This window comes from Pleurodeles waltl, chromosome 1_1 (genome assembly GCF_031143425.1).
Source record: "Pleurodeles waltl isolate 20211129_DDA chromosome 1_1, aPleWal1.hap1.20221129, whole genome shotgun sequence".
Taxonomy (NCBI): Eukaryota; Metazoa; Chordata; class Amphibia; order Caudata; family Salamandridae; genus Pleurodeles; species Pleurodeles waltl.
The window spans coordinates 992,687,662-992,759,750 of NC_090436.1; the positions used below are offsets into that span (position 1 = coordinate 992,687,662).

Genomic DNA, 72,089 nt, shown 5'->3' on the forward strand with positions numbered 1-72,089 from the left:
CCTCTACACACAACCATCAAATCTGAAAAATGTATTTTTCAAAAGCAGTCTCAGGAGATGGGAAAGAGCTTTCCCCATCTCCGGAGGGAATTTTTAGTTTTCACAGAAATGATGAGCAGTGCGCATATCGGTAGACTAAGGGAAAGGAAATTTGTGCGGTGCAGTGATCCTACACAGACATGTGGGGAAAATGTGTTTTTTTAGCTAAATTTGCAGTTTGCAGGGGATTCTGGGTAAGAAAATGTTGGAGGATCTACGCAAACCTCACCTCTATGGAATCCCCAGGGTGTCCTCTAGTTTTCTGAAATGTCTGGAAAGGAAAATTTGTTGCTCCCTGCAGATTCCAGAACTTTCTATCAAAGAAATGTGAGGAAATTGTGTTTTTTAATGAATGTTTGAGGTTTACAAGGGATTCTGGGTAAAAAGATGTGGTGTGAGCCACGCTAGTCAGCCCATCCTGGATACCCTTAGCTGTCTAGGTTTAAAAAATGTACAGGTTGGCAAGGTTTCCTTATGTGCCGGCTAAGTGAGGGTCCAAAATCTCAAGCTACCAACATTGGAGAAAAGGGACAGTTTTTGGTGAAAAACTGTGGTGCGTCCATGTTGTATTTTGTCCCATTTCGTGTTGCGGGCGCTTGACCTACCCACACAAGTTAGGTACCATTTTTATTAGGAGACCTGGGGGAGTGCTGAGTGCAAGGAAGTTTGTGGCTCTCTGCAGATTCCAGAATTTTCAATCACAGAAGTGTGAGGAAAACGTGATTTTTAGTCATTTGTGGTTTGCAAGGAAATCTGGGTGAAAAAACATGTGAGAGCCAGGCAAGTCAGCCCACTGTGGATAACCTTAGGTGTCTAGTTTTAAAAAATGCACACGTTTTCTAGGTTTCCCTAGGTGCCGGCTGAGCTAAGGCCCAAAATCCACAGCTAGGCACATTGCAAAAAAAGGTTCAATTTTCAGTGGAAATTTGTGATGTGCCCAGGTTGTGTTTCAGGCCATTTCCTGTCACATGCACTAGGCATACCCACACAAGTAAGATACCATTTTTATCGGGAGACTTGGGGGAACACTGGGTGAAAGGAAAGTTGTGGTTCCTCTCAGATTCCAGAACTTTCTGTTACCGAAATGTGAGGAAAAGGTGTTTTTTGGCCACATTTTGAGGTTTGGAAAGGATTCTGAGTAACTGAACCCAGTGAGAGCCCCACAAGTCACCCCATCTTGTATTCCCCTAGGTGTATAGTTTTCAGAAATGCACAGGTTTGCAAGGTTTCCCTAGAAACTAGAGTCCTAGAGCTAGAGCTAGAGCTAGAGTCCAAAATCCACAGCTAGGCAGTTTGCAAAAAACAGCTGTTTTTCTTTGGGAAAATGTGATGTGTCCACGTTGTGTTTTCGGGCATTTCCTGTAGTGGGCTCTATGCCTACCCACACAAGTGAAGTACCATTTTTATCAGGAGACTTGGGGGAACGCTGGGTGGAAGGAAAGTTTTGGCTCCTCTCAGATTCCATAGCTTTCTTTCACCAAAATCTGAGAAAAAAGTGTTTTTTTGGCAAAACTTTGAGGTTTGCACAGGATTCTGGGTAGCAGAACCGTGTGAGATCCTCACAAGTCACCCCATCTTAGATTCCCCTAGGTGTCTAGTTTTTAAAAATGCACAGGTTTGGTAGGTTTCCCTAGGTGAGTCATTTGAAAATAAAACAGCTCTGTTTTCTTTGGGAAAAGTGATGTATCCACGTTGTGTTTTAGGGCATTTCCTGTCACGGGCGCTGGGTCTACCCACACAAGTGAGGTACCATTTTTATCAGGAGACTTAGGAGAACGCTGGGTGGAAAGAAAATTTGTGGCTCCTCTCAGATTCCATAACTTTCTGTCACCGAAATGTGAGGAAAAAGTGTTTGTTTGGCCAATTGTTGAGGTTTCCAAAGGATTCTGGGTAACAGAACCTGGTGAGAGTCCCACAAGTCTCCCCATCTTGGATTCCCCTAGGTTTCTAGTTCTAAAAAATGCACAGGTTTGGTAGGTTTTCCTACGAGCCAGCTGAGCTAGAGGCCAAAATCTACAGCTAGGCACTTTGCAAAAACACGTCAGATTTCAATGTAAAAATGTGATGTGTCTATGTTGCGTTTCCTTCCGTGAGCATTAGGCCTACCAAAGCAAGTGAGGTACCATTTTTATCGGGAGACTTGGGGAAACACAGAATAGCAAAACAAGTGTTATTGCCCCTTATCTTTCTCTTCATTTTGTCCTTCCAAATGTAAGACAGTGTCTAAAAAAGACATCTATTTGAGAAATGGCGGGTAATTAATATGCTAGTATGGGCACCCCAGAATTCAGAGATGTACAAATAACCACTGCTTCTCAACACCTTATCTTGTGCCCATTTTGGAAATACAAAGGTTTTCTCAATGCCTATTTTTCACTCTCTATATTTCAGCAAATGAATTGCTGTATACCCCGAATAGAATGAAAACCCATTGCAAGGTGAAGCTCATTTATTGGTTCTGGGTACCTAGGGTTCTGGATGAACCTACAAGCCCTATATAACGGCATATTGCTTTAAAAAATCTGACATCGCAGGAAAAAGTTACAAAGTAAAACATGGAGAAAAATTGCTATTTTTTCACCCCAATCTCAATATGTTTTCATTTCAGCTGTTATTTTCTGTAGGAAACCATTGTAGGATCTACACAAATTAACTCTTTCTGAATTCAGAATTTTGAATACTTTTCCGAAATGTTTATACTTTTATCTTTCCAGGATCCAGCATTGGTTTCACACCCATTTCTGTCCCTAACTGGAAGGAGGCTGAAACCACAAAAATAGTAAAAATCGGGTATGTCCCAGTAAAATGCCAAAATTGTGTTGAAAAATTGGGTTTTCTGATTAAAGTCTGCCAGTTCATTAAAGCTGGGAAGATGGTGATTTTTGCACTGCAAATCCTTTGTTGATGCCATTTTCAGGGAAAAAAACACAAGCCTTCTTCTGCAGCCCTTTTTCCCTTTTCTTCTAAAATAAAAACTTTGTCTCCTTCAAGGGAAGCCACAAACTTTGGGTACCTCTAGAATCCCTAAGATGTTAAAAAACAAGGACACAAATTTGGCATGGGTAGTTTATGTGGACAAAAGGTTATGAGGGCCTAAGCGCGAACTGCCCCAAATAGCCAAAAAAGGCCTGAACTTGAGGGGGAAAAGGCCTGGCAGCAAAGGGGTCAATGTATTAATATATGATATATATATATATATATATATATATATATATATATATATATATATATATATATATATACAAATTTAACACCCCAAAATCGAAAAAAACACAAATTAAAAATTAAGTACATTAAAATAATACTTGTAGGTAATTACCAATAGATATTAATTTTTAAAAACATTACAATAAATCAATATGCTAATTACTAAAATCATTTAAATTCTTTACATAAACAATATTCTAATTAATCAATTACAATTACAAAAGTAATTGCCATTTTATTTAAAAGTATCCATTTCATAATTCACAACTAAAATAATCTAAATAAATAATAACCCAAAAATGATAAACATTTTAAAATAAATATTGCATTTCCCTCCCTAGCTCCTAAAAAACCCAACAACCCACCAATAAATAAATTACAAAAGAAAAACACACGATTTAAAATATAATACCAAATCAGTAAAATAAACTATAGCAAAAATTACACACACTTAATCTGAGAGTAATAACTTGCAACACTATTTTCTGAATAGTGCCCATGAACACTGTAAACATTTGGGGCCAACACCTATATTTAAAATGGGCATTGTCAAAATCAAAAGCCAGTGCATCTGGATTTTGAACACTAAATGTGTGCATGCTCAAACAGGTATTAACACAAATCCCAACGTAAAAACACATAATCAATGCATACACTGGCATCCATGCATACACAGCTAAAGATGTTGATGGAGAACCTCCTGTCATCAACATGGGAACATCCAATAGGCCAAAGAGGTAATGATGACAGTTGTCATGAAGTATATGTCTAGTAACATCTCCAACACTCACAAACGCCTCTGAAGATCTAAGGGCCTGCAAGCTTATTGAGCTCCATCATCATACTCAGCAAACTGGCACAACCTTAAACATCACAACCATGCACAGGTTAAGGGCACAGTGGAGAGCTGTCTCACACTTAGGAGGATCGGTGGCTTTATTCCCTAGTCACTATGGCATCCAGCTTTGCTATGAGAAGCACTGGTCTAAAAAATCATGGAAATAGCAATGCAAAAGTAATGTCATTGAAGAACTGTGGACAATATGCAATGAGTCATTCACATATTCCTTGAAGGACATAGACCCCCAGCTTGAAAGGAAACTATTTCAAATTTGTATCCCATTTTAGCAAACTCACTCCCAATCCATTTAAAAGAAAATCTGCTTTCACATATGGACAGCGGTATTTCAGATTGAAACTCACTGGGTAACGCCCGTTGATAGAATGTGGCTTAATAAACACGGGTGAACTAGCATTGATGATTATTCTCTGTCTTCTCACTTTATTTGTTTCTCTCTTTCCACTGGCATCCTAAAACCACGCAGGAGAACATAAATAATTTTAAATGCAAGCAGCTAACAAGCTCTGCAAGCCATGGTCCAGAGGAATTACCTACATAGCATATGTATTATAAACACATCTTTCCAGTAATGTTGAACATCTATTTGCAAATTTCCCATTTCTCATATACGTTCCAGTAACGGATTAGCTAACTCACGTGCATAGCAAAATCGAATCTTACGCAGTCAAAAATAATTTGTGTTAATAAGCATTCCCAAGAGAGTGACTGCCCCTTACAATTGGCAGATTGGTGGTGCAGGTGTCAGCTAATCTTTGCCTGTGACAGGGTAGGCTTCTTTGACATTAATCGCGTTCCTCCGACAACTCAGATGGCCCTTTTGCCAGAGGAACAGAACGCTTCCGCACACCCTAGACCTTTGTCACAGCTCTGAGAGGAAGTTCACACCTCATCAGTGGGGTTATTTGACTCCTGGATGAAAGTTTGAGTGCATGCAAATAGGCCTCCAGAGGATTCAAGAAGGAAAAGAGTAAAATTCTAAAAATACAGTTTCAAAGATAACTATTGCAAATCTGACTTTACCAGTAAGTTGGGATGTAATAGACTTTTAAAAAGTTCATGAATAAACATTGTAGGTGTTTCCTGGAGTTAGCATTATTCATTTTAATTAGTTATCCCAATACTTTACTATTGAAGAGCTAACCCTGCTACAGCTAAAAAAGCTTTAGGATCCTTTTCACTGTAAGGATGTGTTTAACATGAAACGTGTACATGCACTACTTTTAAATGTCATACAGCCTTTCTTCTGAGATGACTTCTTAATATTTAAAGGGAAGGTTTTAGCCTGATAAAATGGGTAATTTTGACAAGTCTAATTTGTAATTTTAAAGTAACATAGCCAGGCTAAAAAAGTAGACCTGCAGCCAGGTTTCCACTGTCCGCTGTCACTTTAGCCCGGCCTCGTTGTTTGAAACATAGGCTGGTGAGGATTGGAGCCAGGCTGCCTGCTGCTTCCCGGGGTACAAGAGTTCCAGGATTGTCTAAGGTGACCTGTCTGACCTGTTGTGAAAACTGTGAATTGAAAGAAATCACTAAAAGAAGAGGATATTAACTTGTAAGGTTGGATATACATCATAACGGAGGGAAAGTGGTGCCAGTGCCCCCTGACAGTCCTGACGAGGCCCTGAATGTTAAGGCCGAAACGCGTCGACATCCTGCTAGTGGAATCAAGGGCTTGGAGTGATAATGAATTGATAAACATAAGTAGTTTAGCACTACATAATACCTTTCCAATAAACATTTAGGTATTGTACAGCTGGGTGCAAGACCCTTGGTTACCAGATGAGATTAGATCACATTGTGAATTGTGTTAATGTGACTATCTGTAAAAAATCTTGTAGATGGGCACACGTTTTCTCTTAGTTTCTTTCAGATTTTTGTTATGTTTGAAATTATCGGTGTATTGTTTGTAAGAAATGTGTGTTGCAAATACGAATGCATTTAGAATTGTATATATTTTCGCCATGTTGTTAGAATAAGAGACAAGTTACTCTCCAATGACTCTGATGCTGTATGTTGTGAATAAATGGAATGGAATAAATAAGGGCAAATAATTTGCCCCTTGAAACCAAGAGTTAATATTGGTTGTTCGAAATAATCATTGTATTTATCCCTTGCCTGCTAACTGTTGTGAGTTCACTTTAGTGAGTGGCATAAAGTGTGCTGCAGTCCAGTAGTGAAACCTAATGTACAGGCCCTGGGTGCACTTGGAAAAATATTCTAGGGACGTTTGGGCAAGTTAAATATGCCAATTAGGTGTATGGCCAATTTCAACATGCTTGGGGGGTCAAACATAGACACTGGGCCCTGATTAGCAGAGTCCAAGGGCACAAAGTAAAAAATGAGCAGCATTAGTCCAAAACAAAAAGGGGTGATCATGCAAAAAGAAGCATTTTCCTACATTGTGTTAGTAAAGAACTAGGAAAAAGGTACACAATGGTGATGTGACCAGCAAAGGGCCCAAAATAGTCACCACACCATAGCTACTGAAAGACTTAGGGCCTCATTATGAGTTTGGCAGTCGGACAAGCCGACCGCCAAACTTGCGGGGAGGACGCCACCGCCATGGTGGTAGCATCCTACCCAGGTGTATTGCAATGTTCCCGCTGGGCTGCCCAGTGGGAACATTGTATTATGACATTCCCGCTGGGCTGACTGATGGAAACAGTGCTACAATATTGGTCTCAGCTCCCTTAAGGGAGCCAAGGCCCATACCGTAGCACATCAGCACCATCGAAATGCGCAGTGTCTGCAAAAAAGACAGTGCGCATTTTGATGGTGCTGGGCAGGGGAGCCCCTGAACTGCCCATGCCATGGGCATGAGCAGTGGAGAGGCCCCCCTTTGGCCGCTGTACTGGCTTTCCACCAATGGTGATCGCTATGGAAAGGCTGGTGGAAAGTTGAGTTGCAATCAGCACGGTGGCACTAAGTTCAGTGCCGCCGTGGCTGAATACAACTCACATTGCCTTCAGCCTGTCAGGAATGATGTTCCTGGGGGTAACGGCAGTCCCCTGGTGGGTCCACCTGCCAGAGCTGTAATGTGGCAGTTGGACTGCCTGGAGTGCAGCTGTCCAACCATCTCCACGAGTGTGGTTGTCCTCGTAATGAGGCCCTCAAAATGGAGGAGAAAATGTCAGGATAAATTTTACTATGAGTTCAAGATCAAGTAATACTGAATGGAAACAGCAATTACAGGGCAATGCATAACACATTATTGGCTTATGAAGACTATCAGCTCAGTCAAAGGTAACAGGCCCCTGTTACCCCATTGCAAACAAAGGGGATATATACTTAATGCCATATTAGGAGATAAACTCTGAACCGGAATTACGAATTGTGAAGTAAACATTGAACCCCGCTGCTTTTCCTTGACAGATTTGGAGAGGCCACTCCAGCTCAACTGTATCAGGGGTAAATATGTGGTAAAAATAAAAACATGCAGATTTTGGTGTGATTAATTCAGAACCATCTGCATGTTATGCTTTGTTTCACGCGCCAAAATTATGACTAGAGGTATTTACCCACCTGTTAAATATCTCATCTCCGAGTATTGGCTTTTACAGAGTGCATTCAATACAACCTCAAGTCCCGCTTTCAAAGAATTATGGCCCAGATGTGCCAAAAGAGCACTTTATGATTTCCTAATAGCGAATCTTAGTGATTCTCTATTAGGAAATCGTAAACTGCGAGGTATGACAGTGTAATTCGCAGTGAGTTGCAAATGGACCTGCGTCATCAATATTCCTGAGGCAGGTCACAATTTGCGACCCATTATGAGTGGCTAAAACCAAAGGGATTGTGGCCTGCTAGGGGCAGCAGACCACCAAGTCTGTGATTGCTTTTAAATAAACCAATCTTTTTTTGTAATGTAGCCTTAATGAAAAATGAGATGCATTACAAAAAGAAAACTGGAAAGATTTATTTTCATTGTTTAAGAGTGGGCAGAGGTCAGTGGGATGCCCGGCCAGCTCTTAAAAAATGTTTGCGCACTCATCCGCAAAGGGGAAGGTGTCCCTTTGTACACCTTCCATTTTGCCGTAAGTTGGTGGTAACTGCAATTGTTTTGCAACCGCATTTCCCAGTTGCAAAACAATCATACATGGCCCTGCGAGTTGCTATTAGGAAGGGACGCCCTTGGCAAGCCCCTTCCTAGTAGGGAGTCACGATCCCTATTTTGCAAGTCGGTAACATGATACCAACTTGCAATATATGGAATGGTACATGGCAAAAGCCTTTTACCTGTTGCAGATAAAAGAACTTCATACATCTAGCCCTAGATCCTTATTGGTGGAAGTTGAGACAGAAACAGCCCACTCTTCAATGCCCTTTTGGAAAAAAAGTGTTAGAAGTTTCCCAAGCACGGTGCTGGATGAAATACAGGAGTGCATTATTACATGAAAGGGAACAGCAAATCGAACTTGCTACATGTATAGCATGTTTTCCTAATTTTCTCTAAACTACCCTACTGTTAAATGCAGACCATGACTGAGATTCAGAATGGATGAGAAAAGCTGGTGTGGACAAATTCAGTAAAACAAAGGAAGTCTGTCTCACAGAAACTGAACAGCTACATTATCCACCTCCAGATGAATTATCCAATTATGCAAATAATTAGAGGTATTGCTAAGTGGCAAGTAAACCTCTCAACCGAAATCTCCCACCTGACCACCTATTTCAAAAGACAAAGCCACAGGACTGGAAGGTTTTTGAAACAAAGCTGTTGGCAAGGAGACACCTCCTGGAGTTGAGATGAGGGTTATTTCGCACACCTTCTAGTTCATTTGTGCAGTAACTTTATTAATCCCAGCCTTGCAGAGCAAGCTATAAATGTAAAGGCTTGTTTGCTTGCAAATAAACACTGCACACACTGAAGCAAGCTCACTCAGTTGACCCTTCAAGCTCGGTAAGTGGCTGCACGCTATGACTGGAACCTTTGGTTTGTACAGTGGGCATGGATTGCAATTTATGGTGCAAATCAAAAAGTACACGTTCCTCATAGATAGACAGAGGTCACAGAGGCACTTCTATATTTAGAAGCTAGAACCCTCACACACCCACTGGATGTCATGCTTCATCATCGGGTCTGCTCCTCATCAGACTAATGCTGCAATGTCAGACGAGCATTGAAATATGTTGCGCTTTAGCAAACTTTTTAATTTCTGTAATCACTGTTAGAAAGAACTTAAATAAAATTGTAATTTGAATTTGCTAAATGCTCTTCTACTCTGATCTACTATGATTAATGTATTTATAGAAATTAATCACTGAGCTGATTTGATTAGATAATCCTTGTTCAATGCTATATGATTGGGTTTTGTCCGATCCTTAACAAGTTTTTTTTAGGATGCATGACGAGGATGGGACTTATATGTAGAAAGGAGACTCTGGGTTAGAAAAGGACTTTGAGGATATTATTTTATATTATAGGCTTTATTTATCATCATACATGAAAATTATTTTACCTGAAAGAGTCTTTACATACCTTTTAGCTAGGTTGGAATTTTTTTATATTGTAGTGGTGAATTTGTTTTAACAGAATATTACTTGTTAGTCACTTTTTTTGGCAGGATTAAATGTTATCTTTTATTAAAAAAAACAAATAATACCAGATTGAATTTTTACTGAATTGTACTATGAAAGGACCACTCGCTCAAAAATGTTAATTGTCGCTACTCATATTTTAACGAGAATTAGAAGGTTTTTGAAACCAGGAATTTACTATGAAATGTGTTATTTTACGTGTCGTGATTTTATGGTCTCTTGTGACCGAATGAAGAACCTTTGATTTGATTTGAATTAACTACTTGTGAAGTTATGACTGATCATCTCAGTTACACTTCAGTTCAGTGATTTTTTAATTTTACTTCTACTATCTATATTTTTCACAAAAATAAAATGTGTATAAGTATTTTTTTAACATAGATATTTACTTAACAGTCGCAGCTGTAATCTTTTTTTCTGAATGACAGAGGTATCCACTCATATTATTTTCTGTATTACCTTGATGTACCCTTTGGATCAACAGGTTTGGGTCCCACTGAATGCTATCGAAGGGCATAATTAGAACTGGCAATTAGCCCACAATGTATAAAGAAACTTTACATTTATTTTTGGATGGTATTAGTGCACTTTAAGTATAAAGTAGAGGCTTTGGCCAGAGAAAGGGGTTGTGCTTCTTTGAAATTGTCATATGGGTTCAGACTGGTCTATGGGCCATGTACAAAAGTTTGGTTTAGCGATTTTCAAATAGCAAATTTGTAGACATTGCTATTGGGGAATCACAAAATGAAATCAACATAGGAGTGTATTCCTCTAATAGTGATTTCTACAGATCTGCAATCGCAATTAGGAAATCACAATTTAGGAAATCACCAAATTGCGATTTCCTAATAGGAAATCACAGATTAGGAAAAGTCATTATACTTTGGGTTTGGGTTGCAAATGCAGCCATACCTTCACCCCTGTCACCCACCTGACACCCCATGGTACACAGGAGCACGGAATATTCCCTTCTGCCAGCACATCTCATCTGCTTTTCTTTCAACAGTCACTGCCTTATCCCCATCCAATTTACAGCATGTGATAAATCACAGTGAAATTGTCCTCAAAATAGGGACACCGCATCTGGATTTGGACCTGGAAATGCTGAGTCCACATGTTGTACCCCATTCTAGGAGAAAATATTCATAATAGACAAATTTATGTGCAGGAATACTGGCCAGGAAATGTTATTGCCAGTGGCACGATATCCCTGCACATATATCCATCCACTTCATACCTGGCTCCTAAGTGGCATAGCACTTTGTCTAACACAGCCCTATTTCTACTAATTTGGAAAGAGCACTGTATGTATTGCTCATCAGCTTACATTAGGTAGCGTGATGAAGATCTTCTCCATAGCCCAGGTTTGGCTACTGTTATAGTGAGAGCATTATGGATACAGGTGGCTAAGCATGTGTAATGTTGAAAATAGGTGATCGTATTTGACAGTTTTTTAATGTGTTAAGTCATAGTGCCCCTATAATATGGGTACAGCGTTTCCGGGACCCTGCAAGTTCTTGACAGATATGCAGTGACTGACAAACTGTGTCACTATATTTTGGAGAATGTGGGCAAAGCATGGGGAAATCATTGTCTTACCAAGGATTATGGTTGGATTCACATTGGAGCCTTTGCCAGTCGCCCCAATTCCAATTTGTAGTTTCTGGGAGTCACCTACTGTGGCACCACCTACTCCACTTCCTCTCCATGGTTAATCCCCATTAGTATTTGCTATCCGTTCTGAGCATGCATACAATAGCTTGTTGATGAATAGCTTGCGCATGACCAAGCCACAATCTATGACTAGTCTAATGGCCTGATTTAATTGTGGTGGCTGGAGTAATCTCTGTTGGCCTGGAGGAGGATATAACAGCCACGAGATCGAGGCTATTCCACCCACCAAATTTGAAAATGACCACCAAGCCAGCAGTCATTTCTAAAACATTGTTAGGAACCACTGTTGCAGTGGCTCATGACAATGTCATTTACAGTTTGGTGCATGGCTCCATCAACATGATGGAGCCCTACACTAAAATGTTGTCATTATTATCTTCAAACAGAAAATCCAGAATCTGGATTTTCTGTTTAAAAATAAAAAAATCTCACCATGTGAGTCCTCTTACATTGCGAGGGGAGAACTGAGCAGTTTATACTGCCCCGTACAGCCAGGGTTTTGCTGGTGGAGAGGGGCAGTGAAAACAGACCTCCAACCATCCAAATTAGGTGGTCTCAGATCTGTAAAGTAGTGCTCCAGAAGGTTTTTGGAGGCAGCGGGACATGTAATTCATTAGCCAAAGGTCTGTTTGAAGATGGCCGTGTTGTCCTATGTGCCCAATTGTACTGCCTTTCACTTCTAATTCTTGGAGTCAAGTATGGTGTCAGTATCCAAGGACACAAGACATATGCATTCTCTACTTAAAGAGCATGAGAAGGATAAACCATTAGGTCACATTACGCGAACAGTTCTGGACAAATTTATGCATTGAGTCAGCAATTCTTTTACAAAGTTATAAGCCATTGCCTAATTCACCTTGCAACAGTTGGTTATGTATTCCACTGTGGCAGAACATGAAGGAGCCATGGGTGCTACGTGGGAATCTGCATATAAGGTCAGTTATGATGCATGAGACATCACATACTATCTGTACATTGTGCAAATGGATGCTTTGCATATTTCACATATGGCAATATGTGTGAAATCAACACAGCCAATTACATTGGAAAAGTAAAACATTGCGTTGGAAGCAAATATTGGGGCATATTTGGTAAGCATATGTATTTGTTTATTTTACTTACCATGATGTCCAGATACATGTGACAAAACCTAGAAAATGCTCTTTGAGATACTCATCCTGCCACTGCTATGACTCCCTGGTGACTGCCTGAAGCCAAAAGGTGTAGACAACACTATACCTGGACATGAGGTGGGACTGCATTGCTTCTGACTGATAGGATCAGTAGCTGAGGTTGTGACTCAGCAATTAATTCCCAAATTACCTCATCACTGAGTCAGTACTTCTCACATATCTCCTCCTCAGTCTGTTAAAAAAGGGTGACCCTGACCCTATATTTCCTCTCCTGCCTCCGCCTCCTTCTCTGTCTACCAGCCAAAATCGTCATTCTCCTCCCCAAGATATATAGAGCCGCCATTCTGAATCAGCATCATTGATGGTAAATGCATTTCCTAAATGTCTATTTAGCAAATATTCACACTAAGAAATCCTATGTATGTACTGTTAGCGATTCGCTATTTGGAAATCCCTACTTAGAATTTCCTATTTAGCGATTTTCAAAATGGAATTTCTATGTGATAGAAATTGCATTTTGCACCACCGCAAATGCCTTTCATAAATACCAAAAATGCCATTGTACATTTCCTAACGTCCTAAATAGTGATTTGAACCATTAGAAAATGCAAAATGCCTTCGTACCTATGGCCCCATAATCTCAGTGTTTTGTTTTTTGTTGACGGATACTGTGAAATTTGTCTGAGAACTTACTGAAGTCAATGATTTCTGTGGCCAAGGACAAAATATTTTGTGGACCCACCTAATAAATTACAAGAAAAGACAGCAGTTCTCTCTATTGATTTTTGTAATTCTGTCCGCAACGCATCACAGAAAAATAAGAGCTGAATGAAAATTTGGAGCCAGTGCGCGCAGAATAAAGGCTACAATACCTGCTGTCTGCGTAGTAAAACACAGAAACAATCAGGATTCAGTGGGTCACTCAGACCTGAGGGCCCCAGTGCTATTGCACCCGCTTCACCATCGCTTCAAGCGACTGTCTCAATACATTTACTAATGTAGTTATTCCACGTTATGCTGTAGATGTAATTTATTTTTTAATATCGTTCATCAAATAATAAAATATAAGTATTTTTTTATTTTTTTTGCTTTTAGAAGATTTATTACTGGGTGATTTACTCAAGCAATAGTTAATATGCTTTGCAACTTTGTGGCAAATCATAGGGTTGAAAAAACACTGCAGCAATGATAAGAGTAAGGAACTTGCAAGTAGGTAGCTTCTGATGCTGGTCCGGAGAAGGTTAATGCACATAGCACCCAGGGAGGAAAGGCCTCGCTTTGGATCAGCAGATACTTTACTATCTTGATAGCTAGAAGATATCCGGCTCAGGGGAGGGTAAAATAGCATCTAGCCCATATGGCTGCCAGGACCTGTGCCACTAAGCTGTGTCATTTCCGGTGGGGCTATCCGGTTCCAGTCTTTTTCCATAATTATATCATTTAAATATTTTGCAAATAATGTAATTTTCTAATGAAACCAAAGTAATTGTGTATGTTGTTTTTTTAATCAGAAACTGTATACAATATTCAAAAATGGCCATACAACTCTTTTTATTTTCAGAAACAATTCATAAGCAATGAGGACTCTACTTGTGGTTGCTTGTCTTCTGGCCCTAACAATTGGAGTGATGGTAAGTGGCACATTAAAAGATGCTATGGCAGAATGTCATGGGTGAATCAATTGTTTACGCCATCATACCGTAATCCTCATCTCATTCATAAATCCCTGAAAAAATTATGGAGGATTAAAAGCTGATTTAAATCAGACAATATTTCATGCTCAGATCTGCTTTTATCGGATTAAGTTTTCTCAGACCTGGGTAAAGTTTGCTTCTGTTTTAGCGTTTATCCGAGCTTCACAGAAGAGCTGAATGCTAATCCTCTTCAAATCCATCTGAAACCACGTTCAGAACAAGGTTTCCAGCATAAAAGAGTCGTAAAACAAAGGGTGTATTTAAAATCTGCTCCCGTGTGGTGTGATTTGTATAAAAACTTGCAGAACTGCCCTTTTCTCTCTCCTCCTTCCTGCATTGCCTTGTGGCACACTACACCGCTCTCACCTTGTCCTCGGCTCTTCGACCGCTAAATCAGCAGCCCCCCCCCCCCGCCCCCGCCCTCAGCGCCTCGAAACCCTGACGGGTACATAGCGCGCTCTATAAATACTATGATTGATTGATTAGAGTATTTGTTCTTACCTCTAAACGTCTTTGCAGTCGCAACACACTACTAAACAATATTCTTCAGTCTTCTCTTATTTATGTTATGATTGTTATGTTATGTTTGTTGTATATATATATAATTTCGACAGATATAGCTAGAGTTATTTCAAGTAACTATAACTCGTGCTCTATGGAAACTATAACTTGTCCCCCATCCACAGTTTTTTTAATGAATAATTTAAGAATTTTTTTTACAGTGATATTATCAATGATGTTATAAAAGATGTCATGAGTGCTGTAATAACTGGAGTAAGTAGCAGTGCAAGGAGGGGGCGCGAGTTATAGTTACCTTAGAGCATGAGTTATAGTTACTTAAAATACTTCTAACTATAACTGATAAATTTCTATGGTTCTATGTGACTGTTCCTCGAGTGTCTTCATCATATGTGGGCCATGAGGGGAGCCTGAAGGCCCAAGCGGCCTCAGCTGGCTCCCATCTCCTGTGGAAGCCACAGTGTTCCCACAAGCAGGAAGGTGCTTTAAATAACATTTAAAATGCGAGGCTAACTATAACGTCCCTTTAACCTTTGTTTTTTTTAAGTGAATTTCTATGTTTTTTTAAATTCTATTTCCTAGCTATAATGTCCCTATAACCTTTATTTTTTTTCAGGGAAATTCAGTTTTTTCAACATAAAGTAATTTTAATTACTTTACCTTAATTCAACCACTGATGCTCACGGCCTTAAGCCTGCAGGCAGACCCTGCAACCAACACCCTATAACCACACAACCCCGCGTCATGCATGGGCTTTGGCCATACGTGGCAGGGATTGGCTGCAGGTCCTGGTCTGTGGGCAACCCCCTATAACCACTCAGCGTCACTCCATCCATGGCCTTTGGCAGCGCATGGTAGGAGTTGGCTCTCAGCAGCAGTTCACAATAACTTACTCCTCCCGGTCACTACATGAGATATTGCGCTCAAAGAAAGCAAAGATTTCAACACCTCTATCATCTTTACAGATAACTTTTCAAGGTGTGTATGCAGAGAAAAAGCACTTGCATGCCTTGACCATGTGTTAGAAAGTTGGATGAATAGTAGTTTAAACAAGTGCAGCTTCAACTTAAGGATCCGCTTTGTTTATATCTGTAAGTGCTCTCATTGAGGTTTATTTACAGTAAAATGAGCATAGTGCCAGAATGAATCCTGCCACTCATAATTATCCAAAGAAGAGGCCACCTGTTGTGTGCTCAATGTCAAACCAACTGGAATGCTTTCTACTGGCAAATTAGTAACCTCTACCTTGTTGGGTAAATGTATAGTGCATCTCCTACACTACAGCTGCGTAAAGGACGCCCGAGGTAATCTCTAATGTGACCTTGTGTGTCTTTAACTTTGCCGATGTGACTGTTCCTCAAGTGTCTTCATCATATGTGGGCCATGAGGGGAGCCTGAAGGCCCACGCGGCCTCAGCTGGCTCCCATCTCCTGTGGAAGCCACAGTGTTCCCACAAGCAGGAAGGTGCTTTAAATAACAGCTCCCTGCTTGCAGGAGCAATGTTTTTATCTCTTATCCCTACATGTATGTTAGCCTGCAGGGAAAGAAATGAAAACTCCCCTGAGTTATGTTTGTTTTCATTTGGTGGGGGATGTCATCTCCCGTCAAGGAAAAACAAACAGCTACCTCCTGAGGGTGGGCATCTCAGGAGGCAGGAGGAACCGGCCCTGGGGCAGTAGCAGTCCCCAGGGCCATGGATGTTCCCAGACAGGTGGTGGTCCCTGGTGCCATGGTCCATGAAGGACCCCCTGTCAAAATCTTTCTATAGCCCTATGGCTGTGGTGGACCTCCCCTATATACCTCTTTACGATCTTGCCCCAGGGAGGTGGTGGTCCCTGGGGAATGGGGGACTTCACAGCACCCCCCTTAAATGTATTTATTAGTTTGCTCCAGCAAGGTAGTGGTCCCAGGGTATGGGGGGCTGCGCAGACCCCACAGACTTTATATTCATTGCCCCGGGAAGGTGGCTGTCCCCAGGGCCTGGGAGAAGGTCAGCATGGCGCCGCTTATATGTATTTATTAAATTTGCCATAGGGAGGTAGTGGTGGTGGTCCCCATGGCACGGGGGCAGCATGGCCAACCCACATACTTTATCTACTTAGCCCCAGGGAGGTGGCTGTCCCGGGCCATTAGTAAGCCCCAGGAGGGGAGCCTGTGCACCCCATCCTTAAAATTATATGCGCCCAGGACCTGGCCCAGCCAGGGGCAAAAATAAAAGTGAGTGCGGAGACCACACTTGCTTTTTTTTAAAGATCATGGCAAAAATTACAAATATTTACAATTTTTGCCATGAATTTTTTAAAAAGAACACTTTTTAGCCCTGGGGTTGGTCCCTGGCGAATCCCTGGACCAAGGCTAGGGTGTTAGGATAACGATGCCCTGCCCCCTTTCTTTTTTTTTCTTTTTTTTTAAGACTCGCCTGAAGCCGAATCTCGAAATGGCTGCCAACTCTTCCTGTTTGAAGCTTTGACAACCAATCAGATCTCTGCACGAGGTTGGCAGTATTCACAAATTTGTTGCTCCCCTAGATACACAAGTTAGGACTCCCTTTAATTTCTCCTAAACTACCGATGAGATTTCCACCAAACAAAATAACTGCGCATCTGCAGACCAAAAGCTACCTTTCTGCCAAATTTGGTGATTCCATCCAGGGGCTCGGGCTGCAGGAGTGCCTAAAGAGTCTATAGGAATTAACATGGGAAACACACTTTTTTGCCCCCTCCCCTTTTACTTGCCTCCGCTTCATGGATGATCTCAAAACTTTCTATGCACAACATGACCCCAGAGGACACTTTTTTGGAAATTTTTGTGAAAAACCATCAAATGGCGCCAAAGATATAGGCAAGTCAAAAAGAACTATTCTACAGAAACTAGGTCTCAACTATAACTACTTACTGGCAATTGCCAGTAGTTCATATCTGTAGGAAGTTGGCTCTGTATGTGCTATTTCAAAGTAAGGAATAGCATGCACAGAGTCCAAGGGTTCCCCTTAGAGGTAAAATAGTGGTAAAAAGAGATAATACTAATGCTCTATTTTGTGGTAGTGTGGTCGAGCAGTAGGCTTATCCAAGGAGTAGTGTTAAGCATTTGTTGTACATACACATAGACAATAAATGAGGTACACACACTCAGAGACAAATCCAGTCAATAGGTTTTGTTATAGAAAAATATCTTTTCTTAGTTTATTTTAAGAACCACAGGTTCAAATTTAACATGTAATATCTTGTTTGAAAGGTATTGCAGGTAAGTACATTAGGAACTTTGAATCATTTCAATTGCATGTATACTTTTCAAGTTATTCACAAATAGCTATTTTAAAAGTGGACACAGTGCAATTTTCACAGTTCCTGGGGGAGGTAAGTTTTTGTTAGTTTTACCAGGTAAGTACGACACTTACAGGGTTCAGTTCTTGGTCCAAGGTAGCCCACCGTTGGGGGTTCAGAGCAACCCCAAAGTTACCACACCAGCAGCTCAGGGCCGGTCAGGTGCAGAGTTCAAAGTGGTGCCCAAAACGCATAGGCTTCAATGGAGAGAAGGGGGTGCCCCGGTTCCAGTCTGCCAGCAGGTAAGTACCCGCGTCTTCGGAGGGCAGACCAGGGGGGTTTTGTAGGGCACCGGGGGGGACACAAGCCCACACAGAAATTTCACCCTCAGCGGCGCGGGGGCGGCCGGGTGCAGTGTTAGAACAAGCGTCGGGTTCGCAATGGAAGTCAATGAGAGATCAAGGGATCTCTTCAGCGCTGCAGGCAGGCAAGGGGGGGCTTCCTCGGGGAAACCTCCACTTGGGCAAGGGGAGAGGGATTCCTGGGGGTCACTTCTGCAGTGAAAGTCCGTTCCTTCAGGTCCTGGGGGCTGCGGGTGCAGGGTCTTTTCCAGGCGTCGGGACTTAGGTTTCAGAGAGTCGCGGTCAGGGGAAGCCTCGGGATTCCCTCTGCAGGCGGCGCTGTGGGGGCTCAGGGGGGACAGGTTTTGGTACTCACAGTCGTAGAGTAGTCCGGGGGTCCTCCCTGAGGTGTTGGTTCTCCACCAGCCGAGTCGGGGTCGCCGGGTGCAGTGTTGCAAGTCTCAGCTTCTTGCGGGGAGATTGCAGGGGTCTTTAAAGCTGCTCCTTTGGATAAAGTTGCAGTCTTTTTGGAGCAGGTCCGCTGTCCTCGGGAGTTTCTTGTCGTCGTCGAAGCAGGGCAGTCCTCAGAGGATTCAGAGGTCGCTGGTCCCTTTGGAAGGCGTCGCTGGAGCAGAGTTCTTTGGAAGGCAGGAGACAGGCCGGTGAGTTTCTGGAGCCAAGGCAGTTGTTGTCTTCTGGTCTTCCTCTGCAGGGGTTTTCAGCTAGGCAGTCCTTCTTCTTGTTGTTGCAGGAATCTAATTTTCTAGGGTTCAGGGTAGCCCTTAAATACTAAATTTAAGGGCGTGTTTAGGTCTGGGGGGTTAGTAGCCAATGGCTACTAGCCCTGAGGGTGAGTACACCCTCTTTGTGCCTCCTCCCAAGGGGAGGGGGTCACATCCCTAATCCTATTGGGGGAATCCTCCATCTGCAAGATGGAGGATTTCTAAAAGTTAGAGTCACCTCAGCTCAGGACACCTTAGGGGCTGTCCTGACTGGCCAGTGACTCCTCCTTGTTATTCTCATTATTTTCTCCGGCCTTGCCGCCAAAAGTGGGGGCCGGGGCCGGAGGGGGCGGGCAACTCCACTAGCTGGAGTGTCCTGCGGTGCTGTGACAAAGGGGTGAGCCTTTGAGGCTCACCGCCAGGTGTTACAGCTCCTGCCTGGGGCAGGTGTTAGCATCTCCACTCAGTGCAGGCTTTGTTACTGGCCTCAGAGTGACAAAGGCACTCTCCCCATGGGGCCAGCAACATGTCTCTAGTGTGGCAGGCTGCTGGAACCAGTCAGCCTACACAGATAGTCGGTTAAGTTTCAGGGGGCACTTCTAAGGTGCCCTCTGTGGTGTATTTTACAATAAAATGTACACTGGCATCAGTGTGCATTTATTGTGCTGAGAAGTTTGATACCAAACTTCCCAGTTTTCAGTGTAGCCATTATGGTGCTGTGGAGTTCGTGTAAAACAGACTCCCAGACCATATACTCTTATGGCTACCCTGCACTTACAATGTCTAAGGTTTTGCTTAGACACTGTAGGGGTACAGTGCTCATGCACTGGTACCCTCACCTATGGTATAGTGCACCCTGCCTTAGGGCTTTAAGGCCTGCTAGAGGGGTGTCTTACCTATACTGCATAGGCAGTGAGAGGCTGGCATGGCACCCTGAGGGGAGTGCCATGTCGACTTACTCATTTTGTTCTCACTAGCACACACAGGCTTGTAAGCAATGTGTCTGCGCTGAGTGAGGGGTCTCTAGGGTGGCACAATACATGCTGCAGCCCTTAGAGACCTTCCCTGGCATCAGGGCCCTTGGTACCAGAGGTACCAGTTACAAGGGACTTATCTGGATGCCAGGGTGTGCCAATTGTGGAATCAAAAGTACAGGTTAGGGAAAGAACACTGGTGCTGGGGCCTGGTTAGCAGGCCTCAGCACACTTTCAATTCAAAACATAGCATCAGCAAAGGCAAAAAGTCAGGGGGTAACCATGCCAAGGAGGCATTTCCTTACAATATCTATCAGCCAATGCCTTCCAGTATTTCACTGTCACTCTTCTTTAGCTTACTTCCTAGTTGCCATCAGCTGAGAACTCTCTTAGACTTCTCTTAAAACAGCCTGTCTGCTGTGACATTTTCACAAGCTTCCATTTCTCATGTTAATCCTTTCTTCTCTCTCTCACTGCCATTTGCTCTGTCTGTCTCACTCTCTCTGTTTATCTTTCTCCTCACTCATCATCTATTGCAGCAGCTCTCCTTTTTTTAAACACATTTTATTGCATTTTCTGGCCATAGCATACAGCAGAATATACTACATGAAAGCAATGTCTATTGTACCAACCTCCCCACAAAAAAACTACCCCTCCCTCCCAAGGTCCTGCAGGTGCCCCACAACACAACAGTGCTGTTGTGTGAGCGCACATCTGCTCTTGATCATTTGTAAACACTGGGAACTCCCATCAATTAGGTTAATATGATGCTATCTGCTATACCAAAGCCCAAACCACTGGGAATGTGTTATGTAGTCCTTTGCGCAGTCCCTCAGGTAGACGTTTCACCAGTTCTGGCTTCCTGAGGTTCTGGGCTTGACTGGTGACTGGCGAGTAGAATTAGGCATTGATAGTACCCCATCCACCTTCAACACTTATAATAGTATGTCCCAGTCACCCGCCATCTCCATCTATTGCTGCCCCTCTTAGCGTCCCTAAGAAGATTTATGCTTTTATATGTAGCCCATTTGGTTAATTCTGCCCACCACTGTAGTCCTGTTCGTTGCCTTCCAATTCAGTGCATTGTGGTGCTTTGCCAACACCACCTCCAGGTCAATCAATTTGTTGGTAACCTTAGAGTTAGCTGAGCATGGGAACTGGCCCAGTAAGCAGGTTTTTGGTGTTGTTATGACATCATTAATAATGTCTACTTTGCCCGCCAAGTATGCTTGGAGAGGCGTACAACTCCAAATCATGTGTAACATTTCAGTCCCCTCTGCCATGCATGTAGGGCAGCCAGTGCATGCCTGCAGGAATAATTTTTGAAATATACCAGGTGTCAGATATGCTCCCTTAGATAACAAAAATTAATTACATTGAATCCAGTATTTCAAGGAGTTCTCTCTAATATTGCCTCCACTATGCTTCACTAATAAGTATACAAATTTCCTCTACCCATTTGTTTTTCAGTGCGTGCAATGGTATGGTTATGTATGACTCTATGGTTCAATAGCCTTGTGTTTACCTGTCATTGTGCATAGTATATAACAGCTCTGGTTTGTGCGGGTTGCATCCCTCCCACCCTCCAGTGTCACTGTATCAAACCCTACCACCGATCCAAAAAAAGAAAAAGAGACCTACTGGCATGTTTTAGTCAAGTTGAAGCCCCTCAAAGGAGCACGGCTTTCATCCACAAAAAGGTTCTCTAGTCTGTTCACTCCTAGCCTTGCCCATTCTGTCAGTCTCCCCCTGTACTTTGGTCCCCAGGAAGTCCGCCATAAAGTCTAATGGAAGGTCCAGGGAATAAGGATGGTCTGATCTATTCCTCTGAAAGCATCCCAACCAGCAGTGTTTTGTGACAGACCGTAACCCATGCTGCCCTGTGTGTATCCATTTAGGCGTTAAAAAAAATTGTGCTAAGCACTCAAGGGTTGGTGTGTCCCTTTCTGTGAGGACGCCATTGTTAACTTCTGGCATGCACCCATTTAGCAACCCATTGCATTTGTGCTGCCAGGTAATATGTTTCTAGACCTGGAGCCGTAAGTCCTCCATCAGCTACTCGATGTTCTAATTTGGTCAGTGCCACCCGATGCCTTCCTTTGCCCCACATCAAATTAAGAAGTTAGCTATCCAGCTCTCGAAATTGGCTCCTGAGCACTATCAGCGGCAGAGCAGAGGAGAAGTAGAGTAGCCGTACTGTCATTTTTGACTCGTCCTGCTACTGACAATAGGAGGGTGTTCCAGAAGGGTATGCCCACCCAGAAGGTGGTGATAGCTCTGTTCCCATCCAGGTGGGGTCAAAGGACTGAGAGAGCCCGAGTGGGAAGAGGTTGGTTTTTGCCAGTTCATGTCTGTTCCCAAAATGGCTCTAAAACTGTTTAGCAATTGGTTGGTTTCTGTGGTTTCATGTTACATCGCTCAGAAAAAGTACCATATCATGTGCATTCACAGCAATATCATGTGTTATCTCTCTCAGTAGTATGCCTGCCTAGTATAGTCCTGATCTCGCCCTACACGCCAGTGGTTCAGCCACCAAGGTGAATAACAATGGAGTCGGCGGGCAACCCTTCCTCATGCCTCATTCCATTTTGTAGGAATCAGATATAATCCTGCCCATCTAGACACTTGCGCTCGGGCTGTGTACAGCAGGCAGTTCTACCCAATAAACCCCTCTCCTAGTACTATCCTAAGCATTACCTCAAGTATTCCCAGTGCAGGCTATCAAATGCTTTTTGATGTTTATTGACATCACCACTGCATCATTATTGAGTGTGCTACATGTATGATGCTTACTACCCATCTGATGTTAACTGCAGTATTGTAGTACATAATATAAACCAGTTAGGTCAGGGAGTATGAGATGTTTCATGTAAGTAGGAGTTGTGAGGCCAATACTCTGCTCGGTAAGTATTTTATAGTCCATATTTAGCATTGATAAAGGCGTGTAAACCATTATATCTTGTGGGAGCTACCCAGGTTAGAGCAACTGAATCACCATCGCCTCCCTAGTGACTTTTATATATTTGCTTGTTGTCTTAGCAATGTTATATACTTGCACCAAGCATGCAACCAACTGGTCAGCATGTTTTGCATAGAACTCGACTTGGAGTCCATCTGACCCTGGAATCTTTCTTCAGGCCATGTTTTTAATCGACTATCGTATTTTTGTATTTCCTTAGGGGTTATTTCTGTGCCCAGAGTTTCCCTATCAGCTGGTGAAAGCGTCCTAAGCAGCAAGCGATCAAAGGCATCACTCCGAGTTTATTAACTATGCTGCAGTTAATCAACATATAACTCAGTCTAATAGTTCTTAAATGATTATTTATTTCTGTTTGCTTATGGATTTTAACGACTTTTTGATTTCTAAAATGCGCGACACGTTTTTATCTGGGTTGACTAGCCATGCAAGCAGGGCCCCTGATTTGTTCCGTTTAGTATGTATTTTTACCATACACTTCCTATAGTTGAAACAGAGAAATCATTCACCATATTCCACTAATTTTCCTTTCTTTTTAAATAATGTATTTTGAAGATCTGCATGTGTAAGTATTTATTTCTATATTTTTCTAAACGTCACTTCTTGTCATTAAAAGCGTTGTGTGTACTCTCCCATTTCTGTAATGCATTGGCATCTAATCAGTTTGAGGCCTCCCATTCAACTAGGAGAGATGAGGCCATGCTGGCATGGCCCATAAAATAAAATTAATCCACTCCCCTATTATATGCTGGAAAAGTGGATCATTTAGTGTGTCAGCTTGGCAAAGAAGTGCGGATCGTCACCCATCTTAATGAGAAAGGGGTTATGATCTGAGATAGTTTTGGCAAAGTATTCTGAGCCTATGATTGCTACACTTATATCCGGCATGCACAAAAATGTATCAAGGTGGACATGCAAATCACGCAGTGGGGAGTAGAAGGTTTAGTCTCAGGTATCTAGATGTGTCATACATCACATGTCCACTGCTGCCCACTGGGTCTATCAGATTTTTAAATCACTAGTCTCCAATAGGGGAGCCTTGTAATGGGGGAAGTGACCGGTAAATGTCAGGGTCCCCCACACAATTGATGTTCCCTACTACGCACTGCAAAATACCTCAAAAAAACATATACGTTTTTGACAGTTGCCTGTATGTGAACCACCAATCATCGCAACCGAGTGGATTACAATCACAAATTCTAATTGTAACCACCAGTTCCTAACAAAGAAATGATGTTGGGTACAACCCTATACTGACGATATGGTCAGTTTCAAGGCTCCGAGAAGTTACATGTTTGCCTCAGTTGAAGCAAGGAGAAAATGTCAATTTTATGTGTGTTCTGGGCTGTTTTGTTGATACCTTGTATTTTGTAATAATTCACCGATGAGCCACTTTCTGCCTTGCATAAAACTAGTTGTAATAAATATTGGAAAATAATTAATCCACAAAGAAAGTATTTATCACTGTTCTTTGAAAGTATTTATTGAATTTATCCCTACCTCTTGACCGCTCTGTTTTTCGTATTGTTACTTAACCCAGGTCAGGTTAGGGTTATTGGGTTTCCCTCTTTTTTTGCACCCTCCTAGGAGGACAGCATGAAGCAAATAGGCTGATGCGACTATTAACCTTTCATCCAGAAATCTGGGTTGATCCACAGTGGGGGCACATAGATTAACTATGGTTATGTCTTTTCCCCCAGTCGCCAACTAATAAGTACATATGGCCTATTTTTATTCACCTTTTCATGCAGGACCTGGAATGGGATCCCATAACTCATACAGATCAAGACTTCCCACGTTATATATATGTATGTTCCATCCGGCATTCCTGTAGCCTCAATGTCTCCTTCACTGTTAAATGGGTTTCCTGCAACAATAGAATGTGTACTCCCCTTCTTTTCAGGAAGAGCTGGACCTTGTACCAACTAGCCATAATATTTAACCCTCAGACATTCCACAATACTATTGTGTATTTAGCCAAGCTCCTTGCAATCGTGTAGGTTGTGTCAATACCCTGCACTGAGGACTGGTGCTCCAGGTGCCTTAATCAGAAAAAGACACACTACATTGTATGGGTAACACCAGGGACTGCAATAACATAATCCCACTCCCCTCCCCAGGATATTAAGGCAATGCCTTCTCATCCAAACTAGTAATAACAAAACAAAAAGAAAATGTGCAAATCATACAATCACTTGTCGTGAGGCTGTGGGCATGCCTGGAAGTGGATCCTGGCACCACTACCCACCACCCAAGCTACGTCCCTCCACAGTGTAAAGATATATCATCTCTTCCCCATCCTCCTTGTATTAACAGGCAGCCATGGCAATAACTTCACCTTAGTACACATTCCCTCGACGTTGCTCGATTCAATGACATGGTTTCTATGAGTTCTTCCAACGAGCGTGGGGTCACTTTGGGAATGTCCGTTCCTGAGGTCGAATACAATATCAAATCTGAATCCGGTTGGGAGCCTTTGGTTGGTAATGGCACCTCCTCGTGTTATGACTCATGAACCTGTTCCTTATTGTGTAGTTCTGCGTCAGCTGCCACTTCATTCAATTGGTCTCTGTGAGATTGTTCCTTGGTAGGAAAGACCACTCCCACCCCCAGCAGAACCAAGTTGAAGTCCTGGTCGAAGTTCCTTTGGCTTCTGGTGAGGTGGTGATGGCTTACCCAGAATAGGGGATGTCTATTCTTTCACATACTTCTCACAGGTCCGTGAAGAATCTGGTACCTGATGTAGTTATTATCCTGAGTTTAGCTGGAAAGAGCATTACACACTGAATGTCTGTCTGTCTGAAGCATTTCTTAACCTCAGCGAAGGAGGCTCTTTGTTTTTGCACTAGCATCGTAAAGTCTGAAAAAATCAGTATCTTGCAATTTTCCAGTAAACATTTGCCCCTCTCCCACACCTAATGTAGAAAATGATCTTTATCTCTATATTGTAGTAGTTTTGCACCACCAGCGAGGGGGGAGCCCCCATTGTGTGTAGTTTTGCCAGGACCCTAAAGGCCCACCCAGTGCAAAAAAGAGAGAGGCGCCCTTAGGAGCCACCAATGTTCTAATCCTTATTTCCAGACTACTAACCGTGTTCGTACTCAACACATATTGTGATAACCCAATGATCCAGCTATTTTTTCTGTGCGCTCTTCCCTCTGAATCTTCAGCTTATTGTTCTAGTTCCGGACTCTCCCCTCTAGGCCTTTCAAGTTTTGTTTCAGAGTGCACGTTTTGGGTCTCAGTTCAGTCAGGGTACTCTCATTGTTTTTGACCCTCTCCAACAATTTGTGCTGTCTTCACAGAGGAGGCCAATATCAGCCACCAATGTGTCCCTTTTGTGTTTTAAGGCCTTTCTAGTTTCTTTGATGGCCATGAAGATCTCTTCTAGTGATGTGGGGTGCACATCACCAGGTGCGCGGTTTCCCCTTCTTCCAAGAGTAAAGGGGACACCTTTACTTTATCATTATTTTGTGCATTCCATTTAGAGGTTCTCCCCATTGCACCCTCGGTCATCAACTTTGTTACTAAAGAAAATATAATACCACTGGTAGTAGTTAAGTCGTCTCTGCCTGGAGTTATAATTCTTGCTTAAGAAGCATCGCAGGGTCAGACTCTATCAAGCAGGTACCCCCTCCCAGAGATGTATCCCCCCTGCACTCAGTTGACAGTAGCTAGTGGTTCCCCGCGTTCTTCCAATAATATTCCAGGGACGATGTGCAAGATTCTCACCCTTCCAAGCCAGTTACATCAGCATGCACCCCACTTGAAGTGCTCTTCATTGAAGTACTCTGTTTATGTATGCACTGGTGGAGGGGATTTATTACTGTGCTGCAGTCCTTGCACACCCCACTCACTGTGCACTGTTCTCTGGGTGCTCTCTGTGTGGCGCTGTCCCAACTCACTGAGACAGGACTCCAGGATCCAGCGCCGTGCCACAGGGGTCACCTTGTTCCTCAGCGCCATCCAGCAGGGTGACTCTGCCCCCCACGTCTCTTCAAGGACTCCCACAGCTACTCCACACCTTAGGCTGCTGCCCTCTACTATCACCGGCAGCTGCAGCAGAGGTCCAGTTTGCCACTTCTCTCTCATGACCTAATGTGGGCTCTGCGGGGTTCGTCAGAATCTCTGGTAATGAGCGGAGTGGCCCAGGCTCCAGTCAACCACTTTCACTGTCCTGCAGCCACAATACTGTTTGGCTGCTCGCAGCCAGTCAGGGAGAGAATTTCCGTTCAGCTTGCACTCAGCGACCCTAATCATTGGTGTTTGGGCCGCCAGTGGTAAAATATTTGTGCGCTGTATGTGTTCGGGGTACAGGGGACAGGACAGCTTGCAGGGTGGCTTTGGATCGCAGCGCGATACTGAGAGTTCCGAGAGATGCTTCTCACTCCATCAGCGTCAGGCCACAGCCCCTAAATACACCTTATGTCTGCTCACTCTGTTTCTCATTCCTACTCTTTCTGGCTCCCCCTCTATGTTTCGCTATCTCACTCTTTGTTTCTCTCTCTTTCCCACCCCACCCCACTCTATGTTCCTCTGTCTTCAGGGACATATTTCTCACGCTTCAAGCAAACTACACTTTTCCTTCATACAGCTCCACAAACATGTTGAAAATAGACATTTTATTGCTTTTTTCAGCAATTTTGCAAAACTAGCTGTTGTTTTCCTTGGTCTTCGAGAAGCACCAGCCCAGTCAGACCTCTAGTAAAGTAAGATACCTTCTTTAGTGAACAAGCATGGAGTGGACCATAAGGTGATCTAAATTTAGAAATGAGCAATATTTTTAATAAACTACCAATATGTTTCACTTACTTATTTTGGGAAGAATGCGAATTAGAAAAGCAACAAAAAAGTTTTATTTAGTATAGTCCTGTAGTGGCAACAGGAATGATTATTCCAATCACCAGTATCCTTACTGCCAGGGATTTCATGGCGGGACTGATGCCACGGAATTCTTGGCAGTAAGGATACTCATTATATCTCAGGCAGTGTTAGGTGGATCAGCTAGTTCACTGCAGTGGTCATAATTTGGCGGTCCTACACCGCCACACTGTCGGTGGTCTGAAGGCCGGCACGGAGGGGCATGTCCGCCTGGGTCATAATGACCCCCTAAATATTTGAATAACATTTTGCATCAGTCTCAGTAATTTGCTGCTTATGCTCTTTGTAGTACTTGAATTGCAACAAAGTCAGACTCTATTTCTGTTGAAAATGACACATCCACATGCAACATTTCTAATCTGAAATCTTTGTTAAAATAGTTCCTGTTTCAACTTTGACAACTGGAACTATTTTTTTAAAAACTATTTCTGTTGTTTTTTCCACCTGTTATTTTCATCAGATTGCAGCACCAGGTGCTTCACCGCCTTGTGTTTTTTCACACTGAGGTAGGGGAATCATAGGACTGAAAACTTTATATTCCTAGCCATATTTGTGGGTTTCCCATTTACTACGCTACCTGTATATTTAATGAAAACTGTCCGAAGCACAGGCCCCATCCTAGCGTACTATTATCAGTACGTAATCTATTTGTTTCAATATAATAGTACATATGTGTGAAACAGGTGGAGTTTGGCAGAATTATCCCCAACATTGTAGAAATGAAAGAAGGCTTTTGAAGCTGTGCACTTTCATTCTTAAATGAAATTAGCTTTGATAATCCAAATCAGATTAATTTGGAAAACATTTGATGGTTGGATGTGCCAATACGGCTCACTTAAGTCTCATTTGCAAGAAGTTTCTTCTTGCTGTTGCCAGTCGCACAAGTTATTGTGATTGTATCAGAATGGAGGTTGCTGTTTAATTTCCCATGCAGTGGTCACCTGCTGCATGACACACGATCATCTTCAAAGCTATATTTATACATGTTAACTAAGCGCATCTCTCCTATTCTTAAAAGGGTGTGGCCCTTAAGAAGCCACCTCTCGTGGCAACACAATGCAGACTATGAATCTCGTGTTGGTCTTGAAGAAAAGTCGACATCATCCAATGAGAGAATTGTTTGTGCATCAATAATCTCTTTGTTCTCTATGTATGTATGTAATTAATAGCATGCAAAACAAGAGAGAAAATCGGTACATGCCCTGGGGAGATTGGTACCACCCAATCTTGAGGAATATCAGCTGTAAACCCACGGTATTACCTATGGGAGATTTTAATGTTTGAAATTTGTTTTTCTTTCAGTCACACAACAGAGGATATGGAAAAAGAAAGCATCATTATCATCATCATCATCATCATCGTCATCACACAACTACTGCCACCACCACTACACCAACTACAACTACTGCCACCACCACCACTCCAACCACAACTACTCCCACCACGACCACTCCAACCACAACTACACCAACAACTACTCCCACCATAGCTTCCACAGCACAAGGATAATCAGGATAATAGGTATGTAATGCACACTTGTGGAACCAACAAAAACAGTTTCTATATAGGCCAAATAATACATATACATTTCCCATCATTGCCTTCACATTGGCATAGGGTGCATAGCTGTTAATGTGAGGGAATGTAATGTATTGCATTTCTTAACAATGGTATAGTAATGTATTTCATATGTTGTTTCCGTTCATGTAGATAGATTTCATGCCACCTGCAGCCATAAAATTGCATCGGCGTGTTTAGGTTATAGGACCCAGTTAGACATATTAAGGTGCAAAATTACCTATTATGTTCTCGAGGACAGTAAAATGACCTAATATTTTCCAAACAGCTAAAAACAACTGAATGTTCAGAAAGCATGAACACAGTTAGCTTTCATGTCAAATACTTTTTTACGCAGAACTTGTTGGTGTAACCTAGAGCTTCTAAAATGGCAGGGCATCTAAGGATAAGCTATTGACAAGTATAGAAATCTCGAATAGCCATTATTTGAGATCAGTTATTCAAAGAACACCAAACTTTCAGCTATGAAGGAAAATTAAGCCTTATATTTTGTATACATATTTGCAAACTGACTATGCTGTTTAAGTTAACGTCTTGCCCAACTGACCATCCTCAGGGAGGTATGGTCTTCTAGACATTGAGTAAAACAGGTTTACTTGTTGGCACAGGTAATGACAGATTAGAGACTGCATTCAAGCAGCAGCAAATCAGTTGCGGTAGCTGCCTTGTATAAAAGTATAGTAATTAGGGGTGTGTGGCTAGCCGCCTACAGAGATAGCCGCTTCCTAGAGCGGCTTCAAATCCCCACCAGCCTAATTCCCTAATTATCCGGTCAATAATCCATCATCTGCCACATGATACAGAAACAAAGTGGTTCTAGGCAGCAGGTATACCTGTACCTACCCAGCGGTATGAAAAAACAGGGTTCGGCCACCATCGACCACCAGGGCCTACAGAGGCATGGGTGACGCGGCCTCACATAGTCGTGCAGCCCCGGTGATGACAGCCAACCCCGTGGAGTGGGTGGAGCCAAGACCTCTGGCTGCAGCGTGGCTCCCGTCAGGCTCCAGAACTAGCAGATGTGCTGAAAGCCCGTTGGTTTCCATACACAGCACTGCAAACAGACCTGATACCAGAGGAGAGACTATTCGCCCTGTGATCCCTTTACCTGACTGGGAATCAGAGTCAGCATCCATGCTACCTACACACCAGTAGATCAGCGGCACCACCAGACCTCTTTAGAGCACACAGCAGAGGCTGCTAAGCCATGGTGAGCAAACTTGGGCCATGTGGATACCACAAAGGGAAACAACTGGAACTGGGCCAAAACCTGGCATAGACTTAAACCCAGGTGCACCACAATCAGCAGTGGGGTTGATGAGTAGACCTCAGGGACTGGAGACCGATCAGGACAGAACGAGAGCTGTATGACAGAGCACTGAAGCAGCAAAACTATCAATGCTTGAGAAGTACCCAGGCAGCACCTGAATGTCCCCTTGAAGTGGCGGAGTGCTCCCCCGGCACAATTCATGCTACTAACTAATCGACAAATACTGACTTTCTAGTGAAAGTGAGAAGCCATGAGAACAGTGGCCAACCATGTCCTACAGCCACACTACATCAGACACAGCAACAACACAACTGACTTGCATACTGGGATGGCACATTGAAGGTGAACACATGACAATATAAGGTACTTGAATGGTTGAGCAGCGCACTGTCTGGCTGAATCCAATTGCTCATTCGCATAGTTGCTCACAACGGAAAATGGCCTAGAATGCTAAACCCAGCACATTGATCATGTTGGTCTACGACGCACTGTGCTACAGGGGTCTCTAAGTACAAGGGACTGTGATCTCTTCTGAGAAACGACAAAGGGCGAGACCCCCAACCCCCTTTTTAGCCCTTGCACAGGAAGGCTCCACACAGACACACGGCCAGCAGTGAACCAATCTGATAGGCCGGTGACGGAAAATCCAACAGGTGGCAAGGAGATATCCCATAGAGGAAAATCCCCAGGCACGCAGTGGAAAGTACCACTTCTAGGCTTTCCCACTGTTCCTAATTCTCAGTTGGGAGCAGCAAAACACCGTGGAGGTTATGATGGGGAGAAGAGATGCCCGGGCTGCCCACCAGACCAAACTGGGCAAATTGCGCTGCTGCATGAAGATGTGACCGGATCCAAACCAGAGGAATCGACCAACCCGTCAAACAAGCCCCAGATGACACTGGATCATTCACCCTTAAAGACATTTTGGCAGCGATCTGGGGTGTGCAAAACTCACTGGAAATTAAAATAGACACGGTGTCCACGGAGGTCACACTGGTGCTGGATGACCTCCGCAACATGTATACACACTTCAAGGAGGCAGAAGATTCCTTTGTGACCCACCAGACAGTGATAGCCACCCTGCAGCTTCAAGTTAAATTGAGCATCACAACAGAGATTATGGGGGTGAAACTATAAGACTACGAGGGTAGTTCAAGAAAAAATAATATATAACTGGTAGGGGTCCCAGAGAGGGGAGATGGCCCAGCAACTGATCTCTTCATAGACGACCTCATTCTGAATGGCCTCCAGCCTCGTATGCTTTCCAAATTCTTCTCTGTCGTGAGGGCCACAGAATCCCGAACACCAGACCAAATCCTGGAGAACCACCCCTCACAATAATTGCCCGACTTTTTTATTTCAGGGACTGTGATGTAATCCTGCAAACAGCATGAAGTGCCCCTGCAGTCAAGTGCAAAAACACTGTCATCAGTTTATTCCCAGACTTCACGCTTCAGGTGCAAAAGCTCCACTGCAGTTTTCTGGAAGTAAAATGCATTTTTCACAAATAGGGCTTAGAATACTCTATGCTGTTATAGGCACAACTATGAGTGGCGGCAGGAAGGAAAGTCCTGGCCCTTCACCAACCCTGAGGAGGCATGGGGCTGGAGGGCTGGGGACTGGTTGGAGGTGCACGTCAAAAACGCTGCTCTGCCCAGCAAATAGAAATGCACTGAAGCCAAGGAATTTTGTGACGACCCGATCAACAAGCAAGATTGACCTGACTCCCCGGAACTATAAATCCAGGGAATGGCATGCCAGCAAGCTGAACATGATGACCTGAGCGATGGAATGTGGTGATATAATGACTGAATGAGGCATCAGCCAGACACTGGTGCAGGAGCAGAGACCCTTCTCCTACTATTCACCATCATACTCCCTTCTCTCTTCATTAAGTATATAATGATGAATTGACAGCTTGCACCATCATGACTACTCAGATAAGTAATGATGATGAAGGTCTATTGGTAACAGGTTACAGCTATGACCTGGCATTGAGGTGTGGGGGGGGAGTGGTTGTTGGCGACTGTCCAAGCTATCCCAGTTCTAGTCTTATTTAGGGGTGAGAGCTATTCTTCTATGTTCTAGGTCTGCTAGGCAGAGAGGCAGGGCAGGGATGCAGTTCAGGGGCTTTGTTTCTAGTTTTGTTTTGTTACATAAGGTACAGCAGCATTTGGTTCCCATTGAACAGAGAAGCAAAGACATGCTCGCACAACCACAAATTCCCCCAAAGGAATGCTGGCGGACTGATCACCCAGGCAAAACCAGTAGTTCTACACACATATTCGTAACCCCTCCAATAAGTCCAGCATAAAACTCCTCTCCTGGAACATCAATGGCCTAGGAGATAAAATAAAAGAAGGGATAGTGCTGCAATACATAAAACTCAGTTTTCCCGACATTGTCCTCCTCCAGGAGATGCACATGAAAGGTGGCACATATCGTGCCCTAGACAGATGGGGGCACAGAATGGCTGACATACAGAATACACTAAAAGATCCTGGTGGGTGGGGATCCTTATTCGTAAGTCACCCCCACTAATTATTCACCGAATGTGGTCAGATGCCCAGCTTTGATATGTAAGCCTCACAGAGGCCTGGGAGGGTGTCACAAATAATGTGCATTCTGGCTTCGTCCCTCCCCTTCTGCATGAATCGCTGTTGCCTGACCTAAGTGCCCTACTGCTTGCAATACCAGAGGGTAAACTACTACTGGGAAGGGACTTTAACTTGGTGATGTGCGAGGAATGGGATTGTTTCCCCCCCTAGACTTATTGGATCTTTCTGTCGACCACTACCTAATTTTCTCTCAGCCATGGCCCTATCAAACCTAGGAGTGCAAACAACCCCACCACAAAATATTTTACCTCTCACTCTGGGGCATACGGGGGCCTCTCCCAAATTGATCATCTCTTCATCCTCACACAACATCTCCATCACTGCTCAGAGGTCCAGCATCTAGCCAGAAGGATATCGCAACACTCTCCGATCGGAGCAGTCTTCGGACTCTACAGGGAGCCAGGATGGTGCAAAAGTGTCTGCAGCCCTTGATATTTAAAGGTACCATTCATTAGAAAGGGACTTATTGAGGCCAGAGACCAATACTTTGCTAAAAATACTGCGTCAGTAGACTCACCATAGACACTAAAGGGGGCATATAAAACTATTATTCGTGTCCAAGGCCACTCACTGATATCAGGACACAAATGAGATAAATGGGCTAAAATCAAGGCCTTTGAAGAAGAGTTGCAAGAGGAATGGAAAATGATCTTCTGCAAAGCAAACCAACTGAAGCCCGTCATGCCCTACACTTAAAACAACAATATAAAAATTAGGCCACTGATGCCGCAAAAACGAGCTAGAAGGCAACACAACATCACCTGTTATAAGTGGGCAAAAAAGCAGGCAAACTCATGGCCTGGGTAAATAAAAGGGAGGGGGTGGGCTGTTGGGTGTTAGAGGTGCAGACTGGCTCTGGAAAACTAGTTTGTGACCCACTGGGAATAGCCAACACCTTTGCCACCTATTACACCAAGATCTACTCCCTGATGGCCACCGCGATGGCAGATGACTCTAGAGAACTCCTGAATGTCCTTTGTCTTTCAATACTCAAGCAATCTGATAGGGCCCTCCTGGATGACAAACTGACCGAAGCGGAGATAAACCTAGCCCTCCAAGATCTTCACTCTGGCAGGGCTGTTAACCCCAACGGAGTGCCCATCGAGCCCTATAAGGATGATGGCCTTCAAGCTAGCCTCCTACCTGTGACATATGTTCGAGAAGAGTTGGCATATTGGTTCACTGTCAAGCAATCAGTGACTGTCCACCATAGTGATCCTACTCAAGGAAGGAAAGCCACCTGATGGTTGTTCTTCATACAGACCTAGAACTCTCTTCAATGCTGAGGCTAAAATCCTAGTAAAAGTATTGGCTTCCTGCCTACTCAAAGTTATCTTGTCTTTGGTCCACCCAAGCCAATCGGGATTTATGCCAGGCTGAAGCACCACTCTCAACCTTAGACATCTCCATGGGGTGCTATGCCAGTCCCACAACCTTCTAGAGAGTGGCCTGGTACTCTTACTCGATGCAAAAGTGGCTTTTGACACAGTGGAACAGCCGCATATATGTTTGAGGTCCTTGCTTCATCAGATAAGTAAAATTGATCTAAACAGGCCCACTGGCACAGGTGAAGCTTAATGGATAATTGTTCGCCCTCCAGCGTGGCCAAGGTTGCCTCCTGTCACCACTCCTCTTTGCCTTGAGGTTCGAGAGTCTTGTCGCAGCCTGTACAGCAGAGGCAGGAGGTTTTCACTGTTAAAGAGCTCGGGCTTTGTAGTGATATATATGTCACAATAGCGGAAAACTTCTGTAACTATTTTTGCTTCACAGTCCCGGGGCAATCGTGGCTTCCTGTCTCTCAGGAGGTAGATTAGGGGTTTTGTCCAATTAACAGGGGTTTTGGCCAAAGGTGGTAAAGATTTGCCTAAGTCTGGTGAGAGTGTTGGTAGGGTCCGTAATGTATTAAAGGACATCATCGGCATACAGAGATATTTTGATAAACCATGTGTTGTCCCAGTATAGGCCACGGACCAGTGGCTCTCATCTACTCTGGAATGGAAGCCCAGCCAGAATTGCACTACACAAACTAAGCAAGGGGTGGTACAAGTCAGAATAGCACTCCCTGGTATTCGGAAATACTACTGGGCTGCCCAGCTTACCACCATCAATCAATGGGTACACCTCCCACTGGAGGAACCAGCACTGCAGATGGATAGATTCTTCATGCAACCGTCTGGATATGTCAAGGCACTATTCAGCTCTCTTCAGAATCCATCCCTCATTAGTCCCACGGAAATGGTGGTGGCCATCTGGTTTAAAGCTTTGAAAACCCTGGGATAGCGGAGTAAACTCACACATGCTACCCTTGTGGGATTTCACAGTCCTAGGCACCCTGGGATCACAGCTGGATTTCGACAAATGGGACCTGATAGGTCTGTCCCAGGTGGGTGGATTTGCAATCTGACTACCACCTGGCCTGCACATAGACTTATTAATACTTACAAGTGTGCCATGCACTCAGAGCAGTATTGCCAAAGGGATAGAAGGCCCCTGAAGTCTCCCCCCCTGGAAGATTGATTGCTCAACGAGCACCTGACATGGAAAGCAATCTCTGTGACATACAAAACACTACTCAACCACACACCGACACACTGCAACACCTAAGGGACCAGTACAGGCAAGATCTGGGCAAGTTAGAAGATGATGAGTGGGTGGAGGCCCTGGCATCAGCTAGAGAGGTGGCTATCATTGCAAGCTTCTGAATGGTCCAATTAAAAATATTGCATTATTCCTTCTATGCACAAACCACATTGCTCAAGATGGGTAGAACCACTACTGACATTGCCGGAATAGATGTTGTAGAACAGGCACATTTTATCATGTACTATGGGACTGTCCCGAGTTGCAGGGCTTGTGGGAGGCAATGTATGCAGTAATGGGGGGGGGGCTCTCTGCCCGCCACTGCAAAATGGTATCACCACAATATATGGAGTGAGATGGACATGAACCACATGAAGCAAATCTGGTGGGCACTAGGCCTAATGAATGACAAATGCAACATTGCACTTGATTGGGGGAGGAGGTCAGATACCACAGGTGAGTGAATGGTGGATGGACATGGATTAGTGCATGTTGGCTCAGAGGGTGGTCTACGAAGGGAGAGGCTGTCCCCAGAAATGGTTAAAAATCTGGGGGACCTGGAATACCTATATGGTCAACATTTGCAATGACTCTATTTTAATGGGCCAGGGAGAAATGCCGACAAACCTACCGGCTCTTCCACAAACGATGGCTAAATAATTGTAAGGAGAAAGGACTGTAAAGTTTGTGTTGATTGTCTAACAATCTGTGTAACTAATTTGACTGACAATATTGTGTTTCTCCTGAAATGCTCTTTACCTGTCGCATTATTTACCTTCAATTACAAAAACGGTAACAAAAAAATATAGCAAGTTTGTTTAAGAAAATTATTACCAATAGAATCTGGCAGTCCACTCTGTGCTTCCTGTCACGTGTGTCACATCAAGCTCATAATGTTTTTTAATATATAAGAGCACCTAAGACTCCTTAAAATATCGGTATGCAGTGGCCCTGTATTTCCCTAAATTAACACCATTCAGGTACCCGTATTTAAATTGAAGCCACAAATGGCTGAAGGTATCACTCATCACCCAATCAAGCCAAATGTATAACGGCTTCCTGCATTGAGCCTGGATACCTACAGCAAAGGATCACATGTTCCTCCTGCACTTTTCAGAGTTCCTTCTAGTCCAAACGTCGACAAATATTCTTTGTTTCAGTGTGGTTAAGTCAAAAAACATTTCTCTCTGCCTTCCTGTTCTTTTGTTGATGTCTGCTTTAGCTAACGTTCTTCAGCAAGTATGATGTGAGCCTTCCTTTGTGCATGAATAGTTCGTTTTCTTCAATTTCCCTTCAATGTATTCAGATCTAGAACCTGAATGAGCGGCCAAGGCAGAAATACATATTTTTCATTTTCTTTTTACAAAGGGTCTTCTTCTTTTAATTATCTATATATAAAATACAGTACATTAGAAATGCCCAAAGTATGTACAGAAGGGCTTGTCCCCTGCCAGATTAGCCGGATACTCACATAAACTAAATTTACATCCAAAAACAATGGTAATCCTGAAAGACTGCCAATGTATTCGACGACCAAGGACCAGTGATGGACACCCCTGAAATGCATTGATATAAAAAGGAGCAGACACATCGAAACAACAAACATGGAAATGGCAAACATAACCAACACATAAGTTATTTTAACAAGATAAATAATAACAACTGTAGGAATAGGCAGTCTGTTGGATACACTCTTCACACGGAGATCCAATAGAGGTCAAGTATAAGTTTACTGGTGAATAAATAAAGCCAGCACGACCGCTCACAACGGCCACCAGGGAGCATCTGACATTCTGGAATGTCCAATGGCTCCCTGCTGACCATCCCGCGAGCACATTGCACCCAGTAACACACGAGATACCAAAAGTAAACACAACACAGTTGATATAGCATTGCCCATTTTATGTCCACCTCAAGACGCTGTTGACGAATTAGGGGCAGATGTCGAAGTGATTTAGACATCACAAGACCTCAATTACAAATTTGCAATGGCTACGTGAATTTTCTTGGATACTAGTGCAATTTTGAGATTTAGAAAGCTTTTAATAAATAGCAAAAGGGGTTTAGAAACCCATACCAAATCGGAATCTGGATTGGCATGTTATGGTTTTTCCTTCCAAGCTGCGAGTAGGTACGGTATGTATCAATAGTATGCAACCATAATTCTTGTTGTAATACATTGATCTATTAGCATGTCAGAAGTGGGAGTGGCAAGTGATTTACAATGAATAAAGGGTGCAATCGGACAAGGAAATCACAGTGACAGCTCAAGGGCACCACTGCCTGCTCTCCCTGACGTTTTCCAAAACAGAAAAATATTTATTTTCAAAGCACATGGGTTCCTTTAAGGAACTCTGGTTAATTTAAAAAAAAATGTTTTCCATTTTGGAAAGAAGTCACAGGAATGGTTGTCTACTACTGTTCCCTGCAGCCCGTGGTCCTTGTGACTATGACCAATCACAGGAGTGATCAGGTCATTCTGCGACTCCCTTCAATTTGGTATTTTGGAAACCAACCTATCTTTACATAGGTTAGTTTGCAAAATCATATTCCATTTGCCAAAATTCGTCACCATTTGTGACCACTTTTTGTGAATGTAACCTTAGTACATCAGTTCCTAGGTATCTAAGTCCGGGGCTCCCAATGCCTGAACCCTGCACAAACATTTATAAGCAGAGGTTTTCCCAGCTAAGAATGAGATTTCTATATCCAGATAAATTAATATTATTTACTCTGGCCTGATAGACTATACTTTGTCCAGACAATGGATTGATAGACTATACTTTGTCCAGACAATGACATGAGATATGCACTGATTGGCTGTGAGTGGGCTAATGTCTAATTGTGCTCTAGAAACCACGAGTCGAACCAAGCTACTGATGTTAACTTTAACAAAACATGCCTAAATCATGTTATGATGAATGCTCATACACAATTGTTTTTGTAAGCTAGGTTTATCTTCATCCTCAAAGGTTTCTGCTATTTTAGCGTAAACGTATTTCCAGGAATATTGTAATATAGGACAAGCAGGTAACGCAGTCTGCTAATTCTCAATGTGCCCTTTGAAACTTAGGATTTCGTTATTAAATGTGCAGAGCAGTAATTATTCAAATTTTGGGTGGAATTGCTACTCTGCATGATTACGAGTTTTATCAGGTGTGGAATTACTTCTAGTAATATCACCTGCCGTCTCCTCACATTATCCCCCTGCTAAAAAAGGTGCCACATGTGGCAAAAAAAGGACTAGGAATTTAATAACAAATATGTAGTAAAAAGCCTAGAAATTCAGTAATGCGCACTATATTCCTCATTCCAGGCTCAGATTTGAAATGGCTACTAAATGAAATGATAATATCAGTTGGGAATAATAATACTAGGCCTTATATTACTACTCGAATTTACCAAACAGCCCATAATGGAGCCTTAGACAATTTGAAGATTCTGATCTTCTGTTAGAGAGCCAATAAAACACTTAGGGCCGTATTTATACTCTGGTTGCGCCGAATTTGCGTCGTTTTTTTCGACGCAAATTCGACGCTAAACTAACGCCAACTAACGCCATATTTATACTATGGCGTTAGACGGTTCGGGCGCCAAAGTGCCCGGAGTGTGCGTCATTTTTTAGCGTGAACCCCTTCCTTGCGTTAATGATATGCAAGGGAGGCGTTCCCGTCTTAAAAAATGACTCCCAGGCCTTTACGTGGTATTTATACTCCCGGGCAAAAATGACGCCCGGGAGTGGGCGTGGCCAAAAACGGCGCATTTGCGCCGCTTTTTAACGCCTGGGTCAGGCATGGCGTTAAGGGACAAGTGGGCTCAAAATGAGCCCAGAGTGCCCTCCCCTGCCCCCAGGGACCCCCCCTGCCACCCTTGCCCACCCCAGGAGGACACCCAAGGACGGAGGGACCCATCCCATGGACATTAAGGTAAGTTCAGGTCCTTTTTTTTTTTTTTTTTTTGTGGCATAGGGGGGCCTGATTTGTGCCCCCCTACATGCCACTATGCCCAATGACCATGCCCAGGGGACAGAAGTCCCCTGGGCATGGCCATTGGGCAAGGGGGCATGACTCCTATCTTTACAATGATAGGAGTCATGTTGATGGGGGATGGGCGTCGAAAAAAAATGGCGCAAGTCGGGTTAAGCCGATTTTTTAGCGTCAACCGGACTTGCGCCATTTTAAGACGCCCTAACGTCATTTTTTCCCAACGCCGGAGCTGCCTGGTCTACGTGTTTTTTTTCCACGCACACCAGGCAGCGCCGGTCTGATTGCGCCGTCTAACGCCATTCCATAAATACGGCGCCCGCATGGCGCTTCAGAATGGCGTTAGACGGCGCAAAATTTTTTTACACTAAACTGCGTTAGCGCAGTTTAGCGTCAAAAAGTATAAATATGGGCCTTATTGTACCCCTCCTCTTCTTCAACCTCAACCATTCACCAACTGTATCCTAGCAGAGAGAACTAGCTTTGTTCCCATGTGCCATAGTTGGCAGTTTGGCAGGGCAGGTTGGGCTTGTGCCCACAGCATCAATGAAAGCTGCCTATATGTTCGGACTCAGGGCCAGATTAACAAGAAAGTGGTGCATTGGTCCTGATGCGTCACTTTTCTTGCGTGTCCCTACCACCACTTAACGATGCCATGGTTGTGCCCTATTTACAATATGGCGCACCATGGCGCACATTAGGACAATAGTGTCACCATTTTTGCACTATTGTGGCACTCTGCTGCACTATCTTAAAAAATGTAGATGCTAGTGCAGTAAAATGCAAGAAGGCCCATTGATGCATAACTTTAACACCTGCTTTGAGAAAGTGTTAAAAATTACGCCAAAAGTAGCGCAGTGAAATCTCGTAAATTTCATTGTGCTATTTTTGCTGGCCTCCTAATGCCGAAATGCCCCCCTTGCATGCACCATGCCTAATGGAGGCATAATGCTGCACAAGGGGTCACAAAGTGGCAAAATGCATGCCTTTGCGCCACTTTGCAAATATGGAGCAGCGAAAAATGGTTCCTTGAGTCACATTAGCATAACAGAAATGATGCTAATGTGGCTCAAGGAGGCGCTTGGGCCTTGTAAATCTGGCCCTCGGTGTTTCCACGCCAAGAAAACTGTGGTGTCCTTACACCAAATCAGATGTGAATGGGTGAAACAGTAGCTCACCTGAGGATACCTCTCTGTCCAAATCATAATTAGGTTTATATGAAATTCATGCATTTTGCTTTTGCATAATATACATAATATACTTGAAACTTCAACGAAATAATGCAAAATTACGCATAATTATACAAAATGCATATCTGCAGTTTACGCTATATTTTAGCACAAAATGTGTTCTTGCATTATTATTTATCATGAGGGCGCATCTAACAGGAGCACAGTGAGCAACAGCTGCTCACGTTCTGTTGTTCGCATATGTTCATGGTAAATTTTGACCACGAATGCCATATTTTGCAGAAACATTTTGCTGCGAACAGCACAAGCACAAGTGTAAAGCGAATCCCATTATTACATGAATTGCACCGCCGTAATTTAAATTTCGCCTCAATTACTCAAATGTATAGCGACCATAGAAACAATATCAAGAAAGTGTTTCTAATTTGTGTCTTATCCGTTTTGAGTTGATATTCTTTATCTTTCACAAACTGCAGGACCAACCCAAATATTTGTGATGTACATGGCAGTACATAATTAAATGAATAAATAAATACATTGATAAGTTATAAAGTGCCTTATATGTGAGTCATACATACAGAAATGTAATTGACAAAGGCAGCAACATAAAATTATCCATCAAATGCATTACGAGTAACAGTGGTCTCTCTGTTTTGGCTTTGTAAAGAAAAGATCATAGATACAAGGACAAGCATTTTGGAAAAGTAACACCCATTTATATAATAAAACAAATTTTGAAATAATATTGTAAAACAGAAAAAGGCCATCAAATAGCGACAAACCCACCTGAATGAATAAATGAATATTGAAAGAAAGTTGATATAGCTGTACAATTCTGTATTGCCACTAAGACTCATAAAGGATTTGCATCCATCCATCTCTGGTCCTCTGGCGTGCTTTCGTAATAAAGAAGTGGCCATAGAAGCTTCCATGGTCCCTTCTGTAATACAGATCCTCCAGGAAATCATTATGCACCTGTGCAATATCAAGGCAATTTATTTTTCCCTGTGCTCACACAATATTTCTCCGGGGTGGGTAGTATGGATGTATGGAAGCCAGAGCAAAGTAATCATTAGGAGGTTAACCATCTTTGTTCAACTTAAGAAGGGGCTCATTGTTATTGAGTCGCTCACAAGATTTTTTGGGAGTTTGGTTTGGGGTTCCAGGCAGCCCCATACATGCTCTTCAAGAGAATTCAATCAGATTCCTCTGGGAGAATTCCTACCCTCTTATTAGAATCTGTCGGGTGTGTTGTCTGGCTTTCAGTTCTGCATGGTGTGCAGTGCTTTTTGCCAAACAGGACAGAGCCCAAACCCTTTCCTGACAGCAAAAATCAGCAAAGCACTCAGGATTATCAGCAGATGCAGGTTAGTGCTCGAACACCATGTGTTACAGGTGTGCCTTCCATTAAAGCAGGCAATGTATAAAATTGGCATACGTCAGAAAAATGTTATGTAATCCAAATAGTTACTTCATTTATTTATTTACAACATCTGTAAAGTACACAAATAACTGTACGGTGTCCTGGCACTCAAAGTCTGAAACATAGCATCAGACAGGTCATCCATCTATTAGCCAAAAAGTGAGGTATTGAGTGTTTTTCTAAAAGAGAAATAGAGAAAACGTGAGAGTAGTGTAGCTCAAGGGGTAGAGCATTACATTTTTTTGGAACTTGGTAAGAGAAACCTCAGTCACATTGATGCTGTTTGTTGATCTTTGAAAGGCTCTAAAAGTAGTGGCAGATGACAGGGCACACTAAGGAGTACAATTTAAAGAGTTGCTGAATAAAGGAAGCATTTTGTAAGGCAGAGCCTTGAAACAGATGCAAAGTGTTTTGAAGATCAAGGGTCTCATGATGAGTTTGGCACTTTGAGGACTGCGGACTGCCAAACCTATGGTGGCAGTCGGACTGCTGCACTCCTGACAGTCCGACTGCCAGATCATGACTCTGGTAGTTGGACCACCAGGAGACCGCTGCCACTACCAGGATCATGGATCCCGACGGGGTGGCGGTGGTTGGAGTCGCGGTCATCCACGGTGACACTGAGTTCAATCCTCAGTGCTGATCATGAGTCCTCTTTCAGCCAGCCTTTTCATGGAAGATTGCCCACCATGAAAAAGCTGGCAGAAAGCTAGTGCTGGGGGCTAAAGGGGGGGAGTGGTCCTGCACTGCCCATGCCCATGCCCATGTGCAGTGCAAGGGGGCCAACACCCTTGGAAAGCGCACTGTTTGCTGTGCAGGGTTCTGTTGTGCCACAGCATTGGTCTCGGCTCCCTTAAGGAAGTTGAGGCCAATGCGCTGCACTGTTTCCGACGATGAGCCCAGTGGAAACATCATAATACAACTGGGGCGAGACCACCGGTATGACTGCAGCCTCCTCCCCACAGCATTAGGGGTAGGATCATTCTGACTGCCAAAATCATAAAGAAAACCTAAGCATTTCGTACAGAAAGTCAGTGTAGTCAACGAAGATGTCCAAAAATAGGGGTACTTTGTGGCACTTTGAACAGAAGATGGGCTGCTGTGTCATGAACCGACTGTGTTGGTGGACAACCATGGAAGGAACCTCCAAGTAAATAGCAATAGAATAATCCAGATGGAAGTCCACCTTTGCCTGGAGCATATAATAATGTACGAGGAGAAAAGGAATAATATTTTTAAGAACTCTAAGATGGAAAAAACAGAAATGGGGACCTGGGCCACTGGTGGATTAAAGGAAAATGCATCATCAGAAGGTACTCCTGGATTCCTTACTGTTCTTCTGGGATGTGCACATGAGCCCAAGGTAGGCCCACTACATTGATGACCTGACTGTGGGGGTCCACGAGTACCACTACCTCTGTTTAGTCAGTGCTAAGTTTCAAACAACTGAACAACATCCAGTCCGAAACAGCTGCAAATAAAATGACTTTGCGCAAATCGATGTTTGCATCCAGCCCTAAATAAATGGAGTATCATCAACATAGAACACAAAGACAAGTTGAATTACTGGATTAGTCTGGATAATGGAATCACAGCTAGACTGAACAAAGTGGTAATCAATGAAGAGCCTTGAGGAATACGTCCAAGGTTTAGAATACTAGATATTTCTTCTTCTCTACAGGATCAGCCAGATGTAGTCACATCTGGAAAAGCAATTTCCAAATAGCAATATTTTCTGAATTATTATTATAGTATGAAACTTTTATTTTTAAATTGGCAATTCTTAGTAGCTCACAAATTGACCTACCTCATGAATATTAATGGGGTAGAGCGCAGTTAGAGACCCATTAGGAATGGCAGGGATGGTGTTCTAATGAGGTCAGCAGACCACCCTGTCTATGATTGCTTTGAAATAAATGAATCTCTTTTAATGCAACTGTGAAATAAAAGCAGGATGTATTTAAAAAAAAGTTTTGGTCAACAGTCACAAAGGGGAAGGGGTCCCTGCAGGACCCCTTCCCATTTATGAATGGCTTACCAGTTCCTTTGCGAAGGTGGTAAACGATTAATGTATTGCGACCTGCATTCCGTTGCAAAAAATTAATACATACCACTACTATTAAATATTTGGAAGGGATGTCCTAAACATGCCCTCTCAAACACTGAATTTGGATTTGATCACAAACCCTTATTGTGATTGGGTAGCTTGTTACCAAATAGCAATTTGAGGGTTGTACATCAGAAAAGGGGTGTTTGTGATCGCAAGCAGTCCTATTCTGCAAATAGAGCCATTTGTGACCTCAAAAATGCTTCGTACATCTAACCCTAATTCCTCTATCTCCATATTAAAGGGAAGGCCTTATAAGCAGTTGAAAGTATTGAGAACTCCATTAAGGATATAGATACTTACTTAGCAGTTTATAACATCAATTGCTAGCTTTCTTGTTATGAATTGTAGTAAGAACCTATATACACTCATCTATGTTGTGGGTATCAGAATAGCTCACTGTAAATTAGAAAATGTGTTGATGCAAGTTAAAAAATAAACCTATTGTGTATGATGGAATGGAAAGACCTGCTTCAGTAAATAGTCAAACAATGCAGAAGGGACTCCAGTACTTTCAGTGATTTTGGCAGCACCACACTCAGGGCCGTATTCACAAAGGTAATGCATTGTACTGTAAGGTTGATTTGTAGAACACTGCTTGACACTCAGGAGAGTATCCAGGCACTGCCAGGAAAAGGTAGGAAAAAGTAAACTTACTCTTTTGTGTACGTTTCATACTGTCTTGTACTGCCCTATCTTTTTATGTGCAAAAACTCTGCAGTTGTAGAGATACTACTAGTAAAACACATTTGTGAATAGCAAACAATTGTAAAGTTGCACAAAAGTGTATGTTTACCTTTGCAAAACAGCACCTCAGTGCTTAGCTTGTATATCATGCTACTGTGACATATTACAGAAACTTAAGTCTAGAATACACAAAGGGCAAATTATTATTTTTTCATTCAAATTGCAGACAATGTCAGAGTTTAAATAGCACTACTTTTGCGATGGAATTACAAAAAGATGCCTCAGTAAGTCTACCACGAATAAACATTAAGGGACAACACACAATCTTCTCTAAATGTTGTGTGCACTATGCGATTGAGTACCTGTACTTAACATGTTCCATTCTACTTCATTTGTACACGTTTGTACACATTTACTGCATGATAGTATAGTTTTTTAGTAGCATTATATTATAGATGGACTCCCATATTTTAACTTGTTTTACTGTTAGGGTCAAAAAGTATTATCATTTCAATAGGCAAAATGTATCGGAAAATACATGTTCCTTTAATAGTTGTTTTCTTTTTATCTTATAGGAGGATGTGAAACAGTGACTCTGGATGACAACTTAAAACAACATTTTAGTAAAACATTCCAGTGTATTGGAACATACACTACGGTGGTGTAGAGTGTTAATGTCTTTTCATTAAACATTAATTTTGTTTCCATAAACTCACTGTATCTTCTTGTGATTTGGATTTTCTATGTGTTTGCTTATTCCTTAACCACTGACACACTATTAGCTTCCACCAGTGAACAGTTTTCAATAAAATTTTAACCCAAGATTGCTTTATACAAGACTCCATCACAGGGTCAATATTAGATATTATTGCTCGTGCAAAACCACATTCATTCGGAGGTGGGGAACCAATCACTCACTGCCAATGGAGCCTCTGTTGAATGTACTACTGATTACTCATTGATGGAACCCCAGTCCCCACGCTTAGAAAGTTGTATTCTCGTACACCAATTAACTATGGGCCAGATTATAGCTTGATGAGTGGCTGTCTATCTGCCAGGGAAGAGTAGGACATTATGTGCGCCAACCAGATGGATTACTGCCCACCAAATTTAGAGATTACTGTTGTCCCATCAGTGATCTCTTTACTTAAGAGGGACTGTCATATTGTCTATTCCTCCATAGGGACCAGGTACCAAAGATTTGGTGGACGGCCAGCGTTCATTTTGGATGCCAGCTACTAAACCTTTAGTTTTTTTAAAAACAGATTCCTAAAGTAGGAAGTATGTTTTTGATATAAAAATAATTAAGGAACCACACACACAATCAGGTTTATTTTGCCAGCTGCGGGGTGTTGTTAGAATTTGGGTTCTGGTTGACAGAGGTATGCACGCTGATCAAGCAGGAACCGCAGTTCTAGTCATGGTAAGCCACAAACACGCCATAAATTAACCTGTATTAGAACAATCGAACGTTGGCAGCTCCATTGAAAACAATGGAGTGCTGCAGGTTTTTACTGGCCGGTAAAAGCCCGCAGAGCCAACATTCCAATGTTTGCTTTGTTCACAGCAACACCTGTGTACAAAGCCTCACAGAGCCCGAGGGGATTTTAATCCCCTCGGGCTCCGTGAGCAATATGTTTTTTTTTAATAGAACATTCTGCCCTGAGTGGCAGAATGTTCTAATAGCCTTAGAACCCGCCGTAGCAGGCTCTACCGGCTATTAAAGGCCCTTTCCCTTGTTAAATGCCCTCGCCTTCGGCTCGGGCATTTAACGCGGGAGCGGGCCTTTAATAGCCGGTAGAGCCCGCTACGGCGGGTTCTAAGGCTATATTCACCCCAGCATTAGGCACAGAGCAGTCAGGTTTAACTTAAGAGACAATGGGCCTGATTACAACTTTGGAGGACGGTGTTAAACCGTCCCAAAAGTGGCGGATATACCACCGACCGTATTACGAGTCCATTATTTCCTATGGAACTCGTAATACGGTAGGTGGTATATCAGTCACTTTTGGGACGGTTTTACACCGTCCTCCAAAGTTGTAATCAGGCCCAATATGTAAAGTATTTGTGCAACACCTCAAATTGTAAAATAGTGACAACACCACACAAAAAGATACCACACCTAGTTAGAAAAATAGAATTCAATTTAACAAATAAAAAAGACAAAAACAACAAAAATCCAATAAGTAGTACATGAGTTTTGAATTTCTAAAGAATAAACTGCAGAAAACAGCTAAGAAGCAGAAAGCGCCAATCAGTCTCATCTGGTTGCTCTGGACTGGAAAAAAGTCAAAAGTTCAGGCTGACTTTGATGAAGCGTGGCCGGCAACGTGGACCCATGTTAGCCCGCTGAACCAAAGTAACTTAAAATCCTAGTGCGGAAGCGTTGTGGTGGCTCCGAACCACAACTTTGAGGAGATTCACTGATACCGATGAGAGCAGTGGCTGTAACAGGGAGTTCGGCGTCATCGTTTAAGCTATTGTTGATGAGGAAACAGGAGCCTTCTGCCATAGAAAACTCTGCAGTGCCGGTTCCGAAAGTGATGCGCCGTTTCATACATGCACTGACAGAGATACACCAGTTCTGTCCACGCAACAGCAGCGATTAGTGGTTCTGTTGGAGCAGCACCTAAATATCTACCTCCAAGGGTCAAGGAATCGGAGGGCACCATTTGACAGGTCAGGCTCACAGCTGGCAGAGTCCAGTTGGGTTGGTTGGAAGTCTTTTATATTCCTGATACTTCAAATCAGGTGCGCAGTTGGCTGGCCCTTGGAGTAAATCTGGGTTCTCACTTGGAGGGATACAGGTCCAGTCCTTTTCACCTAGGTAGGGAGGGCAGCAAGCAGTAGGTCAGCACAGCTAGGCAGCAGTTCTTCCAGAGCAATAGTCCAGCAAAGTGGCTGTCCTTATACTACACCACAGGAATCCTTCTTCCTGGCAGGGTATTCATAGGCCCAGAAGTGTACTGAAGTGAGAGGGTTTGAGGTCTAGCTCTTACAAACAGTGGTGCCTTCCTGCCCTGGCTCAAGCCTCACTACAGGGGGGTATGCAGCCCTTTGTGTGGGGGTCTGAACACAGACTATTCAGGAGTAAGTGTGAGGCTGTGGCCAGCTCCTCCCTCCCATCCTGTCCCGATGGCCCATTAGAGACCACCAAGTCATGCCTAAGCTCCAATCTTGTGTGGTTGTCTAGAGGGAATACACAATGCTCAGTTGTTAACCACTCCAAGCAAGCAGATGTGATCAGAGAAAGGCTGTAAGCACACAGGGTATGAGCTGGAAAATGGCAAACGGCAACCCTCTAAAGTGAACAGTGAGTTTGAAGTTGTCCATATGTTTGTACCAACTGTGGCCAATTAACAGATTTCAATAATTCTTTGCACATAATCCATCAACTTAAGTTTTAAAACAGGTTGTCTAGACACATTAAAGGGATCGGTGATGCATTAGAAGTAGGAGACACACAGCAACAAAGTAATGTATCCTCACAAAAATATGTTTGAACTTTTCATAAATTAAATTTAAACATATTTTCCTTTATTAGATGTCCATGTCAAGAGATGAAGCCAGACCATTGAAAGAATAATTATTATATTGCAACTAAGTGCAATAACGTCCATGCTATTGTGCATAAACAACAACATTAGTGCCCAAAGGTAGCATGCCTTCTCTTCTGCTACTAAAACTCTTACTTGATTTCAGACACTTGTATGCATTGTACATACTATACTATTTCTGTGCAGCAATCTGCATACTTAGCTAAATTGATCACTTGAACAGAGTACATGGTCCATTCATGAGATGGCTGCAAGGAGCCTGATGAGGGAAGAGTTAGGTGAGTCTTTTTGGTGGGTGGGGAGTCAAGACATGGTGATTTGTTCTAATAAAAGAATGAAAGTGGACGAAAATTATATTTAAAAAAATGAAAATCTTTGGATATGGTTGGAAAAAAGAAAGTACTGGAGCATGTCACAATAAATGACTAAAGCATCTAAAAGTTAAGCAGTTTTCTAGGGTGCTTTCAACCCGTTTGCTTGAGAGTTAAGAGCTATGTATTAGATCAGCGGTCTTCAAACTGGGCGGCCTCAAATTATCCCAGTGGGGCGCCAGGCTCTGGTCAAAAGAAGCATTATGCTGATAAGGGGGCTGAAAAAAAGGTTTAACACCAGAACCGCTCTGCAATGGGCCTTCACTAACATGTTTTGTCATTAATATCCAAGCTAGGAGTATGTGTCAAAAGGTGATGGGACTCTGCATACTCTTCATACCCCCTCTTCTAATAATCACTGTGGATACTTTTACACATCAGTAAGGCCTGACTGACCAGAATAGTATGTTTGGCATCATGTATTTTACAGCATTATCAAAACATTAACAGAACTGCAAAGTTTAAGTGTCTAGATATATTTAAACATTGGCAAGTTAACAGAATAGTTGTGAAAAATTCGGAGGGGGGCCCTGATGATTTTTTTTTTTCACTCTGGGTGAGTGACATTAAAATGTTTGAAGACCACTGTATTAGATTGATAAGAAGGAAACTAGGACGCAGACTTAACGTAGCTCCATTGTGATATGAAAAAATATGACAAACATATTGGACAGGTGTTGGACCTGGCTTTTTGACAGGGTCATCCCCAAACTTTTTGCCTCCTTCCTCCTATTTTTTCTGACCTGTTGTTGTTGGCTTTTGAACTCTGGGCACTTTACCACTGCTAACCAGTGCTAAAGTGCATATGTTCTCTGTGTAAATTGTACTATGGATTGGTTTATCCATGATTGGCTATTTAATTTACTTGTAAGTCCATAGTAGAGTGCACTATATGTGCCTAGGGCCTGTAGATTAAATGCTACTAGTGGGCCTGCAGCACTGGTTGTGCCACCCACTTCTGTAGCCCCTTAACCTTTTTCTCAGGCCTGCCATTGCAAGGCCTGTGTGTGCAGTTTCACTGCCCCTTCGACTTGGCATTTAAAAGTACTTGCCAAGCCTAGAACTCCCCTTTTTTCTACATATAAGTCATCCCTAATGTGTGCCCTAAGTAACCCCTAGAGCAGGGTGCTGTGTGGGTAAAAGGCAGGACATGTACCTGTGTAGTTTATATGTCCTGGTAGTGTAAAACTCCTACATTCGTTTTTACACTACTGTGAGTCCTGCTCCCTTCGTAGGCTAACATTGGGGCTGCCCTCATACATTGTTGAAGTGGCAGCTGCTGATCTGAAAGGAGCAGGAAGGTCATATTTAGTATGGCCAGAATGGTAATACAAAATCCTGCTGACTGGTGAAGTCGGATTTAATATTACTATTCTGGAAATGCCACTTTTAGAAAGTGAGCATTTCTTTGCACTTAAATCTTTCTGTGCCTTTCAATCCACGTCTGGCTAGGTCTAGTTGACAGCTCCTTGAGCATTCACTCAGACACACCCCAAACACAGGGCACTCAGCATCACTTGCATACATCTGCATTTTGAATGGGTCTTCCTGGGCTGGGAGGGTGGAGGGCCTGCCCTCACACAAAGGACTGCCACACCCCCTACTGGGACCCTGGCAGACAGGATTGAACTGAAAGGGGACCTGGTGCATTTCTTAGCCACTCTTTGAAGTCACCCCCACTTCAAAGGCACAATTTAGTATAAAACAGGGCCTCTGCCCTACCTCATCAGACACTTGCTGGAGAAGAAACCTGAACCAGAAACTACATCCTGCCAAGAAGAACTGCCTGGCTGCTGGCAGATCCTGATTATTTTTCCACCTGTGCAGCAAGCTATATCTTAGCTGAAGCGGTGCTTTCTAGAACACTGGAGCACACACTAATACATTTGGCAACCACATACTGATGTGCAACCTATTGCGGATCTCATTATGCTCGGTGTCTGCAGACTCGCTCATATCCAGGAGGGGCTGGTTGGTGGGTGTTGGAAATGCTTATCTTTTGAGTGTGTGCCCAGATTTTTACCTTCATCATTTCTGAGTCTGTTCACTTTACACCTACTAAACGATAATACAGTGACACGGCTTTCATTGACCATGGTTTGATCGGTTCCTGTCAGGAGCACTAGGTCCACTCAAACAAGTGGGGTAGCATTTTAATCAGTGCAAGAGGGGGACCATTGGATGGTTGGAATTTTGTGAATCCCTGAGGATTCTGGAAGTTTACATCACGGAAATTCAAGACAAATGTGTGGTAATGTTGAAGTTTGCAGTACATCGTGAGTATGAAAACATCATGGAATCCATCTGAGGCACACCACCCTGTACTCCCTCTGACTATCTGGATTTGGTAGGTTTCTCTGGATTGTCACCAAGCTCAGGTACACAAATCAGGGGTTGGTAGGTTTTCTCTAGAGACAATACACCCTCCGGCAGTGAAACTCAGAAAAGACACATATCACTGCACACCAATCGACTACTCAAGTACACAGACATAGTTGTTGAATTTGGCACGATGGTGAGTGAAAAGTTCAAAATGCACATTTTATTAACAAATGATTCAACGAGAATGAGAATACAGAAATCATTGTTTGTAAGATAATTGAAATTTCAGAATACTGAACCTGTGACTCACAATTGGTGAGCTGCAAAGTCACAATAAGGCTCTGTCAGAACCCCTTTCAGAGGGTCATAGGTCACAGAGGGGCTTCTGGGCCCTACTGTGGGGGTTGAGGGCTTTTAATCCTGATTTTCTGGGGACCAGCCTACTTTGGATTCTGAGTAAATAGGCCAAGTACCCCTTCTGAAATTGACTCTCAGGGTTGTGTGGTTCCAGCAGTCCAAGCCTCCCTTGTAGGGGAGGTGTGGATACAAATTAGTGAACACAGTCTCACAGCTCAAAATGCATGCAGCAGAAACAATAAATCAATGCCCAGCCAAATACTCACTTTTAGGAAAAAAGAGAATTATTTTATTTCTACTGTTAACCACAAAAAGGAAAAATACAACACTCACAAACAAGAGCACAATTCCCCCCAAGGTCTGGGCTCTAGTATTCCAATGACAATTCCTTGTCCCACTCTCTCCTTGCATTTTTGATAGTGTTTATTCTCTATTCACTGTTGACAAAATCCAAAGAGTGCCCTTCCAGATGTCCATGTCTCAAATTTCCAGTCTGGCTCCTAAATTCAAGTCAAAAGTGTCTTAGTGCCACAGGACTCTCAGCAGCAAGTTCACCCAAGGCCGATAGGCCCAAAAGAAATTGTTCACACTCCGGTAGGAGTAAAGCATCCAGTGTCCTGGAGTGCCTCATGTACACCGGTGCTCACAGTGGCTCAGATCCTGATCAGGTGATTCGGTTGAATGCTGACTCAGTGGCTGCATTATACAGATGAAGGCTCTCTTTCCCTCACAGTCTTGCTCCAGCAGTGATCAGAGTTTTTCTGTACTCCTCTTGCAGGGTAAGTGTCTCCATGCTCCCAATAGAGAGGGGGTAATTTCGACACTCTGGTCCTCGATCTCATAATTGGATGACGATGTTCCCATGGTGTCCTCACTTGCTCAATAGGTCTGACCAGTCAGAATCCTTTTTGCTTCTGGTGACCTGCAGGTCACCACTCCTCACAGTCTATGAACCCTGGCCCAATTAACATGGCACAAGTATTTCTTGCAGCATCTCCTGGCATATATGGTTACCACACTAATGCCATACAGGGCCTTGGCACTGATCACACTGCAGTTTTACCAAGACAGCTCCTCCTGGCATACAGGGTCACAGCAATGTTACTGTGCTGGCTGCAGCCCTTACCGCATGGCAGTATTTATCATGGCTATATTCACAGCAGCCCTCTCCCGGCATACGAGTGTCTCCAACTCAGTTCTGCACATGGGCAATAACCTGATAGGTGCAGCAGCCATTTCCTCACACCTTGCACAGGGAGACCACTTAGGACGGCTCCCCCACTTGACCTTGCTTCCTACAGTACTCTCCTCATTCTCACAGGTCACAATGGCCTTAGCAAGCAGATAGACACTGGTGTTCCAGGATTCAGGCAGGTTGCCTTGGACTCCCTGGGTGATACCCCCTCACCCACAAGGGAGGCTAATAGGTCTTGTCCCCCAGTCTTTGACACAGGCAGAAATCTTGTAGAGCTGCCATTCCTCACACAGCCCATCTGGCTGCTTGGCCTACGACACTTTTTGGGATCTCAACCACCCCGTCTAATAGTCCCCTTACAGACATCAAATGATTTGGCCTTGAGCCTTTGAAGTTGTATGATGGGGTTCTGCTTCTTTTGAAGTATCTACTCCTCTGTTCCCTCTTCCTCTTGAAAAGCTGTCTACCATAACTGATAGTGCCACAATGCAGGCCATGGGAGTGACTAGAGTTCACACCTGGATGTCAGCCACATTTATTTGTGTCTCAAAATGTTTGCCTAGGGCTCCCAACCCTACTCTTTATAATTCTCTCATCAGACCCATCTCATTTCTAAGATGCTTCCAGGCCCCTTCTTTGTGACCTTTCATTGAATCAAAGCAATCAGATTGAAGTGCACAGGGGATCCTGGTCTCCCTCTCCCCTGTGTGGGTCCCACTCAGCTTATGGGAATGCAGCAATCCACAAATCTGTCTGGGGTGTCTCTCTACCTCCAAACTATGTTTCACCATACAGGCTTGGGTCTCCCAAATTGTAACCCAGGGCCCTTCATGTAATGTACCATTCACAGGCACACATACTCCTAGTGCATGCATACAGCATGCACGTATTGCACAGTACTGTATCCTCCATGTACTGTACCACTCACAGACACACAATCATCCAGCATCTGCATTTAACATGCACACATTGTATCCTTCTTGTATTGTACCACTCACAAGTACACAGGCAAACAGCACATGCACTTATCCAGCATACATTGCACAGTACTACATCCTCCAGATACTGTACCACTCATACCGCTCTTAAAACAGTAAAAAAAGAAATTCAAGCAGAGCAATGATTCACATTTGACATAAATAATACAAATAAAATGTCCATTCCAAACACATGCAACCACACGAACTGCAGATCTACCAATGCCAAAACTGCAAGCAGGTTTGCCATCAAGAACATCAAAAGCTTTGCACTACAATAAAAAGGAAAAACAATATGGTGGATAAGCACAATGCTGACAAGGGGTGGGTCAGTATGTGAGAACTGAGGGACACTTGGATGGGGTTCAACTGAAGTTTGAAGGGGATATATGCTCCAAACTCCAACCAGGAAGGATTTCTTTGACACACTCCAGCACTTTTCCATGATTCCCAAGCACCCAGACTCTGGGGAGGGGATCAATTGTGTGCCTGATGTGGACTGAAACCATTTTACCACTTCTGTGCTGGAACAGCACAGTTCTATAGTGGCTGACCCAAAGACGATTGCATGATGTGTGGCGCATTGGTCACCCAGCAGACAGCAAATATTAGTTTTACTCCCCGCTTCACGCCATCCACACCAGATTAGATTTAATTCCATGCCCTCATCAGCTGGGATCACAGATTCTCCATTCAGAATAGCTGCACTCTATCATAGATCATTGCCCACTGCAGGTAGTCTTCAATGGATCAGGCCACGCCAGAGAATTCCCACTTGCCGACTGAAGACTGTTGCACTGCTTGATCCCCCATTTTGGGATGATCTATCAAAATGCATCACTCAAAATTTTGATCTCAACAAGGAGTCAACCCCATCCAGGGCTTTGGAATGTGATGCAAACAAAATTGTTGTGCGGGGCATATGCATGTCTGCCACCAGGGGGGTCCGCTGCGTACTACAGAACAAATTGGTAAGGCTAGAACAGAAGCTGCGCCCTTTGGAGAAGGTAGTGGCTATTCGCACAACATGTTGGGAAACTCATTCAACAGTATAGGGTAGGATAAATATGTTGGAGATGACATTACTATAAATGTCCCATGACCATGATAATTATCGAGTGTGATCGGTCGTGCAGACTGTTTGTGTGGCTAGTCAAGGAGGACCAACAGTGCATTCTGATTGGCATAATTTACAGCAATTATATCTTGCTGGTAATCACGCAGGCTAGAATCAATGATGGATTTTGAGACTATTATCATGAACTGTATGGGTCTGGAGATGCCTCTGCTCCTGCCTTGAGAGATGGATTCTAGAATGGACTTCCAATGCCCCGTCTGTCCCTGGTTTAATGGACTCCTGGAGGAGATCTGAATAGAAATAGCCCACATTGCCCGGAACAAAACTTCAGGCACAGATGAATTGCCCATTGAGCACTATCCTACTTTTACAACTTTGATTTTCCAACACCTGCTGGGCGTGTTTAATGAGGCTAAGTCACCTGTCCCACTCCCAGATTTAATGCGCAAATTGCTGGACGTGGCCTCTTAGATGGATGTTCATACCGCCTGTTATCCCCCCTCAACCTTGACTGTAAAGTCTTAGGTAAGGTGCTTGCAAATGGACTGCTTCCTATAGTCAGTACCTTGGTACATACTGACCAATCTGGATTTATCTCATGGCCTAGCACTTTCCTTAATATCCAGTGACTACTGTGACTAATCCATGGCACACTGCTATAGTCACATGGCAGAGTAGCGATGACCCTAGAAATTGAAAAAGCTTTCAATACCATGAGCTGGCAGTTCTTATTGGCAACATTAAAGAGCATGAGCTGTAGGCCTGTGTTTCTGGGCTGGATTTACATGCTATATTCAAATCCAATGGCTAGAGTCAAGATGGGCCAGTTGATATCAGACAGCTTTTCCATCCAATAAGGCACTAGACTGGGATGCCACAGGTCACTTGTTGCCTGCGTATGTGAGCACAAGGCTGTGGGACTCCCAGAATTAGATAACATCACATTGTGTCACTATATGCGAATGATGCTCTGATCTTCTTACGGGAGGTCGGAACCTCCCTCCTGAACTTGATGCATTCATTAGAACATTTGGCACTGAATCTGGGCATAAGATCAACTGGCCCAAATCCTGCCCATTCCTTCTTCCTCCTACTTGTGCGCCCCACAGGAGTACCTCACCGAAGGTAGGCCTGGGCGGAACTCGCAGAGTTTCAGTCTGTGGAATTCCGCAGAGTTACTGAAAAACTGTGCTAGATTCTGCGAGAGTTCAGCAAACGGGCAGAGAATTATATTCAGCCTTTTACGTTCTGATGATAGAGTGCGCCAATAACTTGCACATTCAGGCGGGTCTAAGATTAGGTAGAACATGTGACAAATGGGCTCTATTGAGATTCTTTGAAGCCTATCTGCAGCTCTTTAGGGAGGCTCGAAGTTAGCCACAGGCAAGTGATGATGAGCATTAAATCATTATGGAGGGTGCCAATAGCTTGCACGTTTGTGCGTTGAGGATGTGATAAATCAGCTCTGATGAGATTCGGTGTCTATCTGCAGTGATTACCACCTATTGACAAGGCTCAAGGACAGCCGTGGGCCAGTGATGATGAGTATTAAATCTTTAAAGAATGTACCAATAGTTTACACATTTGTGCGGTGAAGATGTGACAAATCATCCCTGATCAAATTCGGTGCCTATCTACAGTTATTAGCACCTCTTTTCAATCCTCAATGTTAGCCACAGGCCAGTGATGTTGAGTATTAAGATGAGTATTAAAGCATTACAGAGCATGGCAATTGTGAGAGAGGGCCTCTTTTTGGCATGGTTAACCCTCCACTTTTTGCCTGATATTGATGTGTCCTAGAAATTGTAGTGCCCAGGGCCCCTGCTAACCAGGTTCCCTGGGGCAGATCTCTTTCCATAAATCTGTTGTGATGCATTGGCACAATTGGATACACTCTTAACTACCACTATGAGTCTCTAGTGAGTGATTACCTATGTGCCCAGGGCATGGGGTACTAAGGGCAGGCCCCTGAGGGCAGCAGCACTGATTGTGCCACCCTCTAGGGCACTACCATTGCAGGCTGAGTGTTCTGGTGCAAACCTAAAACACAAACGCAACATGGCAAACTACCTGTGTGCCCTGTCCACTATACACTGCATTTACTCTGGGTAAGAACCCCCTATGGCCGGCCTTAAAGCCTTAAGACAGGGTGCTCTACATTATATGTGAGGACAGAGCTGCATGAGCAATATGCCCCCACTGTGTCCTTGCCAAACCTGGGACATAGTGAGTGAACAGAACAGCCATTTTAATACATGTGCTGGACACTGGTGTGATGTAATCACTAGAACAGAATGCAAAGAAAGCTTGGTTTAGAATGTTGGAGTTCACAGGTACACACAGAGAAATAAAGATGTGTGATTTACAGCTCCGTGTGTTGTACACAGTCATTGGCGGTTATCCATACTGGGGATGACGCTACACTTTGGATTGGGAGCAGATAGGGTTCTGTTGTTTAGACTCCAATGAACTGTCATTTAAAATTCTCTTTGATGATAAAGTGAGATTTTAAGTCACAATTCCAAAAATGCCACTTTCAGAAAGTTATCAAAAAAGCAACAGATATTTTTTGGGGTTTCATTCAATAATTAAAAATAACAATCCATTATTATCTTAATAAATTCAACTATTAATTCAGGATAACTGGCAATGATCAATGTACAAAAAGCTATTATGCTACATTCTTTATATACAGAATCCATCAAAAGAAATGTTTTGTACACAAGTATATACAGAACAAAAACAATAATGGCGCTCTGTGAAAATAAAGTGATCACACATTGCAAATGGGTGCAGTGGTGAAAGAAGACATAAAAAGGTGATCATCAAAAGGCAATAGACAAATGCATAGTCTATTTGAAGGGCTAGTACAATGAAAGTCTTAACATAATTAGAGAAGACTCCATTACCTTCTTAATTGCTCCTATTAGACTACTGTAACTAATATGCAATGCCTTTATGCCCTCATAACACATTTTGACCTAAATGGTGATTACGAGGTTATCATCCGGATAATTACAAGATTGTCTGAGCAAAAGTAGGGCCTTGGTATTTTGGAAGAAAATCCTTAATAGAGCCAGACATGACCCAAGTACACAGTTACTTGCACAGATGTTTGCAGGGATTACCAGCAGTGCCACCAACTCCAGATTTAATAACTGGATTGATTGTGTAGTACCCCTACCTTTCTGGGTATAAAGGCTGCTTCTGTGGTGAATATAACATTTGGAAAGTTGGCATTTTCTTCTTCCAACCATTTGTGCCTTTTACTAGTGTCCTGGGTCACTTGACTGTGAATGGCTCTGCTGTTCAGGTTTGTGTATTCCTTCCAGAGAGTGACACAAATGGGGCTGAGGTGTGTACAAGTTGGACTATTCTGGCAGGATGTCTTGGGGAGGAGCTGCCTCATTGCTCTTTAAAGGGCTTTGCCTCCGACCCACACAAAGGAATCTGACACAAGCCCTGCCTTTTGTCATCCCTCGACGGTTTTGAGTATTGACAATGGAAGGGAAAGAACCTTCCAGAACCAAATGTGGTTATAGGACAGGGAGTCCCCCCACACAGAGGCAGGTACTGGGAATAAATATTGGACCTCCAGAACCATTCATCCTAATACTCCTGGACCTGTTGATATTATAAAAGAAGGACTGTCTTGCTGACAGATGATTGCCCTGCGGCTTTCAGTCTGAGAAGAAAGTCCTGCTGACCTTCATCCCATGTTTATCCAAAGTGGGTCTAAGGGTCAGTTGGTTGAACTCCTGTCTGCACTGCAGGGACACAACATGCTCCAGAGGCCTCCCTACAACTGCCCAGCTGACCCGTGGTAACTGGACTTGCCTGGACCTGCAGCTGGACCTGCCAGAGCCATGCTGGCCTCTGCTGGAGTAAGTCCCTGATCCCCAAGTGGTGCCTCCATAGGTTGTGAACCCTTAAATGGCACCAGACAAAACTCCTGATGTGAAAAGGTAAAATCTTGATGCTCTGGCTTTTCGTAACTGCAAATGGGTTAGTTCGCACCAAGGCTCTGCTGTCCATGACAACAGCGAATGTGAAGCTCCAGTAAGACCTGCTATTCATGATACAGTGCCCACCAGCGGCGACCAGCATTGCAAGATCTGCACTGTGCACTACAGCAACGACAGCCTGTGGAGTCCCCCAATGCAAAGCTCCAGCAATTTTCGTCCGCAGTACCTGACCTGATCATTGCATTATAGCAGGGGTCTCCAACCTTTTCAGTTGTGAGAGGTTCTTCTGAACAATAAAAATCATTGTGAGCTACTGAAGGCTAAGCAACTCGCACATTGTTACCAGATGCCCGCTGTTCAGCTTCATTGACTTTAAGCCCAATGTCCGTAGAGCCAGATGTCATGGTTTGAACTAAATACTTTGACTAGGGCACATTCACAGGGTTGACATGTGTGTCGGTGAGAGCAAGGTCTTTGGGGATGTATGAATATTTGTGTGTATGAATGGGATATGTGTGTGTATGGGTGACTGGAAAGCTATGTTGTATGTACTTGGACACAGGACATACTTTTTGCCCTATGTGTCACAGTTACATCTATAGCACAAATAAGAGAATTGTAAAGTGCAGAAAAGTGCTCTATAATGTTCAGAAAATGGATAATTGTTCTGCCGTTACATTTCTCTTACTTAAAACAATGGCTGTATATTTCTGTTAAAAATATGACACTGTGTTGAGAAAATTAAACTGAAGAGTTAACTTTGTTGATATGGGTCACATAAAACTCATCATTTACATTTTCTCCCTTCTCTTAAGACATGGTACCATATTTACAACAGAAAAATACAATTGTTTAAATGGGAGGATTTTTAAGTGAAGAAACATACTTCTTAAAACATTAAGATATAATTGGCTTAACTGAAAGTGGAGAAAGACATATAGGCCCTCGTTACGACCCTGGCAGTCATGTGGTGGCGGTCGGACTGCTGATAATGAGGCGTTCCGAGCGCCATATTACCACTGCACCGGTAGCGCTGCAGCCGACTGCTAGCACAGCCCGATTTAATCCACACAATGGTCTGGCTTTGCTGCTGCTGCTCACTGCACCTCGTCTCCCCAGCCTTTCCATTGCAGGGTTATTGCCATGAAAGTGCTGGCAAAGAAGGGGGTCATACTATCCCAGGGTAGTGCTGCTTGCAGCGTTGCCCTGGTGGATTAGAACCAACAGCACCACCAGACCGTCTGTGGACGAAATGTGGCGTTGCTAGAACCGCCACCACAGCCCTTGCGGTCATTAGACTGTGAGGGTCATAATGAGGCCATTGATGTTTCATAGAAAAAAAAATCTTTACTTTATATTTCTCCCATTTGGAAAAATGACTATTTTTCAATTACATATATGGCACACTGTCTACTGGCCACTGGGAGCAAAGGATCTGCTGCTTGTAAATGCCAACTTGAAAATGGGGTGAAATTCAAAGGAAGAGTTCACCATTAAGGTAACTTACACTTTAGTTTTTTCTCATTTAAAAGCATTCAGAAACATCATTTTGTTCTGACAATAACTTTTTTTTAGAGTTAAATACTTCAGTGTTTCAGTTCTTCACCTCTGTGCCCTAGCCTGGCCCATAACTTGTACAGAACACTGTTCATTATCAAACTCCGCTGTCTGCAGGCTGATGGTAATAAGTAAAGTAAACACAGACTTTCTCTTAGCTTTACAAGAAATAATGTCACCCTGTGCCTATTTCAAAGTGAACTCAAGGCTACCAGCTACTATGAAGGTGTCTGGGAGCTACTGGGAGCTCACAATTGACTGGTTGGAGACACCTGCGCTATTGCAATGACCATCCGGTATGCCAGGCCTGTCCTTCACACTATAGCAACGACCATCTGCGGAACTCTACCTGCTGGTCACAGCCTTTTCCACCATGACCGGAACTCTTCGCACTGGACTCAGAAGGAACCTTTTCACCAAGACTAACCCGGTCCCTGTAACCAACCTGCGCTCCATTGTAGATGATCTGAACTTGTGACTTTCCTTTGGTCTAGCATATCCAGATGACTGTAAGAGGCGCTTTGTGTTTCTAGGTGCTATTCTTAAAAGAAATTAAAGATTGCATATCTTCATTTCTACTGATTGGATTTTTGTTCTGGTATTTTATTTATTAGAATTTAATGTAGTTTTCTAAATTGGTTAGGGATTTTTCTTGTAGTGTGTTTTGACTTTATTACTGTGTGTGTGTTTTTCACAAATATGTTATACATTGCCTCTAAGTTAAGCCTGCCTAATTTTGTGCCAAACTACCAGAGGGTTAAGCACATGTTAATTTAGTGACTATTGTGGATCACCTTGACAAGGACTGTGGTTGTTGCCTGAGTGGGGGGTCCACACATTGCAACCAATACCCTGAATTCTATCCCCTTTTCCTCATTCCAAGACAATTAAAGATGTATTTAATTAACTGTTACCTGCCACCCTGCCACTAGACTGCACCCATGTAAAACCTCTCCTAGAGAGGTATTTCACACCTCATCAATGAGTTAATTACTTGCACTGGAGAAGTGAGATCCATGAAGAAAAAACATTACTACATAGGCTTTGAAACAGTGTATTTACCAAAAACCACACAGAATGTTATTTATGACAAATATTACAAAGGGGCACAAGTGATTTCTTTAGCTATTTCCTAAGATGTCCAATGAAAAATATTACTTTTTTTCAAGTGGGCTTTTATCATAGAATGAACTGCTGCAGTCCATGCATTGAAAGTTATTTTTAAGTAATGCAATACCCTACTCCCCCAGACGATTGAGAGCTCATGGTTTTTTGAAAACCGTTGTTCCAATGCTCCTTCAACTTACATCCACTGACCCACTATACATGCCTGGATACTATGAGTTCAGAGGCTGACACTATGGCATAGAAATACTTAATTTGTAACCTGCTACAGTGCCTATAGTTTGCCTAATCATCTCCCATGCTGTACTTGTAAACACTGAAAAAAATGCCTGAACCCAAATATACTATTTTTAAACTACTAACTCTCTCTTACCACTGCGGTCCATATTTAGACTCAAACTCCAACTTAAGAATGAAACAGCTCTCCTGGGCTTCTGGTAGGAAGTACTAAGGTCCAGATGTATACTTTTACATGCAAAACTGCACTAACGCGGTTTTGTGTGAAAAAGTTTACTGCCGGCTAGCACCGTTCCAAGACGCTGGCCAGGTGTCCTATTAATGGAATGGCGTAATCCGACACAAATGGTGAGCTAACATCAGGAAAAATTACGTTAACCGCTTGGGTTGGGGTGGTATGGGAGAAGGGTGTTTTGCACCGACTCTTGAGTTGACTCTAACCAGCCTAGCATAATTTCTTGATGCAAAACCTACCATACCTCATGAATCTTGTCTTATAAAAGACAGGAGTCATGCCTACCACTCTAGTGGCCAGCACAGGGGACATGGGTCACCTGGGCATGGCCATTGCACCCAGTGCCATGTAGGGGAGGGCATTTCAGGGCACCCAATGGCACTTAAAAAACAATAGAATAATACTTACCTCTACCTACCTTTATGTACCTGGGATGGGGTCCCCCCTCCTCCGGTTTCCTTCTGGTGTGGGTGGGGGGTCCCTAGGGCATGGGGAGGGCACCTGTGGACTTATTCCATGGTGTTTGACCATGGAGATGGGTCCACAGGTCCCCTAACACCTGCCATGACCCAGGTGTTAAATAAGGGCGCAAAGCAGGCTTAGCGCCATTATTTAGGCCCGCCTCCCTCCCATGCACCATTTTTGTACAGGAGGATAAAAAACGCACTAGGGCCTTGAAATCGTTTTTTTAACGGGAATGCCCACCTTGCATCTCATTGATGCAAGGTGGGTTAACGCATCCAAAAAATGACTTTAACTCTAATATTTTGATGTTAGACTAATCTAATCTCAAAATATAAATATGGAGTTGTTTACGCTGAATTAGCTTAAAAAGAATTACGCTAATTCAGCACACACAGAGTACAAATCTGGGCCTAAATTTGCAGATATTTGGCATGAGTTGCTTCTTTCTCTCTTAGACTTCAGTGCCTCTAGGAAAACAGCAGGCAAGGAAATTCCATTGAAATGTTAGCCTCATCTCCCTTGACTCAATGCTTTGAATTAAATATGTTCTTGCTGTTGACCCCCATTTGATAATTTAATCAAACTAGCCATCTTTCGATGTCTCACAAAGGTCACCAGTCTCGAGAGTACCTATTTTGAGCTTCTCTTTTCACTCTTCTGGGACAGATTTTTTTTATATTTCAATGAAGACACACAGGCTTCCTTAGAGTCTGATGGACGTTCCAGATGAGCAGAGGTCAGCTTGACCAATTAAAAGCTCTCTGCCTGCATGGTAGGGATCTCTGAAGTTTTCACTACAACCACAGATGTGGCAGGTGCAGTAAATGCTGTATAGTTTTCCAAGAGGGTATCATTTTTGTTGTGCTTAATCGACAACGTTTTTTCCTAGAAACAAACTCTGAAGCAGGGTTTTGAGATAAAAACCCGAAACATAAACCCCCTCTAATGATCAAGGAAATTTCTCTTTGAGCATGGAGGCCAACAAATTATTTTCCTACCCAGGAATGCCATCTATGCCATGTCGGTTCCAGGAAGGAAATTTTGTGATGGCCACCCCTGCCCTTAATAGAGCAGGTTGACTGTCTCTATGACTTGCTGTCCAGTAAAGTATGGGCTGCCAGGTTGAAGCTTTCCAATGATAGAGATGACTGAGGCTCCATTGATGGAAAACATAGGGCCTGATTTATACTTTTTTAGTACCGCATTTGCATAATTTTTTGATGAAAAGTGGAGAAAATTTACAAAATACAATTGTATTTTGTAAGTTTGCGCCGCTTTTGCATCAGAAAATGATGCAAATGTGGCACAAAAAAATATATAAATCAGGCCCTTAGTTCCCCAAGTCCAAACGTAGTGGTGAAATTGCGTTTGTCAAGGCAGGAGCACTGCTGATTTAAGGAGGTGTTTGTGCTACGCCCAACTTTAAATTGCTGCCTTACACTTTTACCTCTGTGATGGTGTTTTGTTTTCAGGGCTTAATGTACCATAGTCCCCTCACACTGGAAGACAGTAAGCCAGAGTTTTTCTTGTATGAATACAGGGGCCAAAGGAACCTAAGGCACATTTTCCCTGCTACATTATTTAATTGGTCACATTCTCCTTCTTGCACAATGAACAACCTTCCTATAGACCACTTCACAAATTAAGGATTGCATATTATTAGTATAAACAGCTGAATTATAAACTTAATCCCCAAATTGATGTGACGTCAGAAATGTTCCCTTTCCTAGACGCTTCAGCCTTTTCCATCTTCACCTGAAGTTTAGCCCATCCAGTTCTCTCTATCACTATCTTTTGCATCAAGATGTCATATTCCTTAAGGACAGGCCTGCAACGAGAAATCATTCTATACTGAGGATTGAGATCCAATCAATGCATGAGTCAAATTGAGCCCGAGGTAAGAGAAAGATGGATTTTGAGACGCCACTATCCTTCTGCTGCCACTAGCCACCGGCAGCAACAGGAACACATTCAGCAGAAAGTGTCAATGCACCTGTCCACCTTTTTTAAAACTACATAGTCTGCCTACTTCTTGAAGCATCTGAAAATGTAAAAACATACAAAGCAATGAGTAACCAATTCTGCATCTTTTCAAAAGGTTAGCTTTACTTGTCCTGTTCCTATTCTGCTTTGAGTGACATTTTGTGGTGGCTTTCCTGCAACTGTATTACGAAGGAATCCCTTAGCCCAGAACCTGAGAGTGCAGCTAGTAGTATTATCTCAAGTAAACCCACATTCCACGAGTCTCACGAATCTTGCAGTGATCATTTGTAAGGGATGAGATCTTCCTAATATTTACTTGCATAACAAACAAACCTCTGTCTCATTACATTCTGAACTACCTTATCCCTTATTGTTCTTGGAGGCGATAGGCCGCCAACATTTGGCGTCTGCTCTCTCTGAACCAGCACTATTCATTACTGCTAGACTTTTACCCTTTTTCAGGGTCATCCCCAATCTTTTTGCCTCTTGCCTCCTATTCTCTCTGACCTGTTGCTGTTGGCTTTTGAACTCTGAGCACTTTACCACTGCTGACCAGTGCTAAAGTGCATATGCTCTCTTGATTGGTTTATCCATGATTGGCATATTTGATTTACTAGTAAGTCCCTAGTAAGGTGCACAAGAGGTGCCACGTCCTGTAAATCAAATGCTACTAGTGGGCCTGCAGCACTGGTTGTGCCACCCGCATTAGTAGCTCTGTAATCATGCCTCAGACCTGCCACTGCAGTGTCTGTGTGTTCAGTTTTTAACTGTAAATTCGACTTGGCAAGTGTACCTACTTTCCAGGCCTAAACCTTGCCTTTTCTTACATGTCAGACACCCCTAAGGTAGGCCCTAGGTAGCCCCAAGGGCAGGGTGCAGTGTATGGTTAGGGTAGGACATATAGTAATGTGGTTTATATGTCCTGATAGTGAAATATTGCTAAATTCATTTTTCACTGTTGCAAGGCCTGTCCCTCTCATAGGTTAACATGGGGGCTACCTTTAAATCTGATTAACGTGTAGATTCCCTTTGGGAGCGGATGGACATGTGGAGTTTGGGGTCTCTAAACTCAGAATGAAAAAATACATCTTTTAATAAAGTTGATTTTAAGATTGTGTGTTTGAAAATGCCACTTTTAGAAAGTGAGCATTTTCTTGCTTATACCATTTCTAGGACTCTGCCTGTTTGTGGACTCCCTGTTTGGGTCAGTTTAACAGTTGGGCTGGTTGCACCTCACACTAGACAGAGACACAAAGGGAGCTGGGCTGTAGTCTGCATTTCCTTATGAGCCATCTGTGCTAGGAGGGAGGGGAGGAGCGGTCACTCACACCTGAAAGGGCTGTGCCTGCCCTCACACAATTCAGTCTCCAACCCCCTGGTGAGTGTCTGGGTCCTGGCCTGGGCAAGGCAGGATTTCATATTCAAGAGAGACTTTGCTTTGAAGCAGGCCTACTTCAAAGGAGAAAATGGGCATAAGAAGGGCACCCAAAACCACAGACTTTAGAACACTTCTGGAAACCAAGAGGAACTTCTGCCTGGAGAAGAGCTGGAGAGCTGAGGAAGAAGAGCTGCCCTGCCTGTGACTGTGCTTTGTGGACCTATCCTGCAGTTGTTGCTTCTGCCAGAGTAAGAGGGCAAACAATGGACTTTGTGTGCCTTCCATCTTGTGAAGATCTCCAAGGGCTTGATTTTGAGCTTGCTTCCTCTTGTTTGAAGTCTCAGGGACAGCAAAGACTTCTCTCTGCCAGCATCTGAGGTCTCTGGAGAGACTCCTACTCTGCTCTTTTGTGCCCTTCCAGTTCCTGGGACCCTGAAAGGAGAAGCTGGCAGACTAAGAAGAAGAAATCCATGCACAGAACGCCGTGCAGGAAAAAGATTGACACAACTCCGATCTACGGACGGGAAATCTGCGCGCCGCTGGCTTCGCGGCTGAAAATCAACGCTCACCTGTAACGCACCCGAAGAATCGACGCAGTGAGCTGGAGAAACGATGCGCAGCATCACTTACGGAGGCTGGTGAGATCGCAACCCGCGCTGCGTGGTTTTCGGATCATCGTGCGGCTGGGTTTCCAACGCAAACACCACTGGGCATGTAAAAACAACGCAAGGCCTGCCCGGACCCGAGAGTGCTGACCGGATCGACGCATCTCTGTCCTACAGAGAGAACAAACGATGCGTCCCGACTCGATGAAAGGAGAAACAACGCAAGGTCTCGCTCGTGAATGAAATCGACGCATTGCAAGCCCTTTTTGATGCACACTCGCCCGTGCGAGGTTATTTTTGACGCACCCAAGGTAAATGTTCACGCTAACAGTGTTAGTGTGTGTTTAAACTACATGAAGACTCTTTTTGTTTTTTAATTGATAACTTGATTTGTGTATTGTGGATTTTTGTCATTTTGGTCTTGTTTTGTTTAGATAAATATTTCCTATTTTTCTAAACCTGTGTTGTGTCATTTTGTAGTGTTTTCATTAAGTTACTGTGTGTGTTGGTACGAATACTTTACACCTAGCACTCTGAAGTTAAGCCTACTGCTCGTGTCAAGCTACCAAGGGGATAAGCAGGGGTTAGCTGAGGGTGATTCTCTTTTACCCTGACTAGAGTGAGGGTCCTTGCTTGGACAGGGGGTAACCTGACTGCCAACCAAAGACCCCGTTTCCAACAATTACCCTTTGCATGATTCAAGGAACGTCTGAAGACTTTCTTCTAACCAGCAAGATGTCTAGAGAAGCCATGGAGTAGTGTGTGCTCTATAAGTACTGATTAGTAGATGATATCGATTGTGGAACTGCCATTGCATTTGTAAAGCTGGAACAAAGAAAACTTGTAGCCTATGTGATTACAATGTTGCCATGTTGTCAGGAGATTGCTTCAAAGTAGCCAATTTCCATTTCCACCTTTGGTCCACATCATGTGTAATGTCAGTAGCAGTGTGGTCCCTGTCTATATGAATGAAACGACGACTGAGGTCCACTTACTATGCAGGCCTCTGTCCTTGATTCTGCTACAGTGTCCATTTATAAGCCACATACTTACCATGCAGGTGTCTGTCATCGATTCTGCTACAAATGTCAAGTAATAAGCACAGATACTTACTATGCAGGCCTCTGTCCTTGATTCTGTTACAATGTCCAGTAATAAGCACAGATGCTTGCCATGCAGGCCTGTGTCCTTGATTCCTGTACAGTGTCCATTTATAAGACATATACTTATCTTGCAGGCCTCTGTCCTTGATTCTGCTGCAATGCCCAGTAATAAATGCAGACACTTACCATGCAGGCCTCTATCGTTGATTCTGCTTCAATGCCCAATCATAAGCAACATACTTACCATGCAGACCTCTGTCCTTGATTCTATTACAATGTCCATTAATAACGCAGATACTTACCATGCAGGCCCCTGTCCTTGAATCTGTTACAATGTCCAGTAATAAGCATAGATACTTAGCATGCAGGCCTCTGTCCTTGATCCTGTTACAATGTCCAGTCATAAGCCACATACTTCCCATGCAGACCCCTGTCCTTGAATCTGTTACAATATCTAGTAGGTAGTAGGTAGTTACAATGCAGGCCTCTGTACTTGATTCTGTTGCATTGTCCATTTATGAGCCACATACTTACCATGCAGGCCTCTGACCTTGATTCTCCTACAATGTCCAATGAGGAGCGGACATAATTTCCGGCCTCTGTCTTTGACTTTGCAACAATGTACAATAATGAGGGCACATACGGTCTGTGTGTCGTTCACAAAATGAGGCAGGTGTCTGTTAATCATTGCTACTGTGTCCTACGTGCAGTCACGTCTTACAGCACCCATTGATGTGCAAATTAACAGGTGCATAACAAGGCACCAAACATACTGCACTGCACTGCGACACATGCAGTACGAACATGTGCCCAATAAAAAAACAAGGTTTTGAGTCCTGCCTCGTGCTGTCAGAGACATCAACAGCATCGAACGTCCAGAAAGTTCTATTTCATTGTTTACCTGACATCTCGTAAATAAATCTATCATTCACAGAATTAAAGGTTAAGTTAGCCAGTGTTAAAAAGCAACAGACAGCTCTCCCACTGTTGGACCTGGCTTTTTGACAGGGACATCCCCAAACTTTTTGCCTCCTTCCTCCTATTTTTTCTGACCTGTTGTTGTTGGCCTTTGACCTCTGAGCACTTTACCACTGCTAACCAGTGCTAAAGTGCATATTCTCTCTGTGTAAATTGTACTATTGATTGGTTTATCCATGATTGACTATTTAATTTACCTGTAAGTCCCTAGTAGAGTGCACTACATGTGCCTAGGGCATGTAGATTAAATGCTACTAGTGGGCCTGCAGCACTGGTTGTGCCACCCACCTCAGTAGCCCCTTAACCTTGTCTCAGGCCTGCCATTTCAAGGCCTGTGTGTGCAGTTTCACTGCCACTTCGACTTGGCATTTAAAAGTACTTGCCAAGCCTAGAACTCCCCTTTTTCTACATATAAGTCATCCCTAATGTGTGCCCTAGGTAACCCCTAGAGCAGGGTGCTGTGTAGGTAAAAGGCAGGACATGTACCTGTGTAGTTATATGTCCTGGTAGTGTAAAACTCCTAAATTCGTTTTTACACTACTGTGAGGCCTGCTCCCTTCATAGGCTAACATTGGGGCTGCCCTCATACACTGTTGAAGTGGCAGCTGCTGATCTGAAAGGAGCAGGAAGGTCATATTTAGTATGGCCAGAATGGTAATATGAAATCCTGCTGACTGGTGGAGTCGGATTTAATATTACTATTCTAGAAATGCCACTTTTAGAAAGTGAGCATTTCCTTGCACTAAAAACTTGTTGTGCCCTTCAATCCACGTCTGGCTAGGTTTAGTTGACAGCTCCTTGTGCATTCACTCAGACACACCCCAAACACAGGGTACTCAGCCTCACTTGCATACATCTGCATTTTGAATGGGTCTTCCTGGGCTGGGAGGGTGGAGGGCCTGCCCTCACACAAAGGACTGCCACACCCCCTACTGGGACTCTGGCAGACAGGATTGAACTGAAAGGGGGCTTGGTGCATTTCTTAGACACTCTTTGAAGTCACCCCCACTTCAAAGGCACAACTTAGTATAAAACAGGGCCTCTGCCCTACCTCATCAGACACTTGCTGGAAAAGAAACCTGAACCAGAAACTACATCCTGCCAAGAAGAACTGCCTGGCTGCTCAAAGGACTCACCTGTCTGCTTTCTACAAAGGACTGCTGTCTTGCTGTTGCCCTGCTGCCTTGCTGAACTCTTGTCTGGCTGTGAAAGTGCTCTCCAAGGGCTTGGATAGAGCTTGCCTCCTGTTCCTTGAAGTCTCAGGACCAAAAAGACTTCTTCCTTTCACTTGGACGCTCCGTGCGCCGAAAATTTCGACGCACAGCTTGTTTCGCGGCGAGAAAAACGCTGCACACCGACGCTGATCGACGCGACGCCCTCGGGACGATCGAGACTTCGACGCACAACCTCGCAAGGACAAAGCCGCCCGACTTTCCAGGAGAAATCGACGCGACGCCTACCGTGAGTGCGAAACTTTGACGCACGGCCTCGCAAGGACAACGCCGCCCGACTTCCAAGGAGAAATCGACGCGACGCCTACCGTGAGATCGAAACTTCGACGCGCAGCCCCGCAGAACGACGCGCAGCCGGAAAATAAGCAGGAGAATCCACGCACAGACCCGGGACATCTGGTAATCCCCGCGATCCACAAAAAGAGACTGTCTGCGCGCCGGAAAACGACGCCCGACTTCCCCGCGTGGAAAAGAACCACGCAAGTCTGTGTGTGCTGAGAGGAAATCGACGCACACACCCCTTTTTCCACGCATCTCTTCTCCTGTGGCCCTCTGAGGAGATTTCCCACCAGAAACCAGGTACTCTGTGCTTGAAAGACACTTTATTGCTTTTTAAAGACTTAAAGACACTTAATATCACTTTTCAGTGATATCTTTACAAATTCGTATTGCAACTTTGATCGTTTTGACCTACAAGTACCCAGATAAATATTCTATATTTTTCTAAACACTGTGTGGTGTATTTTTGTGGTGTTATACTACGGTGTTGTATGATTTATTGCACAAATGCTTTACACATTGCCTTCTAAGTTAAGCCTGACTGCTCGTGCCAAGCTACCGGAGGGTGAGCACAGGCTGATTTTGGATTGTGTGTGACTTACCCTGACTAGAGTGAGGGTTCTTGCTTTGACAGAGGGCAACCTGACTGCCAACCAAAAACCCCATTTCTAACATTGGTGGCAGCGGTGGGATAGGACTTGTGTTTGTGCAGTGACATACAGTAGCTAAGTATTTCACTACCTACCCACAGTTGAAGGTCAACTTGATTTTTCATCTTTTTTGGCTTTTGGTTCTCTGATGTCCACCTGGATATACTATTGATATTTTGGACTTTGGATTTTGGTTTTTGCTAGTAAGATCTTATCAGAATGGGATTGCTTACCTACTCATTCTTTGTTCGTACTGACCACCTCACTAAGGCTGACCTAAGGAAGCTTTGCAGACAATGGGGCCTTCCTGTAGCAAGGAGATCTACTAAAGCGGAGATGCTCCATCACTACATAGTCTGGGGGGAGGAAAGATGGGCAGAGAGAGAGGCAGCAAGAAACCAAATGACTAAGTACCCCTCAGATGAGGAGGAAGACTACTCAGATGAGGAGGAAGGCTACTCAGAGTTGGACAGTGACCCAGAAATAGATGAATAGCTCCGAAGTCAAAGGCGACAGGAGCAACAATTAGAGGAGTATCTTGCAGAGGTTGAGGCAAAAAGACTGTTAGCCCTGGAAGAAGAAAAGATTGCAGCTCAAGAGCTGAGCTGTAAAGAGCTGAAACTGGAGGCCGGAAGGGCTGAGTCCAGTTCAGATGGTGGCAGCAAAAATCTTGCATCTAGTACTGCTGAAGAAGGGCACAAGCCCAGAGATGTGGTGCCCAACTTGAAGAAGGGAGTTGACACACCCCAGGCAGTTCAAGGGTATGAGGTAGTTCCCGTTATGCACAGGGTCCCTGAGAAGGATTGGGGAACTGGCACAGGGAGTCATATTCCTACTGGGGGGAGAGACACTTTACTGACTCTAGCAGAGAGTGACAGATAAAAGGGTTCCCCCCTGGTGGACGTCCTGGATATAGAGTGTAGAGACATCTCAGAAGAGTTTGGGTTGAGTGTCAGGGACAGACAGATACTGTCTCACCAGTCTCAGGAGGGTGAAGTAGAGTGCTTTTCCAAGGTTGAGTTACTGGGTGGTTGGGTGAAGGGTACTGTGGTTAATACATGTGAAGGGCAGAGTGATGTAATTGCTGGAGAGCATATGTCTGGTCCTTATTTTCCAGAGCTACGCCAACACCAGGTGGAGTGTGAGTTCTCTGACCCCAGGGAACTTACAATGGAGGCAG

At 43.5% G+C, this 72,089-nt stretch overlaps 1 long non-coding RNA gene across 1 annotated transcript; it reads left to right on the forward strand.

Moving 5' to 3' along the window:
- Positions 1–8,941: 8,941 nt before the first annotated feature.
- Positions 8,942–45,988, forward strand: LOC138286394 (uncharacterized). The gene is made up of 4 exons (XR_011201988.1): positions 8,942–9,008; positions 14,015–14,084; positions 29,127–29,345; positions 45,836–45,988. It is a non-coding gene; the product is annotated as an uncharacterized lncRNA (long non-coding RNA).
- The last annotated feature ends 26,101 nt before the right edge of the window (positions 45,989–72,089 follow it).